Here is a 72,089-nt window from a genome sequence, read left to right as displayed (position 1 = left end):
ACTGGAAGCTGTTAAGAGACAGACTTAACGAACTTCTCCGAAATAGAAGAACTACTTTTCCACTTTAAAAAAAAGAAAAAGAAAAAAAGGTGGAAAAAAATTGCATAACTCACTGGAGCACTTTTGATACTTAACAATTGTATTCGTTGTCAGTCATATAGGCTAAGCTTTATTGTTTTTAAAAGTGAGCCTTCTGTTTATTTGTCTAAATTATTTTCTATATTAGGATATAATACTAGGCTATAGTATTTACATGGACATTAGGCCAAATCTACATGGGTTTCTTCCCTTTCACTTCAAGTAGTTAAAAAAAAAAAAAAAAAAAAACTGCATGGGCAGTGCGCCATCATAATGTACAGCATCAAAAACGTAAGAACAAATCTAAAGACAATAATAATAATAATAAAAATAATAATAATAATAATAATAATAAAATTAATTATTAACACTCCTAAAAGTACAGTATAGTGCTCAGATACACTTAAGTTAGGTGACCTAACCCTAGTTGATACTTTATTTCAACTTTTCAATTATTTCATTAATTAACAAATAAACAAATGCCTTTCCGATGTGATATAAGTGAAAAGGGAGACGATTTCGAAAATGATTTCACCAAAAGGCGGACGCGAACTCGGGTCTCCCGCGTCAAAGACGATATGTTACTCGTATTATCACTAACGCCACTGAAAATGTTGCGCAACAGCCGTCTTTTGTAATATTTGTAAATATGGCCTATTTGCATTGTGTAAAAACATTAAATAAAAAGGCACCAGACTACAGAAAATGGCATATACTAAAGTATTTATTTTCTGGGGGAGGACCCACCCACATTTATTTTGCTTCCGACGCCCATGCTTGATGATGAAGTATAGTCTATAGGATATAACAATAAAGTGCTTTTCCAGTCCCGATTCCACGAAGTTTTATTCCGCATCCACCCGCTCCCGCTATATTAACTATATTATTCACCCGCTGCCCGCTTAGAATAAATTTCTAAGCACCAAAATCGCAAAAACAAATCAAAATAATAATAGTAATAATAATAATAAATTAATTAATTAATTTTTAACTCTATAAAAACTGTAGTTTATATTTATCCTCTCCATTTCTATTCCTCTTTCAAATTAATTGTCAGTGTATCAAAAATTGTGTATCTTAGAAAAAGAAAAAGACGAACTACCTCTTAAACATGCATATCTTAATTTGATGTTGCTTTAAAAGATGCAGATGTGTATGCTATTTGTAAAAAAAAAAAATGTAAACAAGATGCTGGTTTAAGGGCGCATCACATAAATTGCCTACAATTCTGCATATAGGCTTGCTACTTATTAATTTTATTTTATTTCGTTTTGTTAAATTATTATTCATTAAGAAATTTATATTTCGCATATGGGCATGTTTATTTATTTTACATACAGCTTTTTTTAGGTTTTCTCTGTGCATAAGATCTGCGCGTTCTGATGTTTCTGCTGCTTTTTGCTTGTGTACAATTAACCCCTCAAAACGAATTTAGCTGTTATTAATGTGTTTAACCCATCCAAGTGCACACACACAGTAGTGAACACACACACACCGTGAACACACACCCGGAGCAGTGGGCAGCCATTGCTGCGGCGCCCGGGGAGCAGTTGGGGGATCGGTGCCTTGCTCAAGGGACTCACCTCAGTCGTGGTATTGAGGGTGTAGAGGGTGCTGTGCATTCACTCCCCCCACCTACAATCCCTGCCGGACCTGAGAATCGAACCTGCAACCTTTGGATTACAAGTCCGACTCTCTAACCATTAGGCCACGGCTGCCCCAAAAAGTTTTTTTCCCCTTAATAAAGTGGATACAGCTTACAATACTCGTTCAAGAGTACGGCATTGCTCAAATGGCTATTTGTAAAAAATATTAAACAAAAATGGAAACAAGATGCTGGTTTAAGGGCGCATCGCAGAAATTGCCTAAAATTCTGCATATAGGCTTGCTACTTATTAATTTGTTAAATTATTATTCATTCAGAAAAGAAAACATATATTTCTTATGTGGGCCTATTTTATTTATTATTATATATAGGTTTATTGGGTTTTTCTCTGTGCATAAGCTCTGCTCGTGAGGTTCTGATATTTATGCTGCTTCTTGCTATAATTAATCCCTGAAAACGAATTTAGCGGTTTACGTCAGTTGTCGGTTGGAAAAATAAAATAACCGAAATTAACATTTCTATTTCCGATGCAGTCTAATAAATGTTCGTCAGGAAAACAAAGAAAGAAAACAAAATAACAATACAACTGCACCTGCTTATGAATAGGCTATCTTTTTGCTATTGGTTTGAACCATAATTTCAGGAAAGAGGAATCATTGAACTATTGTACTGGTATTTGTGACCAATGCCCCCTAGAGCTGGCCATGGTGTTTGGCTACAGAATGTTGTTCCTTGCGCCTCCTGGTGGATATTATATGAAGTGCAACAACGTTGTAAAAAAATCTAAAAAAGCCGCTGCGGCAGGACGCGTGCCCACGCGTGCCGAATTGCAGGCTGCCGCGTGAAAATAGACGCATTTTTAATGGCCAGATCTGTACCTTTGTGAAAAACTAGTCTGGCCAGCAGGGCGGGCTCTTTCCCTGACATGTACCTATGGGATCAAACGTCCTAATACAACGAGACGGATTCCAGGCCGTGAAAAGGAGCAAATGTTTTTATGAAACCTTAATCCGGCCCCTTTAAAAGGAGTGTCCTTCGCATGAGGCATTAAACTGGCCTCCTGACTTTCTGTGGTAATTAATTCCCTACCTTAATGGTGAATTTGACCTCATTTATGGAGGTGGTAGCGCATTCCGCCGACCTTATAGAGCCTGGCAGCATGCGCTACCTTTGTGAAAAACTAGTCTGGCCAGCAGGGGGGGCTCTTTCCCTGACATGTACCTATGGGATCAAAAGTCCTAATACAACGAGGCGGATTCCAGGCCGTGAAAAGGAGCAAATGTTTTTATGAAACCTTAATCCGGCCCCTGTAAAAAGGAGTGTCCTTCTCATGAGGCATTAAACTGGCCTCCTGACTTTCTGTGGTCTTTAATTCCCTACCTTAATGGTGAATTTGACCTCATTTATGGAGGTGGTAGCACATTCCGCTGGTCTGATTGAACCTGTCAGGATGCGCTACCCCTCTATCAGAGCAGCTTCATTCATCACAAAAGAACAAGTTCAACTGTTGCTTGCAGTAGTCAGATTCTGGTTATTCTCTAAAGCTAAGCAGGCCCAAGCCTGCTCTGTGCATGGATTCGAGACCATTTGTGGAAAACTAGCTTCCTGCTGGGGATAGTTTTAGTCCAGCCAGCAGGGTTTGCTCATTCCCTGACATGTTCTTTAGGTTCTAAAAGTCCAGATATACAAAAATGACTTCTGCGGTGTAAGGCTTTTGATGAAGCATTAAACCGCCCCATTTAACTAGGCAGATTCCGGGCCTTGAAAAGGAGCAAATGTTTTTATGAAACCTTAATCCGGCCCTTGTAAAAAGAAGCATCTTTCGGATGAGGCAATGAACTGGCCTCCTGACCTTTAGTGGTCATTAATTCCCTACCTTAATGATGAATTTGACCTCATTTATGGAAGTGGTAGCGCATTCCGCCGACCTTATAGAGCCTGGCAGCATGCGCTACCTTTGTGAAAAACTAGTCTGGCCAGCAGGGGGGGCTCTTTCCCTGACATGTACCTATGGGATCAAACGTCCTAATACAACGAGGCGGATTCCAGGCCGTGAAAAGGAGCAAATGTTTTTATGAAACCTTAATCCGGCCCCTTTAAAAGGAGTGTCCTTCGCATGAGGCATTAAACTGGCCTCCTGACTTTCTGTGGTAATTAATTCCCTACCTTAATGGTGAATTTGACCTCATTTATGGAGGTGGTAGCGCATTCCGCCGACCTTATAGAGCCTGGCAGCATGCGCTACCTTTGTGAAAAACTAGTCTGGCCAGCAGGGGGGGCTCTTTCCCTGACATGTACCTATGGGATCAAAAGTCCTAATACAACGAGGCGGATTCCAGGCCGTGAAAAGGAGCAAATGTTTTTATGAAACCTTAATCCGGCCCCTGTAAAAAGGAGTGTCCTTCTCATGAGGCATTAAACTGGCCTCCTGAATTTCTGTGGTCTTTAATTCCCTACCTTAATGGTGAATTTGACCTCATTTATGGAGGTGGTAGCACATTCCGCTGGTCTGATTGAACCTGTTAGGATGCGCTACCCCTCTATCAGAGCAGCTTCATTCATCACAAAAGAACAAGTTCAACTGTTGCTTGCAGTAGTCAGATTCTGGTTATTCTCTAAAGCTAAGCAGTCCCAAGCCTGCTCTGTGCATGGATGGGAGACCATTTGTGGAAAACTAGCTTTCTGCTGGAGATAGTTTTAGTCCAGCCAGCAGGGTTTGCTCATTCCCAGACATGTACTTTAGGTTCCAAAAGTCCAGATATACAAAAATAACTTCTGCGGTGTAAGGCTTTTGATGAAGCATTAAACCTCCCCATTTAACTAGGCAGAGTCCGGGCCTTGAAAAGGAGCAAATGTTTTTATGAAAACTTAATCCGGCCCTTGTAAAAAGAAGCATTTTTCGGATGAGGCAATAAACTGGCCTCCTGACCTTTAGTGGTCATTAATTCCCTACCTTAATGATGAGTTTGACCTCATTTATGGAAGTGGTAGCGCATTCCGCCGACCTTATAGAGCCTGGCAGCATGCGCTACCTTTGTGAAAAACTAGTCTGGCCAGCAGGGGGGGCTCTTTCCCTGACATGTACCAATGGGATCAAACGTCCTAATACAACGAGGCGGATTCCAGGCCGTGAAAAGGAGCAAATGTTTTTATGAAACCTTAATCCGGCCCCTTTAAAAAGGAGTGTCCTTCGCATGAGGCATTAAACTGGCCTCCTGACTTTCTGTGGTCTTTAATTCCCTACCTTAATGGTGAATTTGACCTCATTTTTGGAGGTGGTAGCGCATTCCGCCGACCTTATAGAGCCTGGCAGCATGCGCTACCTTTGTGAAAAACTAGTCTGGCCAGCAGGGGGGGCTCTTTCCCTGACATGTACCTATGGGATCAAACGTCCTAATACAACGAGGCGGATTCCAGGCCGTGAAAAGGAGCAAATGTTTTTATGAAACCTTAATCCGGCCCCTGTAAAAAGGAGTGTCCTTCTCATGAGGCATTAAACTGGCCTCCTGACTTTCTGTGGTCTTTAATTCCCTACCTTAATGGTGAATTTGACCTCATTTATGGAGTTGGTAGCACATTCCGCTGGTCTGATTGAACCTGTCAGGATGCGCTACCCCTCTATCAGAGCAGCTTCATTCATCCAAAAAATGTATGTTCAACTGTTGCTTGCAGTAGTCAGATTCTGGTTATTCTCTAAAGCTAAGCAGGTCCAAGCCTGCTCTGTTATGGATGGGAGACCATTTGTGGAAAACTAGCTTCCTGCTGGAGATAGTTTTAGTCCAGCCAGCAGGGTTTGCTCATTCCCTGACATGTTCTTTAGGTTCTAAAAGTCCAGATATACAAAAATGACTTCTGCGGTGTAAGGCTTTTGATGAAGCATTAAACCGCCCCATTTAACTAGGCAGATTCCGGGCCTTGAAAAGGAGCAAATGTTTTTATGAAACCTTAATCCGGCCCTTGTAAAAAGAAGCATCTTTCGGATGAGGCAATGAACTGGCCTCCTGACCTTTAGTGGTCATTAATTCCCTACCTTAATGATGAATTTGACCTCATTTATGGAAGTGGTAGCGCATTCCGCCGACCTTCTAGAGCCTGGCAGCATGCGCTACCTTTGTGAAAAACTAGTCTGGCCAGCAGGGGGGGCTCTTTCCCTGACATGTACCTATGGGATCAAACATCCTAATACAACGAGGCGGATTCCAGGCCGTGAAAAGGAGCAAATGTTTTTATGAAACCTTAATCCGGCCCTTGTAAAAAGAAGGATCTTTCAGATGAGGCAATAAACTGGCCTCCTGACCTTTAGTGGTCATTAATTCCCTACCTTAATGATGAATTTGACCTCATTTATGGAAGTGGTAGCGCATTCCGCCGACCTTATGGAGCCTGGCAGCGTGCGCTACCTTTGTGAAAAACTAGTCTGGCCAGCAGGGGGGGCTCTTTCCCTGACATGTACCTATGGGATCAAACGTCCTAATACAACGAGGCGGATTCCAGGCCGTGAAAATGAGCAAATGTTTTTATGAAACCTTAATCCGGCCCCTGTACAAAGGAATGTCCTTCTCATGAGGCATTAAACTGGCCTCTTGACTTTCTGTGGTCATTAATTCCCTACCTTAATGGTGAATTTGACCTCATTTATGGAAGTGGTAGCGCATTCCGCCGACCTTATAGAGCCTGGCAGCATGCGCTACCTTTGTGAAAAACTAGTCTGGCCAGCAGGGGGGGCTCTTTCCCTGACATGTACCTATGGGATCAAACGTCCTAATACAACGAGGCGGATTCCAGGCCGTGAAAAGGAGCAAATGTTTTTATGAAACCTTAATCCGGCCCTTGTAAAAAGAAGCATCTTTCGGATGAGGCATTAAACTGGCCTCCTGACTTTCTGTGGTCATTAATTCCCTACCTTAATGGTGAATTTGACCTCATTTATGGAGGTGGTAGCACATTCCGCTGGCCTGATTGAACCTGTCAGGATGCCCTACCCCTCTATCAGAGCAGCTTCATTCAACAAAAAAGAACAAGTTCAACTGTTGCTTGCAGTAGTCAGATTCTGGTTACTCTCCAAAGCTAAGCAGGTCCAAACCTGATCTGTGCATGGATGGGAGACTCTTTGTGGAAAACTAGCTTCCTGCTGGAGATAGTTTTAGTCCACCCAGCAGGGGGGGCTCTTCCCCTGACATGTACCTATGGGATCAAACGTCCTAATACAACGAGGCGTATTCCAGTCCGTGAAAAGGAGCAAATGTTTTTATGAAACCTTAATCTGGCCCTTGTAAAAAGAAGCATGTTTCGGATGAGGCAATAAACTGGCCTCCTGACCTTTAGTGGTCATTAATTCCCTACCTTAATGATGAATTTGACCTCATTTATGGAAGTGGTAGCGCATTCCGCCGACCTTATAGAGCCTGGCAGCATGCGCTACCTTTGTGAAAAACTAGTCTGGCCAGCAGGGGGGGCTCTTTCCCTGACATGTACCTATGGGATCAAACGTCCTAATACAACGAGGCGGATTCCAGGCCGTGAAAATGAGCAAATGTTTTTATGAAACCTTAATCCGGCCCCTGTACAAAGGAATGTCCTTCTCATGAGGCATTAAACTGGCCTCTTGACTTTCTGTGGTCATTAATTCCCTACCTTAATGGTGAATTTGACCTCATTTATGGAAGTGGTAGCGCATTCCGCCGACCTTATAGAGCCTGGCAGCATGCGCTACCTTTGTGAAAAACTAGTCTGGCCAGCAGGGGGGGCTCTTTCCCTGACATGTACCTATGGGATCAAACGTCCTAATACAACGAGGCGGATTCCAGGCCGTGAAAAGGAGCAAATGTTTTTATGAAACCTTAATCCGGCCCTTGTAAAAAGAAGCATCTTTCGGATGAGGCATTAAACTGGCCTCCTGACTTTCTGTGGTCATTAATTCCCTACCTTAATGGTGAATTTGACCTCATTTATGGAGGTGGTAGCACATTCCGCTGGCCTGATTGAACCTGTCAGGATGCCCTACCCCTCTATCAGAGCAGCTTCATTCAACAAAAAAGAACAAGTTCAACTGTTGCTTGCAGTAGTCAGATTCTGGTTACTCTCCAAAGCTAAGCAGGTCCAAACCTGATCTGTGCATGGATGGGAGACCCTTTGTGGAAAACTAGCTTCCTGCTGGAGATAGTTTTAGTCCACCCAGCAGGGGGGGCTCTTCCCCTGACATGTACCTATGGGATCAAACGTCCTAATACAACGAGGCGTATTCCAGTCCGTGAAAAGGAGCAAATGTTTTTATGAAACCTTAATCTGGCCCTTGTAAAAAGAAGCATGTTTCGGATGAGGCAATAAACTGGCCTCCTGACCTTTAGTGGTCATTAATTCCCTACCTTAATGATGAATTTGACCTCATTTATGGAAGTGGTAGCGCATTCCGCCGACCTTATAGAGCCTAGCAGCGTGCGCTACCTTTGTGAAAAACTAGTCTGGCCAGCAGGGGGGCTCTTTCCCTGACATGTACCTATGGGATCAAACGTCCTAATACAACGAGGCGGATTCCAGGCCGTGAAAAGGAGCAAATGTTTTTATGAAACCTTAATCCGGCCCCTTTAAAAGGAGTGTCCTTCGCATGAGGCATTAAACTGGCCTCCTGACTTTCTGTGGTAATTAATTCCCTACCTTAATGGTGAATTTGACCTCATTTATGGAGGTGGTAGCGCATTCCGCCGACCTTATAGAGCCTGGCAGCATGCGCTACCTTTGTGAAAAACTAGTCTGGCCAGCAGGGGGGGCTCTTTCCCTGACATGTACCTATGGGATCAAACGTCCTAATACAACGAGGCGGATTCCAGGCCGTGAAAAGGAGCAAATGTTTTTATGAAACCTTAATCCGGCCCCTGTAAAAAGGAGTGTCCTTCTCATGAGGCATTAAACTGGCCTCCTGACTTTCTGTGGTCTTTAATTCCCTACCTTAATGGTGAATTTGACCTCATTTATGGAGGTGGTAGCACATTCCGCTGGTCTGATTGAACCTGTCAGGATGCGCTACCCCTCTATCAGAGCAGCTTCATTCATCCAAAAAATGTATGTTCAACTGTTGCTTGCAGTAGTCAGATTCTGGTTATTCTCTAAAGCTAAGCAGGTCCAAGCCTGCTCTGTTATGGATGGGAGACCATTTGTGGAAAACTAGCTTCCTGCTGGAGATAGTTTTAGTCCAGCCAGCAGGGTTTGCTCATTCCCTGACATGTTCTTTAGGTTCTAAAAGTCCAGATATACAAAAATGACTTCTGCGGTGTAAGGCTTTTGATGAAGCATTAAACCGCCCCATTTAACTAGGCAGATTCCGGGCCTTGAAAAGGAGCAAATGTTTTTATGAAACCTTAATCCGGCCCTTGTAAAAAGAAGCATCTTTCGGATGAGGCAATGAACTGGCCTCCTGACCTTTAGTGGTCATTAATTCCCTACCTTAATGATGAATTTGACCTCATTTATGGAAGTGGTAGCGCATTCCGCCGACCTTCTAGAGCCTGGCAGCATGCGCTACCTTTGTGAAAAACTAGTCTGGCCAGCAGGGGGGGCTCTTTCCCTGACATGTACCTATGGGATCAAACATCCTAATACAACGAGGCGGATTCCAGGCCGTGAAAAGGAGCAAATGTTTTTATGAAACCTTAATCCGGCCCTTGTAAAAAGAAGGATCTTTCAGATGAGGCAATAAACTGGCCTCCTGACCTTTAGTGGTCATTAATTCCCTACCTTAATGATGAATTTGACCTCATTTATGGAAGTGGTAGCGCATTCCGCCGACCTTATGGAGCCTGGCAGCGTGCGCTACCTTTGTGAAAAACTAGTCTGGCCAGCAGGGGGGGCTCTTTCCCTGACATGTACCTATGGGATCAAACGTCCTAATACAACGAGGCGGATTCCAGGCCGTGAAAATGAGCAAATGTTTTTATGAAACCTTAATCCGGCCCCTGTACAAAGGAATGTCCTTCTCATGAGGCATTAAACTGGCCTCTTGACTTTCTGTGGTCATTAATTCCCTACCTTAATGGTGAATTTGACCTCATTTATGGAAGTGGTAGCGCATTCCGCCGACCTTATAGAGCCTGGCAGCATGCGCTACCTTTGTGAAAAACTAGTCTGGCCAGCAGGGGGGGCTCTTTCCCTGACATGTACCTATGGGATCAAACGTCCTAATACAACGAGGCGGATTCCAGGCCGTGAAAAGGAGCAAATGTTTTTATGAAACCTTAATCCGGCCCTTGTAAAAAGAAGCATCTTTCGGATGAGGCATTAAACTGGCCTCCTGACTTTCTGTGGTCATTAATTCCCTACCTTAATGGTGAATTTGACCTCATTTATGGAGGTGGTAGCACATTCCGCTGGCCTGATTGAACCTGTCAGGATGCCCTACCCCTCTATCAGAGCAGCTTCATTCAACAAAAAAGAACAAGTTCAACTGTTGCTTGCAGTAGTCAGATTCTGGTTACTCTCCAAAGCTAAGCAGGTCCAAACCTGATCTGTGCATGGATGGGAGACTCTTTGTGGAAAACTAGCTTCCTGCTGGAGATAGTTTTAGTCCACCCAGCAGGGGGGGCTCTTCCCCTGACATGTACCTATGGGATCAAACGTCCTAATACAACGAGGCGTATTCCAGTCCGTGAAAAGGAGCAAATGTTTTTATGAAACCTTAATCTGGCCCTTGTAAAAAGAAGCATGTTTCGGATGAGGCAATAAACTGGCCTCCTGACCTTTAGTGGTCATTAATTCCCTACCTTAATGATGAATTTGACCTCATTTATGGAAGTGGTAGCGCATTCCGCCGACCTTATAGAGCCTGGCAGCATGCGCTACCTTTGTGAAAAACTAGTCTGGCCAGCAGGGGGGGCTCTTTCCCTGACATGTACCTATGGGATCAAACGTCCTAATACAACGAGGCGGATTCCAGGCCGTGAAAATGAGCAAATGTTTTTATGAAACCTTAATCCGGCCCCTGTACAAAGGAATGTCCTTCTCATGAGGCATTAAACTGGCCTCTTGACTTTCTGTGGTCATTAATTCCCTACCTTAATGGTGAATTTGACCTCATTTATGGAAGTGGTAGCGCATTCCGCCGACCTTATAGAGCCTGGCAGCATGCGCTACCTTTGTGAAAAACTAGTCTGGCCAGCAGGGGGGGCTCTTTCCCTGACATGTACCTATGGGATCAAACGTCCTAATACAACGAGGCGGATTCCAGGCCGTGAAAAGGAGCAAATGTTTTTATGAAACCTTAATCCGGCCCTTGTAAAAAGAAGCATCTTTCGGATGAGGCATTAAACTGGCCTCCTGACTTTCTGTGGTCATTAATTCCCTACCTTAATGGTGAATTTGACCTCATTTATGGAGGTGGTAGCACATTCCGCTGGCCTGATTGAACCTGTCAGGATGCCCTACCCCTCTATCAGAGCAGCTTCATTCAACAAAAAAGAACAAGTTCAACTGTTGCTTGCAGTAGTCAGATTCTGGTTACTCTCCAAAGCTAAGCAGGTCCAAACCTGATCTGTGCATGGATGGGAGACCCTTTGTGGAAAACTAGCTTCCTGCTGGAGATAGTTTTAGTCCACCCAGCAGGGGGGGCTCTTCCCCTGACATGTACCTATGGGATCAAACGTCCTAATACAACGAGGCGTATTCCAGTCCGTGAAAAGGAGCAAATGTTTTTATGAAACCTTAATCTGGCCCTTGTAAAAAGAAGCATGTTTCGGATGAGGCAATAAACTGGCCTCCTGACCTTTAGTGGTCATTAATTCCCTACCTTAATGATGAATTTGACCTCATTTATGGAAGTGGTAGCGCATTCCGCCGACCTTATAGAGCCTAGCAGCGTGCGCTACCTTTGTGAAAAACTAGTCTGGCCAGCAGGGGGGCTCTTTCCCTGACATGTACTTATGGGATCAAACGTCCTAATACAACGAGGCGGATTCCAGGCCGTGAAAAGGAGCAAATGTTTTTATGAAACCTTAATCCGGCCCCTTTAAAAGGAGTGTCCTTCGCATGAGGCATTAAACTGGCCTCCTGACTTTCTGTGGTAATTAATTCCCTACCTTAATGGTGAATTTGACCTCATTTATGGAGGTGGTAGCGCATTCCGCCGACCTTATAGAGCCTGGCAGCATGCGCTACCTTTGTGAAAAACTAGTCTGGCCAGCAGGGGGGGCTCTTTCCCTGACATGTACCTATGGGATCAAACGTCCTAATACAACGAGGCGGATTCCAGGCCGTGAAAAGGAGCAAATGTTTTTATGAAACCTTAATCCGGCCCCTGTAAAAAGGAGTGTCCTTCTCATGAGGCATTAAACTGGCCTCCTGACTTTCTGTGGTCTTTAATTCCCTACCTTAATGGTGAATTTGACCTCATTTATGGAGGTGGTAGCACATTCCGCTGGTCTGATTGAACCTGTCAGGATGCGCTACCCCTCTATCAGAGCAGCTTCATTCATCCGAAGAAAATAAGTTCAACTGTTGCTTGCAGTAGTCAGATTCTGGTTATTCTCTAAAGCTAAGCAGGCCTAAACCTACTCTGTGCATGGATGGGAGACCATTTGTGGAAAACTAACTTCCTGCTGGAGATAGTTTTAGTCCAGCCAGCAGGGTTTGCTCATTCCCTGACATGTACTTTAGGTTCCAAAAGTCCAGATATACAAAAATGACTTCTGCGGTGTAAGGCTTTTGATGAAGCATTAAACCTCCCCATTTAACTAGGCAGAGTCCGGGCCTTGAAAAGGAGCAAATGTTTTTATGAATCCTTAATCCGGCCCTTGTAAAAAGAAGCATTTTTCGAACGAGGCAATGAACTGGCCTCCTGACCTTTAGTGGTCATTAATTTCCTACCTTAATGATGAATTTGACCTCATTTATGGAAGTGGTAGCGCATTCCGCCGACCTTATGGAGCCTGGCAGCGTGCGCTACCTTTGTGAAAAACTAGTCTGGCCAGCAGGGGGGGCTCTTTCCCTGACATGTACCTATGGGATCAAACGTCCTAATACAACGAGGCGGATTCCAGGCCGTGAAAAGGAGCAAATGTTTTTATGAAACCTTAATCCGGCCCCTTTAAAAGGAGTGTCCTTCGCATGAGGCATTAAACTGGCCTCCTGACTTTTTGTGGTAATTAATTCCCTACCTTAATGGTGAATTTGACCTCATTTATGGAGGTGGTAGCGCATTCCGCCGACCTTATAGAGCCTGGCAGCATGCGCTACCTTTGTGAAAAACTAGTCTGTCCAGCAGGGGGGGCTCTTTCCCTGACATATACCTATGGGATCAAACGTCCTAATACAACGAGGCGGATTCCAGGCCGTGAAAAGGAGCAAATGTTTTTATGAAACCTTAATCCGGCCACTGTAAAAAGGAGTGTCCTTCTCATGAGGCATTAAACTGGCCTCCTGACTTTCTGTGGTCTTTAATTCCCTACCTTAATGGTGAATTTGACCTCATTTATGGAGGTGGTAGCACATTCCGCTGGTCTGATTGAACCTGTCAGGATGCGCTACCCCTCTATCAGAGCAGCTTCATTCATCCAAAAAATGTATGTTCAACTGTTGCTTGCAGTAGTCAGATTCTGGTTATTCTCTAAAGCTAAGCAGGTCCAAGCCTGCTCTGTTATGGATGGGAGACCATTTGTGGAAAACTAGCTTCCTGCTGGAGATAGTTTTAGTCCAGCCAGCAGGGTTTGCTCATTCCCTGACATGTTCTTTAGGTTCTAAAAGTCCAGATATACAAAAATGACTTCTGCGGTGTAAGGCTTTTGATGAAGCATTAAACCGCCCCATTTAACTAGGCAGATTCCGGGCCTTGAAAAGGAGCAAATGTTTTTATGAAACCTTAATCCGGCCCTTGTAAAAAGAAGCATCTTTCGGATGAGGCAATGAACTGGCCTCCTGACCTTTAGTGGTCATTAATTCCCTACCTTAATGATGAATTTGACCTCATTTATGGAAGTGGTAGCGCATTCCGCCGACCTTCTAGAGCCTGGCAGCATGCGCTACCTTTGTGAAAAACTAGTCTGGCCAGCAGGGGGGGCTCTTTCCCTGACATGTACCTATGGGATCAAACGTCCTAATACAACGAGGCGGATTCCAGGCCGTGAAAATGAGCAAATGTTTTTATGAAACCTTAATCCGGCCCCTGTACAAAGGAATGTCCTTCTCATGAGGCATTAACCCTCTGGGGCCCGGGGGTGTTTTGGGGCCCTGAAGAAGTTTTGACATGCCTTGACATTTGTGCTTTTTTCAGTATGTTAAAAACATATTAATATCCTAAATCTAAATACATTGTATTTAGCACAAATTGGACTACAAAAATATGTAAGCAACATGAATGTACACTTTTAAGTTTTTGAGAAAACAATGTTTATGCGTGCATTTTGAAAAACTAAATTTTTGAAGTCACTGAAATAAGGTCATCTAACACATACAGAATATTTATTCTCGGGACTTTCGAGAATTGGATGTGGTAGGCTTGGTTTTTTTCTACCAAATGATGTGAAAATCATCTAGTTCACTTGTTTTCACAAAACAGTATATAGATTTAAATTTTTGAAGACACTTTTTGTTTAGAGTGGCTGTATGCGAGAAGGCGTGAATGATCATGAATAATGCTGTGATTTACACCTGAGAAGACAAAGACCTGCATAATGAGCCGCATAATGAGCCATTCAGTCGGATGTTGACTGAGAGGAAACAACAGAAAGAATAAAGGAAAAATGAAAGGACAAAATACATATATATTTAGTTTGAAGCGTATTTTGAATATATTTAACTATCACACAAAATAACTTGTCTTTCACTTGTGAGTGCAGTTAAACTTTTTATTAGGAACAAAAGTAATAAACACAGAAGTCAAGATGTCGAGGGTGCAATATCCAAATCACTTGCAGGAAACTTGAACACAGGAAAACGGGGAACAGCAGAAACTGCAAAGAAAACAAGTAGATGTGAGCAACACAATGATCTGACAAAGACAGAGCTAACATGGAGAAAACACATACACTACCAGCCAAACTTTTTATTATTAAAAGTTTTTTTTTTTTTTTTAAGTGAGCAGTTTTTTTTACATAGTAAACCTATTTCACAAAATTAGATAATTATTTTTCTTTAAAAAAGTACCTTTGACTGGTAGTGTATAGCATAGGCGTATAACAGTTAGGTGCAAATAAAACAGTGTGAGATAAATACAGGTGTAAGGTTTGTAATGAAGTGATACAGGAGAAACCATACATCTTCTACCTTTCATACAGATTACTTAAAAAGAGAATAGTAGTTTTTTATTTGAATTGGTTTATGTAAAAGTAAACATTTCAAGCTTTCTACAAGTAAATGCATTATGTCTGTGAGCCACGTAATCACTTAGATTTAGGTTTCATGCACGTTAGTTTCATTTATGTGTCTGTGTAAAGATATAACAGACAGTGAAGGCAGAGCGCGTGCCCTGACTGTTTTCTTATTTTCATAAAAGCACAGTGTATACAAATAAAAATATACCCTCTACAGTTTCGAATGATGTATTGGTTGTATTTGTACGATCAAAACTGACGGAGAATTTTACATTCTTTTCGGCATTATTACAAAAGCGTGCCTCAAATGCGCCAGCGCGTTTTTCGACCAAAGTTGAAACATCCTGTCATCATGAGACATTTAGATGCAGTGAAATGAAACATACTTTATAATGTTTCACTTGCTGTAGTCAGGAAATACAGTTGGCAAAAAGTCTTAACTGGTAAAATGTGTGCACATTCTGTCACAGTAACAACTTACAAATATAAAAGAAAAAAACTTACTTGTGTAAATATCTCATCTGCTGGTTCACGCTGTGTCTCATATAATGTTCATCTTCTGAAGTAAGTTTTATTCCTGACAGCCCATCTTCTTCCAGAAAGGACTAACTTGAAAGAAAAGAAACTGCTTTCTCCTTTGTTTACCGTGATGTGGGCGTCTACTTTTGGCGCGGCGCCCTCACATGGACGATTTGAATATGAAAGACTGGAATCGCTCTTGGGCGTGATCTAATTAAAACTAATGAAGCAGACAAGAGAGACTGGACATCGTGTTGGTTTCATACGGATTACTTTATCACAGAATATTTGATTTCAATAAACATTACTTTATTTGAAAGTATAGATATCAAGCTTTCTCTAGACATATTGCTCATGTCTCTGTGTTGTGTATTGGCTGAGTTATAGTCTATTTTAATGACGCGTTTCTGAATGAAGATCACGGAGATCAACGCGGCAGACAGCACACCCTTTTTGTTTTCTTTATTTTGTAAAATCACAATATTTTTTTGGTTTTGTGAGTATATACAAATAAAAGTAGACCCTTTACAGATTCGATTGATGTACTGCTTTTATCTGTACAATCAGAAATGACCGAGTAATTGAAGTTCCTTTTGGGAAACTGCCACAAAACGCGTATACGCGTGTTTGGACCCCAGGGGGTTAAACTGGCCTCTTGACTTTCTGTGGTCATTAATTCCCTACCTTAATGGTGAATTTGACCTCATTTATGGAAGTGGTAGCGCATTCCGCCGACCTTATAGAGCCTGGCAGCATGCGCTACCTTTGTGAAAAACTAGTCTGGCCAGCAGGGGGGGCTCTTTCACTGACATGTACCTATGGGATCAAACGTCCTAATACAACGAGGCGGATTCCAGGCCGTGAAAAGGAGCAAATGTTTTTATGAAACCTTAATCCGGCCCTTGTAAAAAGAAGCATCTTTCGGATGAGGCATTAAACTGGCCTCCTGACCTTTAGTGGTCATTAATTCCCTACCTTAATGATGAATTTGACCTCATTTATGGAAGTGGTAGCGCATTCCGCCGACCTCATAGAGCCTGGCAGCATGCGCTACCTTTGTGAAAAACTAGTCTGGCCAGCAGGGGGGGCTCTTTCCCTGACATGTACCTATGGGATCAAACGTCCTAATACAACGAGGCGGATTCCAGGCCGTGAAAATGAGCAAATGTTTTTATGAAACCTTAATCCGGCCCCTGTACAAAGGAATGTCCTTCTCATGAGGCATTAAACTGGCCTCTTGACTTTCTGTGGTCATTAATTCCCTACCTTAATGGTGAATTTGACCTCATTTATGGAGGTGGTAGCACATTCCGCTGGCCTGATTGAACCTGTCAGGATGCGCTACCCCTTAATCAGAGAAGCTTCATTCATCACAAAAGAACAAGTTCAACTGTTGCTTGCAGTAGTCAGATTGTGGTTACTCTCTAAAGCTAAGCAGGCCCAAGCCTGCTCTGTGCATGGATTCGAGACCATTTGTGGAAAACTAGCTTCCTGCTGGGGATAGTTTTAGTCCAGCCAGCAGGGTTTGCTCATTCCCTGACATGTTCTTTAGGTTCTAAAAGTCCAGATATACAAAAATGACTTCTGCGGTGTAAGGCTTTTGATGAAGCATTAAACCGCCCCATTTAACTAGGCAGATTCCGGGCCTTGAAAAGGAGCAAATGTTTTTATGAAACCTTAATCCGGCCCTTGTAAAAAGAAGCATCTTTCGGATGAGGCAATGAACTGGCCTCCTGACCTTTAGTGGTCATTAATTCCCTACCTTAATGATGAATTTGACCTCATTTATGGAAGTGGTAGCGCATTCCGCCGACCTTATAGAGCCTGGCAGCATGCGCTACCTTTGTGAAAAACTAGTCTGGCCAGCAGGGGGGGCTCTTTCCCTGACATGTACCTATGGGATCAAACGTCCTAATACAACGAGACGGATTCCAGGCCGTGAAAAGGAGCAAATGTTTTTATGAAACCTTAATCCGGCCCCTTTAAAAGGAGTGTCCTTCGCATGAGGCATTAAACTGGCCTCCTGACTTTCTGTGGTAATTAATTCCCTACCTTAATGGTGAATTTGACCTCATTTATGGAGGTGGTAGCGCATTCCGCCGACCTTATAGAGCCTGGCAGCATGCGCTACCTTTGTGAAAAACTAGTCTGGCCAGCAGGGGGGGCTCTTTCCCTGACATGTACCTATGGGATCAAAAGTCCTAATACAACGAGGCGGATTCCAGGCCGTGAAAAGGAGCAAATGTTTTTATGAAACCTTAATCCGGCCCCTGTAAAAAGGAGTGTCCTTCTCATGAGGCATTAAACTGGCCTCCTGACTTTCTGTGGTCTTTAATTCCCTACCTTAATGGTGAATTTGACCTCATTTATGGAGGTGGTAGCACATTCCGCTGGTCTGATTGAACCTGTCAGGATGCGCTACCCCTCTATCAGAGCAGCTTCATTCATCACAAAAGAACAAGTTCAACTGTTGCTTGCAGTAGTCAGATTCTGGTTATTCTCTAAAGCTAAGCAGGCCCAAGCCTGCTCTGTGCATGGATGGGAGACCATTTGTGGAAAACTAGCTTTCTGCTGGAGATAGTTTTAGTCCAGCCAGCAGGGTTTGCTCATTCCCAGACATGTACTTTAGGTTCCAAAAGTCCAGATATACAAAAATGACTTCTGCGGTGTAAGGCTTTTGATGAAGCATTAAACCTCCCCATTTAACTAGGCAGAGTCCGGGCCTTGAAAAGGAGCAAATGTTTTTATGAAAACTTAATCCGGCCCTTGTAAAAAGAAGCATTTTTCGGATGAGGCAATAAACTGGCCTCCTGACCTTTAGTGGTCATTAATTCCCTACCTTAATGATGAGTTTGACCTCATTTATGGAAGTGGTAGCGCATTCCGCCGACCTTATAGAGCCTGGCAGCATGCGCTACCTTTGTGAAAAACTAGTCTGGCCAGCAGGGGGGGCTCTTTCCCTGACATGTACCAATGGGATCAAACGTCCTAATACAACGAGGCGGATTCCAGGCCGTGAAAAGGAGCAAATGTTTTTATGAAACCTTAATCCGGCCCCTTTAAAAAGGAGTGTCCTTCGCATGAGGCATTAAACTGGCCTCCTGACTTTCTGTGGTCTTTAATTCCCTACCTTAATGGTGAATTTGACCTCATTTTAGGAGGTGGTAGCGCATTCCGCCGACCTTATAGAGCCTGGCAGCATGCGCTACCTTTGTGAAAAACTAGTCTGGCCAGCAGGGGGGGCTCTTTCCCTGACATGTACCAATGGGATCAAACGTCCTAATACAACGAGGCGGATTCCAGGCCGTGAAAAGGAGCAAATGTTTTTATGAAACCTTAATCCGGCCCCTTTAAAAAGGAGTGTCCTTCGCATGAGGCATTAAACTGGCCTCCTGACTTTCTGTGGTCTTTAATTCCCTACCTTAATGGTGAATTTGACCTCATTTATGGAGTTGGTAGCACATTCCGCTGGTCTGATTGAACCTATCAGGATGCGCTACCCCTCTATCAGAGCAGCTTCATTCATCCAAAAAATGTATGTTCAACTGTTGCTTGCAGTAGTCAGATTCTGGTTATTCTCTAAAGCTAAGCAGGTCCAAGCCTGCTCTGTTATGGATGGGAGACCATTTGTGGAAAACTAGCTTCCTGCTGGAGATAGTTTTAGTCCAGCCAGCAGGGTTTGCTCATTCCCTGACATGTTCTTTAGGTTCTAAAAGTCCAGATATACAAAAATGACTTCTGCGGTGTAAGGCTTTTGATGAAGCATTAAACCGCCCCATTTAACTAGGCAGATTCCGGGCCTTGAAAAGGAGCAAATGTTTTTATGAAACCTTAATCCGGCCCTTGTAAAAAGAAGCATCTTTCGGATGAGGCAATGAACTGGCCTCCTGACCTTTAGTGGTCATTAATTCCCTACCTTAATGATGAATTTGACCTCATTTATGGAAGTGGTAGCGCATTCCGCCGACCTTCTAGAGCCTGGCAGCATGCGCTACCTTTGTGAAAAACTAGTCTGGCCAGCAGGGGGGGCTCTTTCCCTGACATGTACCTATGGGATCAAACATCCTAATACAACGAGGCGGATTCCAGGCCGTGAAAAGGAGCAAATGTTTTTATGAAACCTTAATCCGGCCCTTGTAAAAAGAAGGATCTTTCAGATGAGGCAATAAACTGGCCTCCTGACCTTTAGTGGTCATTAATTCCCTACCTTAATGATGAATTTGACCTCATTTATGGAAGTGGTAGCGCATTCCGCCGACCTTATGGAGCCTGGCAGCGTGCGCTACCTTTGTGAAAAACTAGTCTGGCCAGCAGGGGGGGCTCTTTCCCTGACATGTACCTATGGGATCAAACGTCCTAATACAACGAGGCGGATACCAGGCCGTGAAAAGGAGCAAATGTTTTTATGAAACCTTAATCCGGCCCCTGTAAAAAGGAGTGTCCTTCTCATGAGGCATTAAACTGGCCTCCTGACTTTCTGTGGTCTTTAATTCCCTACCTTAATGGTGAATTTGACCTCATTTATGGAGGTGGTAGCACATTCCGCTGGTCTGATTGAACCTGTCAGGATGCGCTACCCCTCTATCAGAGCAGCTTCATTCATCACAAAAGAACAAGTTCAACTGTTGCTTGCAGTAGTCAGATTCTGGTTATTCTCTAAAGCTAAGCAGGCCCAAGCCTGCTCTGTGCATGGATTCGAGACCATTTGTGGAAAACTAGCTTCCTGCTGGGGATAGTTTTAGTCCAGCCAGCAGGGTTTGCTCATTCCCTGACATGTTCTTTAGGTTCTAAAAGTCCAGATATACAAAAATGACTTCTGCGGTGTAAGGCTTTTGATGAAGCATTAAACCGCCCCATTTAACTAGGCAGATTCCGGGCCTTGAAAAGGAGCAAATGTTTTTATGAAACCTTAATCCGGCCCTTGTAAAAAAGAAGCATCTTTCGGATGAGGCAATGAACTGGCCTCCTGACCTTTAGTGGTCATTAATTCCCTACCTTAATGATGAATTTGACCTCATTTATGGAAGTGGTAGCGCATTCCGCCGACCTTATAGAGCCTGGCAGCATGCGCTACCTTTGTGAAAAACTAGTCTGGCCAGCAGGGGGGGCTCTTTCCCTGACATGTACCTATGGGATCAAACGTCCTAATACAACGAGGCGGATTCCAGGCCGTGAAAAGGAGCAAATGTTTTTATGAAACCTTAATCCGGCCCCTTTAAAAGGAGTGTCCTTCGCATGAGGCATTAAACTGGCCTCCTGACTTTCTGTGGTAATTAATTCCCTACCTTAATGGTGAATTTGACCTCATTTATGGAGGTGGTAGCGCATTCCGCCGACCTTATAGAGCCTGGCAGCATGCGCTACCTTTGTGAAAAACTAGTCTGGCCAGCAGGGGGGGCTCTTTCCCTGACATGTACCTATGGGATCAAAAGTCCTAATACAACGAGGCGGATTCCAGGCCGTGAAAAGGAGCAAATATTTTTATGAAACCTTAATCCGGCCCCTGTAAAAAGGAGTGTCCTTCTCATGAGGCATTAAACTGGCCTCCTGAATTTCTGTGGTCTTTAATTCCCTACCTTAATGGTGAATTTGACCTCATTTATGGAGGTGGTAGCACATTCCGCTGGTCTGATTGAACCTGTCAGGATGCGCTACCCCTCTATCAGAGCAGCTTCATTCATCACAAAAGAACAAGTTCAACTGTTGCTTGCAGTAGTCAGATTCTGGTTATTCTCTAAAGCTAAGCAGTCCCAAGCCTGCTCTGTGCATGGATGGGAGACCATTTGTGGAAAACTAGCTTTCTGCTGGAGATAGTTTTAGTCCAGCCAGCAGGGTTTGCTCATTCCCAGACATGTACTTTAGGTTCCAAAAGTCCAGATATACAAAAATGACTTCTGCGGTGTAAGGCTTTTGATGAAGCATTAAACCTCCCCATTTAACTAGGCAGAGTCCGGGCCTTGAAAAGGAGCAAATGTTTTTATGAAAACTTAATCCGGCCCTTGTAAAAAGAAGCATTTTTCGGATGAGGCAATAAACTGGCCTCCTGACCTTTAGTGGTCATTAATTCCCTACCTTAATGATGAGTTTGACCTCATTTATGGAAGTGGTAGCGCATTCCGCCGACCTTATAGAGCCTGGCAGCATGCGCTACCTTTGTGAAAAACTAGTCTGGCCAGCAGGGGGGGCTCTTTCCCTGACATGTACCAATGGGATCAAACGTCCTAATACAACGAGGCGGATTCCAGGCCGTGAAAAGGAGCAAATGTTTTTATGAAACCTTAATCCGGCCCCTTTAAAAAGGAGTGTCCTTCGCATGAGGCATTAAACTGGCCTCCTGACTTTCTGTGGTCTTTAATTCCCTACCTTAATGGTGAATTTGACCTCATTTTTGGAGGTGGTAGCGCATTCCGCCGACCTTATAGAGCCTGGCAGCATGCGCTACCTTTGTGAAAAACTAGTCTGGCCAGCAGGGGGGGCTCTTTCCCTGACATGTACCTATGGGATCAAACGTCCTAATACAACGAGGCGGATTCCAGGCCGTGAAAAGGAGCAAATGTTTTTATGAAACCTTAATCCGGCCCCTGTAAAAAGGAGTGTCCTTCTCATGAGGCATTAAACTGGCCTCCTGACTTTCTGTGGTCTTTAATTCCCTACCTTAATGGTGAATTTGACCTCATTTATGGAGTTGGTAGCACATTCCGCTGGTCTGATTGAACCTGTCAGGATGCGCTACCCCTCTATCAGAGCAGCTTCATTCATCCAAAAAATGTATGTTCAACTGTTGCTTGCAGTAGTCAGATTCTGGTTATTCTCTAAAGCTAAGCAGGTCCAAGCCTGCTCTGTTATGGATGGGAGACCATTTGTGGAAAACTAGCTTCCTGCTGGAGATAGTTTTAGTCCAGCCAGCAGGGTTTGCTCATTCCCTGACATGTTCTTTAGGTTCTAAAAGTCCAGATATACAAAAATGACTTCTGCGGTGTAAGGCTTTTGATGAAGCATTAAACCGCCCCATTTAACTAGGCAGATTCCGGGCCTTGAAAAGGAGCAAATGTTTTTATGAAACCTTAATCCGGCCCTTGTAAAAAGAAGCATCTTTCGGATGAGGCAATGAACTGGCCTCCTGACCTTTAGTGGTCATTAATTCCCTACCTTAATGATGAATTTGACCTCATTTATGGAAGTGGTAGCGCATTCCGCCGACCTTCTAGAGCCTGGCAGCATGCGCTACCTTTGTGAAAAACTAGTCTGGCCAGCAGGGGGGGCTCTTTCCCTGACATGTACCTATGGGATCAAACATCCTAATACAACGAGGCGGATTCCAGGCCGTGAAAAGGAGCAAATGTTTTTATGAAACCTTAATCCGGCCCTTGTAAAAAGAAGGATCTTTCAGATGAGGCAATAAACTGGCCTCCTGACCTTTAGTGGTCATTAATTCCCTACCTTAATGATGAATTTGACCTCATTTATGGAAGTGGTAGCGCATTCCGCCGACCTTATGGAGCCTGGCAGCGTGCGCTACCTTTGTGAAAAACTAGTCTGGCCAGCAGGGGGGGCTCTTTCCCTGACATGTACCTATGGGATCAAACGTCCTAATACAACGAGGCGGATTCCAGGCCGTGAAAATGAGCAAATGTTTTTATGAAACCTTAATCCGGCCCCTGTACAAAGGAATGTCCTTCTCATGAGGCATTAAACTGGCCTCTTGACTTTCTGTGGTCATTAATTCCCTACCTTAATGGTGAATTTGACCTCATTTATGGAAGTGGTAGCGCATTCCGCCGACCTTATAGAGCCTGGCAGCATGCGCTACCTTTGTGAAAAACTAGTCTGGCCAGCAGGGGGGGCTCTTTCCCTGACATGTACCTATGGGATCAAACGTCCTAATACAACGAGGCGGATTCCAGGCCGTGAAAAGGAGCAAATGTTTTTATGAAACCTTAATCCGGCCCTTGTAAAAAGAAGCATCTTTCGGATGAGGCATTAAACTGGCCTCCTGACTTTCTGTGGTCATTAATTCCCTACCTTAATGGTGAATTTGACCTCATTTATGGAGGTGGTAGCACATTCCGCTGGCCTGATTGAACCTGTCAGGATGCCCTACCCCTCTATCAGAGCAGCTTCATTCAACAAAAAAGAACAAGTTCAACTGTTGCTTGCAGTAGTCAGATTCTGGTTACTCTCCAAAGCTAAGCAGGTCCAAACCTGATCTGTGCATGGATGGGAGACTCTTTGTGGAAAACTAGCTTCCTGCTGGAGATAGTTTTAGTCCACCCAGCAGGGGGGGCTCTTCCCCTGACATGTACCTATGGGATCAAACGTCCTAATACAACGAGGCGTATTCCAGTCCGTGAAAAGGAGCAAATGTTTTTATGAAACCTTAATCTGGCCCTTGTAAAAAGAAGCATGTTTCGGATGAGGCAATAAACTGGCCTCCTGACCTTTAGTGGTCATTAATTCCCTACCTTAATGATGAATTTGACCTCATTTATGGAAGTGGTAGCGCATTCCGCCGACCTTATAGAGCCTGGCAGCATGCGCTACCTTTGTGAAAAACTAGTCTGGCCAGCAGGGGGGGCTCTTTCCCTGACATGTACCTATGGGATCAAACGTCCTAATACAACGAGGCGGATTCCAGGCCGTGAAATGGAGCAAATGTTTTTATGAAACCTTAATCCGGCCCCTGTAAAAAGGAGTGTCCTTCTCATGAGGCATTAAACTGGCCTCTTGACTTTCTGTGGTCATTAATTCCCTACCTTAATGGTGAATTTGACCTCATTTATGGAGGTGGTAGCACATTCCGCTGGCCTGATTGAACCTGTCAGGATGCGCTACCCCTTAATCAGAGCAGCTTCATTCATCACAAAAGAACAAGTTCAACTGTTGCTTGCAGTAGTCAGATTGTGGTTACTCTCTAAAGCTAAGCAGGCCCAAGCCTGCTCTGTGCATGGATTCGAGACCATTTGTGGAAAACTAGCTTCCTGCTGGGGATAGTTTTAGTCCAGCCAGCAGGGTTTGCTCATTCCCTGACATGTTCTTTAGGTTCTAAAAGTCCAGATATACAAAAATGACTTCTGCGGTGTAAGGCTTTTGATGAAGCATTAAACCGCCCCATTTAACTAGGCAGATTCCGGGCCTTGAAAAGGAGCAAATGTTTTTATGAAACCTTAATCCGGCCCTTGTAAAAAGAAGCATCTTTCGGATGAGGCAATGAACTGGCCTCCTGACCTTTAGTGGTCATTAATTCCCTACCTTAATGATGAATTTGACCTCATTTATGGAAGTGGTAGCGCATTCCGCCGACCTTCTAGAGCCTGGCAGCATGCGCTACCTTTGTGAAAAACTAGTCTGGCCAGCAGGGGGGGCTCTTTCCCTGACATGTACCTATGGGATCAAACGTCCTAATACAACGAGGCGGATTCCAGGCCGTGAAAAGGAGCAAATGTTTTTATGAAACCTTAATCCGGCCCTTGTAAAAAGAAGCATCTTTCGAATGAGGCAATGAACTGGCCTCCTGACCTTTAGTGGTCATTAATTCCCTACCTTAATGATGAATTTGACCTCATTTATGGAAGTGGTAGCGCATTCCGCCGACCTTATAGAGCCTGGCAGCATGCGCTACCTTTGTGAAAAACTAGCCGGCCAGCAGGGGGGGCTCATTCCCTGACATGTACCTATGGGATCAAACGTCCTAATACAACGAGGCGGATTCCAGGCTGTGAAAAGGAGCAAATGTTTTTATGAAACCTTAATCCGGCCCTTGTAAAAACAAGGATCTTTCGGATGAGGCAATAAACTGGCCTCCTGACCTTTAGTGGTCATTAATTCCCTGCCTTAATGATGAATTTGACCTCATTTATGGAAGTGGTAGCGCATTCCGCCGACCTTATAGAGCCTGGCAGCATGCGCTACCTTTGTGAAAAACTAGTCTGGCCAGCAGGGGGGGCTCTTTCCCTGACATGTACCTATGGGATCAAACGTCCTAATACAACGAGGCGGATTCCAGGCCTTGAAAAGGAGCAAATGTTTTTATGAAACCTTAATCCGGCCCCTGTAAAAAGGAGTATCCTTCTCATGAGGCATTAAACTGGCCTCTTGACTTTCTGTGGTCATTAATTCCCTACCTTAATGGTGAATTTGACCTCATTTATGGAGGTGGTAGCACATTCCGCTGGCCTGATTGAACCTGTCAGGATGCGCTACCCCTCTATCAGAGCAGCTTCATTCATCCAAAAAAAATAAGTTCAACTGTTGCTTGTGGTAGTCAGATTCTGGTTATTCTCTAAAGCTAAGCAGGCCCAAGCCTGCTCTGTGCATGGATTTGAGACCATTTGTGGAAAACTAGCTTCCTGCTGGGGATAGTTTTAGTCCAGCCAGCAGGGTTTGCTCATTCCCTGACATGTTCTTTAGGTTCTAAAAGTCCAGATATACAAAAATGACTTCTGCGGTGTAAGGCTTTTGATGAAGCATTAAACCGCCCCATTTAACTAGGCAGATTCCGGGCCTTGAAAAGGAGCAAATGTTTTTATGAAACCTTAATCCGGCCCTTGTAAAAAGAAGCATCTTTCGGATGAGGCAATGAACTGGCCTCCTGACCTTTAGTGGTCATTAATTCCCTACCTTAATGATGAATTTGACCTCATTTATGGAAGTGGTAGCGCATTCCGCCGACCTTATAGAGCCTGGCAGCGTGCGCTACCTTTGTGAAAAACTAGTCTGGCCAGCAGGGGGGCTCTTTCCCTGACATGTACCTATGGGATCAAACGTCCTAATTCAACGAGGCGGATTCCAGGCCGTGAAAAGGAGCAAATGTTTTTATGAAACCTTAATCCGGCCCCTTTAAAAGGAGTGTCCTTCGCATGAGGCATTAAACTGGCCTCCTGACTTTCTGTGGTAATTAATTCCCTACCTTAATGGTGAATTTGACCTCATTTATGGAGGTGGTAGCGCATTCCGCCGACCTTATAGAGCCTGGCAGCATGCGCTACCTTTGTGAAAAACTAGTCTGGCCAGCAGGGGGGGCTCTTTCCCTGACATGTACCTATGGGATCAAACGTCCTAATACAACGAGGCGGATTCCAGGCCGTGAAAAGGAGCAAATGTTTTTATGAAACCTTAATCCGGCCCCTGTAAAAAGGAGTGTCCTTCTCATGAGGCATTAAACTGGCCTCCTGACTTTCTGTGGTCTTTAATTCCCTACCTTAATGGTGAATTTGACCTCATTTATGGAGGTGGTAGCACATTCCGCTGGTCTGATTGAACCTGTCAGGATGCGCTACCCCTCTATCAGAGCAGCTTCATTCATCACAAAAGAACAAGTTCAACTGTTGCTTGCAGTAGTCAGATTCTGGTTATTCTCTAAAGCTAAGCAGGCCCAAGCCTGCTCTGTGCATGGATGGGAGACCATTTGTGGAAAACTAGCTTTCTGCTGGAGATAGTTTTAGTCCAGCCAGCAGGGTTTGCTCATTCCCAGACATGTACTTTAGGTTCCAAAAGTCCAGATATACAAAAATGACTTCTGCGGTGTAAGGCTTTTGATGAAGCATTAAACCTCCCCATTTAACTAGGCAGAGTCCGGGCCTTGAAAAGGAGCAAATGTTTTTATGAAAACTTAATCCGGCCCTTGTAAAAAGAAGCATTTTTCGGATGAGGCAATAAACTGGCCTCCTGACCTTTAGTGGTCATTAATTCCCTACCTTAATGATGAGTTTGACCTCATTTATGGAAGTGGTAGCGCATTCCGCCGACCTTATAGAGCCTGGCAGCATGCGCTACCTTTGTGAAAAACTAGTCTGGCCAGCAGGGGGGGCTCTTTCCCTGACATGTACCAATGGGATCAAACGTCCTAATACAACGAGGCGGATTCCAGGCCGTGAAAAGGAGCAAATGTTTTTATGAAACCTTAATCCGGCCCCTTTAAAAAGGAGTGTCCTTCGCATGAGGCATTAAACTGGCCTCCTGACTTTCTGTGGTCTTTAATTCCCTACCTTAATGGTGAATTTGACCTCATTTTTGGAGGTGGTAGCGCATTCCGCCGACCTTATAGAGCCTGGCAGCATGCGCTACCTTTGTGAAAAACTAGTCTGGCCAGCAGGGGGGACTCTTTCCCTGACATGTACCTATGGGATCAAACGTCCTAATACAACGAGGCGGATTCCAGGCCGTGAAAAGGAGCAAATGTTTTTATGAAACCTTAATCCGGCCCCTGTAAAAAGGAGTGTCCTTCTCATGAGGCATTAAACTGGCCTCCTGACTTTCTGTGGTCTTTAATTCCCTACCTTAATGGTGAATTTGACCTCATTTATGGAGTTGGTAGCACATTCCGCTGGCCTGATTGAACCTGTCAGGATGCGCTACCCCTCTATCAGAGCAGCTTCATTCATCCAAAAAATGTATGTTCAACTGTTGCTTGCAGTAGTCAGATTCTGGTTATTCTCTAAAGCTAAGCAGGTCCAAGCCTGCTCTGTTATGGATAGGAGACCATTTGTGGAAAACTAGCTTCCTGCTGGAGATAGTTTTAGTCCAGCCAGCAGGGTTTGCTCATTCCCTGACATGTTCTTTAGGTTCTAAAAGTCCAGATATACAAAAATGACTTCTGCGGTGTAAGGCTTTTGATGAAGCATTAAACCGCCCCATTTAACTAGGCAGATTCCGGGCCTTGAAAAGGAGCAAATGTTTTTATGAAACCTTAATCCGGCCCTTGTAAAAAGAAGGATCTTTCAGATGAGGCAATAAACTGGCCTCCTGACCTTTAGTGGTCATTAATTCCCTACCTTAATGATGAATTTGACCTCATTTATGGAAGTGGTAGCGCATTCCGCCGACCTTATGGAGCCTGGCAGCGTGCGCTACCTTTGTGAAAAACTAGTCTGGCCAGCAGGGGGGGCTCTTTCCCTGACATGTACCTATGGGATCAAACGTCCTAATACAACGAGGCGGATTCCAGGCCGTGAAAATGAGCAAATGTTTTTATGAAACCTTAATCCGGCCCCTGTACAAAGGAATGTCCTTCTCATGAGGCATTAAACTGGCCTCTTGACTTTCTGTGGTCATTAATTCCCTACCTTAATGGTGAATTTGACCTCATTTATGGAAGTGGTAGCGCATTCCGCCGACCTTATAGAGCCTGGCAGCATGCGCTACCTTTGTGAAAAACTAGTCTGGCCAGCAGGGGGGGCTCTTTCCCTGACATGTACCTATGGGATCAAACGTCCTAATACAACGAGGCGGATTCCAGGCCGTGAAAAGGAGCAAATGTTTTTATGAAACCTTAATCCGGCCCTTGTAAAAAGAAGCATCTTTCGGATGAGGCATTAAACTGGCCTCCTGACTTTCTGTGGTCATTAATTCCCTACCTTAATGGTGAATTTGACCTCATTTATGGAGGTGGTAGCACATTCCGCTGGCCTGATTGAACCTGTCAGGATGCCCTACCCCTCTATCAGAGCAGCTTCATTCAACAAAAAAGAACAAGTTCAACTGTTGCTTGCAGTAGTCAGATTCTGGTTACTCTCCAAAGCTAAGCAGGTCCAAACCTGATCTGTGCATGGATGGGAGACCCTTTGTGGAAAACTAGCTTCCTGCTGGAGATAGTTTTAGTCCACCCAGCAGGGGGGGCTCTTCCCCTGACATGTACCTATGGGATCAAACGTCCTAATACAACGAGGCGTATTCCAGTCCGTGAAAAGGAGCAAATGTTTTTATGAAACCTTAATCTGGCCCTTGTAAAAAGAAGCATGTTTCGGATGAGGCAATAAACTGGCCTCCTGACCTTTAGTGGTCATTAATTCCCTACCTTAATGATGAATTTGACCTCATTTATGGAAGTGGTAGCGCATTCCGCCGACCTTATAGAGCCTGGCAGCATGCGCTACCTTTGTGAAAAACTAGTCTGGCCAGCAGGGGGGGCTCTTTCCCTGACATGTACCTATGGGATCAAACGTCCTAATACAACGAGGCGGATTCCAGGCCGTGAAATGGAGCAAATGTTTTTATGAAACCTTAATCCGGCCCCTGTAAAAAGGAGTGTCCTTCTCATGAGGCATTAAACTGGCCTCTTGACTTTCTGTGGTCATTAATTCCCTACCTTAATGGTGAATTTGACCTCATTTATGGAGGTGGTAGCACATTCCGCTGGCCTGATTGAACCTGTCAGGATGCGCTACCCCTTAATCAGAGCAGCTTCATTCATCACAAAAGAACAAGTTCAACTGTTGCTTGCAGTAGTCAGATTGTGTTTACTCTCTAAAGCTAAGCAGGCCCAAGCCTGCTCTGTGCATGGATTCGAGACCATTTGTGGAAAACTAGCTCCCTGCTGGGGATAGTTTTAGTCCAGCCAGCAGGGTTTGCTCATTCCCTGACATGTTCTTTAGGTTCTAAAAGTCCAGATATACAAAAATGACTTCTGCGGTGTAAGGCTTTTGATGAAGCATTAAACCGCCCCATTTAACTAGGCAGATTCCGGGCCTTGAAAAGGAGCAAATGTTTTTATGAAACCTTAATCCGGCCCTTGTAAAAAGAAGCATCTTTCGGATGAGGCAATGAACTGGCCTCCTGACCTTTAGTGGTCATTAATTCCCTACCTTAATGATGAATTTGACCTCATTTATGGAAGTGGTAGCGCATTCCTCCGACCTTCTAGAGCCTGGCAGCATGCGCTACCTTTGTGAAAAACTAGTCTGGCCAGCAGGTGGGGCTCTTTCCCTGACATGTACCTATGGGATCAAACGTCCTAATACAACGAGGCGGATTCCAGGCCGTGAAAAGGAGCAAATGTTTTTATGAAACCTTAATCCGGCCCTTGTAAAAAGAAGGATCTTTTAGATGAGGCAATAAACTGGCCTCCTGACCTTTAGTGGTCATTAATTCCCTACCTTAATGATGAATTTGACCTCATTTATGGAAGTGGTAGCGCATTCCGCCGACCTTATGGAGCCTGGCAGCGTGCGCTACCTTTGTGAAAAACTAGTCTGGCCAGCAGGGGGGGCTCTTTCCCTGACATGTACCTATGGGATCAAACATCCTAATACAACGAGGCGGATTCCAGGCCGTGAAAATGAGCAAATGTTTTTATGAAACCTTAATCCGGCCCCTGTACAAAGGAATGTCCTTCTCATGAGGCATTAAACTGGCCTCTTGACTTTCTGTGGTCATTAATTCCCTACCTTAATGGTGAATTTGACCTCATTTATGGAAGTGGTAGCGCATTCCGCCGACCTTATAGAGCCTGGCAGCATGCGCTACCTTTGTGAAAAACTAGTCTGGCCAGCAGGGGGGGCTCTTTCCCTGACATGTACCTATGGGATCAAACGTCCTAATACAACAAGGCGGATTCCAGGCCGTGAAAAGGAGCAAATGTTTTTATGAAACCTTAATCCGGCCCTTGTAAAAAGAAGCATCTTTCGGATGAGGCATTAAACTGGCCTCCTGACTTTCTGTGGTCATTAATTCCCTACCTTAATGGTGAATTTGACCTCATTTATGGAGGTGGTAGCACATTCCGCTGGCCTGATTGAACCTGTCAGGATGCCCTACCCCTCCTGCAGAGCAGCTTCATTCATTAAAAAAGAACAAGTTCAACTGTTGCTTGCAGTAGTCAGATTCTGGTTACTCTCCAAAGCTAAGCAGGTCCAAACCTGATCTGTGCATGGATGGGAGACCCTTTGTGGAAAACTAGCTTCCTGCTGGAGATAGTTTTAGTCCACCCAGCAGGGGGGGCTCTTCCCCTGACATGTACCTATGGGATCAAACGTCCTAATACAACGAGGCGTATTCCAGTCCGTGAAAAGGAGCAAATGTTTTTATGAAACCTTAATCTGGCCCTTGTAAAAAGAAGCATGTTTCGGATGAGGCAATAAACTGGCCTCCTGACCTTTAGTGGTCATTAATTCCCTACCTTAATGATGAATTTGACCTCATTTATGGAAGTGGTAGCGCATTCCGCCGACCTTCTAGAGCCTGGCAGCATGCGCTACCTTTGTGAAAAACTAGTCTGGCCAGCAGGGGGGGCTCTTTCCCTGACATGTACCTATGGGATCAAACATCCTAATACAACGAGGCGGATTCCAGGCCGTGAAAAGGAGCAAATGTTTTTATGAAACCTTAATCCGGCCCTTGTAAAAAGAAGGATCTTTCAGATGAGGCAATAAACTGGCCTCCTGACCTTTAGTGGTCATTAATTCCCTACCTTAATGATGAATTTGACCTCATTTATGGAAGTGGTAGCGCATTCCGCCGACCTTATGGAGCCTGGCAGCGTGCGCTACCTTTGTGAAAAACTAGTCTGGCCAGCAGGGGGGGCTCTTTCCCTGACATGTACCTATGGGATCAAACGTCCTAATACAACGAGGCGGATACCAGGCCGTGAAAAGGAGCAAATGTTTTTATGAAACCTTAATCCGGCCCCTGTAAAAAGGAGTGTCCTTCTCATGAGGCATTAAACTGGCCTCCTGACTTTCTGTGGTCTTTAATTCCCTACCTTAATGGTGAATTTGACCTCATTTATGGAGGTGGTAGCACATTCCGCTGGTCTGATTGAACCTGTCAGGATGCGCTACCCCTCTATCAGAGCAGCTTCATTCATCACAAAAGAACAAGTTCAACTGTTGCTTGCAGTAGTCAGATTCTGGTTATTCTCTAAAGCTAAGCAGGCCCAAGCCTGCTCTGTGCATGGATTCGAGACCATTTGTGGAAAACTAGCTTCCTGCTGGGGATAGTTTTAGTCCAGCCAGCAGGGTTTGCTCATTCCCTGACATGTTCTTTAGGTTCTAAAAGTCCAGATATACAAAAATGACTTCTGCGGTGTAAGGCTTTTGATGAAGCATTAAACCGCCCCATTTAACTAGGCAGATTCCGGGCCTTGAAAAGGAGCAAATGTTTTTATGAAACCTTAATCCGGCCCTTGTAAAAAAGAAGCATCTTTCGGATGAGGCAATGAACTGGCCTCCTGACCTTTAGTGGTCATTAATTCCCTACCTTAATGATGAATTTGACCTCATTTATGGAAGTGGTAGCGCATTCCGCCGACCTTATAGAGCCTGGCAGCATGCGCTACCTTTGTGAAAAACTAGTCTGGCCAGCAGGGGGGGCTCTTTCCCTGACATGTACCTATGGGATCAAACGTCCTAATACAACGAGGCGGATTCCAGGCCGTGAAAAGGAGCAAATGTTTTTATGAAACCTTAATCCGGCCCCTTTAAAAGGAGTGTCCTTCGCATGAGGCATTAAACTGGCCTCCTGACTTTCTGTGGTAATTAATTCCCTACCTTAATGGTGAATTTGACCTCATTTATGGAGGTGGTAGCGCATTCCGCCGACCTTATAGAGCCTGGCAGCATGCGCTACCTTTGTGAAAAACTAGTCTGGCCAGCAGGGGGGGCTCTTTCCCTGACATGTACCTATGGGATCAAAAGTCCTAATACAACGAGGCGGATTCCAGGCCGTGAAAAGGAGCAAATATTTTTATGAAACCTTAATCCGGCCCCTGTAAAAAGGAGTGTCCTTCTCATGAAGCATTAAACTGGCCTCCTGAATTTCTGTGGTCTTTAATTCCCTACCTTAATGGTGAATTTGACCTCATTTATGGAGGTGGTAGCACATTCCGCTGGTCTGATTGAACCTGTCAGGATGCGCTACCCCTCTATCAGAGCAGCTTCATTCATCACAAAAGAACAAGTTCAACTGTTGCTTGCAGTAGTCAGATTCTGGTTATTCTCTAAAGCTAAGCAGTCCCAAGCCTGCTCTGTGCATGGATGGGAGACCATTTGTGGAAAACTAGCTTTCTGCTGGAGATAGTTTTAGTCCAGCCAGCAGGGTTTGCTCATTCCCAGACATGTACTTTAGTTTCCAAAAGTCCAGATATACAAAAATGACTTCTGCGGTGTAAGGCTTTTGATGAAGCATTAAACCTCCCCATTTAACTAGGCAGAGTCCGGGCCTTGAAAAGGAGCAAATGTTTTTATGAAAACTTAATCCGGCCCTTGTAAAAAGAAGCATTTTTCGGATGAGGCAATAAACTGGCCTCCTGACCTTTAGTGGTCATTAATTCCCTACCTTAATGATGAGTTTGACCTCATTTATGGAAGTGGTAGCGCATTCCGCCGACCTTATAGAGCCTGGCAGCATGCGCTACCTTTGTGAAAAACTAGTCTGGCCAGCAGGGGGGGCTCTTTCCCTGACATGTACCAATGGGATCAAACGTCCTAATACAACGAGGCGGATTCCAGGCCGTGAAAAGGAGCAAATGTTTTTATGAAACCTTAATCCGGCCCCTTTAAAAAGGAGTGTCCTTCGCATGAGGCATTAAACTGGCCTCCTGACTTTCTGTGGTCTTTAATTCCCTACCTTAATGGTGAATTTGACCTCATTTTTGGAGGTGGTAGCGCATTCCGCCGACCTTATAGAGCCTGGCAGCATGCGCTACCTTTGTGAAAAACTAGTCTGGCCAGCAGGGGGGGCTCTTTCCCTGACATGTACCTATGGGATCAAACGTCCTAATACAACGAGGCGGATTCCAGGCCGTGAAAAGGAGCAAATGTTTTTATGAAACCTTAATCCGGCCCCTGTAAAAAGGAGTGTCCTTCTCATGAGGCATTAAACTGGCCTCTTGACTTTCTGTGGTCATTAATTCCCTACCTTAATAGTGAATTTGACCTCATTTATGGAGGTGGTAGCACATTCCGCTGGCCTGATTGAACCTGTCAGGATGCGCTACCCCTTAATCAGAGAAGCTTCATTCATCACAAAAGAACAAGTTCAACTGTTGCTTGCAGTAGTCAGATTGTGGTTACTCTCTAAAGCTAAGCAGGCCCAAGCCTGCTCTGTGCATGGATTCGAGACCATTTGTGGAAAACTAGCTTCCTGCTGGGGATAGTTTTAGTCCAGCCAGCAGGGTTTGCTCATTCCCTGACATGTTCTTTAGGTTCTAAAAGTCCAGATATACAAAAATGACTTCTGCGGTGTAAGGCTTTTGATGAAGCATTAAACCGCCCCATTTAACTAGGCAGATTCCGGGCCTTGAAAAGGAGCAAATGTTTTTATGAAACCTTAATCCGGCCCTTGTAAAAAGAAGCATCTTTCGGATGAGGCAATGAACTGGCCTCCTGACCTTTAGTGGTCATTAATTCCCTACCTTAATGATGAATTTGACCTCATTTATGGAAGTGGTAGCGCATTCCGCCGACCTTATAGAGCCTGGCAGCATGCGCTACCTTTGTGAAAAACTAGTCTGGCCAGCAGGGGGGGCTCTTTCCCTGACATGTACCTATGGGATCAAACGTCCTAATACAACGAGGCGGATTCCAGGCCGTGAAAAGGAGCAAATGTTTTTATGAAACCTTAATCCGGCCCCTTTAAAAGGAGTGTCCTTCGCATGAGGCATTAAACTGGCCTCCTGACTTTCTGTGGTAATTAATTCCCTACCTTAATGGTGAATTTGACCTCATTTATGGAGGTGGTAGCGCATTCCGCCGACCTTATAGAGCCTGGCAGCATGCGCTACCTTTGTGAAAAACTAGTCTGGCCAGCAGGGGGGGCTCTTTCCCTGACATGTACCTATGGGATCAAAAGTCCTAATACAACGAGGCGGATTCCAGGCCGTGAAAAGGAGCAAATGTTTTTATGAAACCTTAATCCGGCCCCTGTAAAAAGGAGTGTCCTTCTCATGAGGCATTAAACTGGCCTCCTGAATTTCTGTGGTCTTTAATTCCCTACCTTAATGGTGAATTTGACCTCATTTATGGAGGTGGTAGCACATTCCGCTGGTCTGATTGAACCTGTTAGGATGCGCTACCCCTCTATCAGAGCAGCTTCATTCATCACAAAAGAACAAGTTCAACTGTTGCTTGCAGTAGTCAGATTCTGGTTATTCTCTAAAGCTAAGCAGTCCCAAGCCTGCTCTGTGCATGGATGGGAGACCATTTGTGGAAAACTAGCTTTCTGCTGGAGATAGTTTTAGTCCAGCCAGCAGGGTTTGCTCATTCCCAGACATGTACTTTAGGTTCCAAAAGTCCAGATATACAAAAATAACTTCTGCGGTGTAAGGCTTTTGATGAAGCATTAAACCTCCCCATTTAACTAGGCAGAGTCCGGGCCTTGAAAAGGAGCAAATGTTTTTATGAAAACTTAATCCGGCCCTTGTAAAAAGAAGCATTTTTCGGATGAGGCAATAAACTGGCCTCCTGACCTTTAGTGGTCATTAATTCCCTACCTTAATGATGAGTTTGACCTCATTTATGGAAGTGGTAGCGCATTCCGCCGACCTTATAGAGCCTGGCAGCATGCGCTACCTTTGTGAAAAACTAGTCTGGCCAGCAGGGGGGGCTCTTTCCCTGACATGTACCAATGGGATCAAACGTCCTAATACAACGAGGCGGATTCCAGGCCGTGAAAAGGAGCAAATGTTTTTATGAAACCTTAATCCGGCCCCTTTAAAAAGGAGTGTCCTTCGCATGAGGCATTAAACTGGCCTCCTGACTTTCTGTGGTCTTTAATTCCCTACCTTAATGGTGAATTTGACCTCATTTTTGGAGGTGGTAGCGCATTCCGCCGACCTTATAGAGCCTGGCAGCATGCGCTACCTTTGTGAAAAACTAGTCTGGCCAGCAGGGGGGGCTCTTTCCCTGACATGTACCTATGGGATCAAACGTCCTAATACAACGAGGCGGATTCCAGGCCGTGAAAAGGAGCAAATGTTTTTATGAAACCTTAATCCGGCCCCTGTAAAAAGGAGTGTCCTTCTCATGAGGCATTAAACTGGCCTCCTGACTTTCTGTGGTCTTTAATTCCCTACCTTAATGGTGAATTTGACCTCATTTATGGAGTTGGTAGCACATTCCGCTGGTCTGATTGAACCTGTCAGGATGCGCTACCCCTCTATCAGACCAGCTTCATTCATCCAAAAAATGTATGTTCAACTGTTGCTTGCAGTAGTCAGATTCTGGTTATTCTCTAAAGCTAAGCAGGTCCAAGCCTGCTCTGTTATGGATGGGAGACCATTTGTGGAAAACTAGCTTCCTGCTGGAGATAGTTTTAGTCCAGCCAGCAGGGTTTGCTCATTCCCTGACATGTTCTTTAGGTTCTAAAAGTCCAGATATACAAAAATGACTTCTGCGGTGTAAGGCTTTTGATGAAGCATTAAACCGCCCCATTTAACTAGGCAGATTCCGGGCCTTGAAAAGGAGCAAATGTTTTTATGAAACCTTAATCCGGCCCTTGTAAAAAGAAGCATCTTTCGGATGAGGCAATGAACTGGCCTCCTGACCTTTAGTGGTCATTAATTCCCTACCTTAATGATGAATTTGACCTCATTTATGGAAGTGGTAGCGCATTCCGCCGACCTTCTAGAGCCTGGCAGCATGCGCTACCTTTGTGAAAAACTAGTCTGGCCAGCAGGGGGGGCTCTTTCCCTGACATGTACCTATGGGATCAAACATCCTAATACAACGAGGCGGATTCCAGGCCGTGAAAAGGAGCAAATGTTTTTATGAAACCTTAATCCGGCCCTTGTAAAAAGAAGGATCTTTCAGATGAGGCAATAAACTGGCCTCCTGACCTTTAGTGGTCATTAATTCCCTACCTTAATGATGAATTTGACCTCATTTATGGAAGTGGTAGCGCATTCCGCCGACCTTATGGAGCCTGGCAGCGTGCGCTACCTTTGTGAAAAACTAGTCTGGCCAGCAGGGGGGGCTCTTTCCCTGACATGTACCTATGGGATCAAACGTCCTAATACAACGAGGCGGATTCCAGGCCGTGAAAATGAGCAAATGTTTTTATGAAACCTTAATCCGGCCCCTGTACAAAGGAATGTCCTTCTCATGAGGCATTAAACTGGCCTCTTGACTTTCTGTGGTCATTAATTCCCTACCTTAATGGTGAATTTGACCTCATTTATGGAAGTGGTAGCGCATTCCGCCGACCTTATAGAGCCTGGCAGCATGCGCTACCTTTGTGAAAAACTAGTCTGGCCAGCAGGGGGGGCTCTTTCCCTGACATGTACCTATGGGATCAAACGTCCTAATACAACGAGGCGGATTCCAGGCCGTGAAAAGGAGCAAATGTTTTTATGAAACCTTAATCCGGCCCTTGTAAAAAGAAGCATCTTTCGGATGAGGCATTAAACTGGCCTCCTGACTTTCTGTGGTCATTAATTCCCTACCTTAATGGTGAATTTGACCTCATTTATGGAGGTGGTAGCACATTCCGCTGGCCTGATTGAACCTGTCAGGATGCCCTACCCCTCTATCAGAGCAGCTTCATTCAACAAAAAAGAACAAGTTCAACTGTTGCTTGCAGTAGTCAGATTCTGGTTACTCTCCAAAGCTAAGCAGGTCCAAACCTGATCTGTGCATGGATGGGAGACTCTTTGTGGAAAACTAGCTTCCTGCTGGAGATAGTTTTAGTCCACCCAGCAGGGGGGGCTCTTCCCCTGACATGTACCTATGGGATCAAACGTCCTAATACAACGAGGCGTATTCCAGTCCGTGAAAAGGAGCAAATGTTTTTATGAAACCTTAATCTGGCCCTTGTAAAAAGAAGCATGTTTCGGATGAGGCAATAAACTGGCCTCCTGACCTTTAGTGGTCATTAATTCCCTACCTTAATGATGAATTTGACCTCATTTATGGAAGTGGTAGCGCATTCCGCCGACCTTATAGAGCCTGGCAGCATGCGCTACCTTTGTGAAAAACTAGTCTGGCCAGCAGGGGGGGCTCTTTCCCTGACATGTACCTATGGGATCAAACGTCCTAATACAACGAGGCGGATTCCAGGCCGTGAAAATGAGCAAATGTTTTTATGAAACCTTAATCCGGCCCCTGTACAAAGGAATGTCCTTCTCATGAGGCATTAAACTGGCCTCTTGACTTTCTGTGGTCATTAATTCCCTACCTTAATGGTGAATTTGACCTCATTTATGGAAGTGGTAGCGCATTCCGCCGACCTTATAGAGCCTGGCAGCATGCGCTACCTTTGTGAAAAACTAGTCTGGCCAGCAGGGGGGGCTCTTTCCCTGACATGTACCTATGGGATCAAACGTCCTAATACAACGAGGCGGATTCCAGGCCGTGAAAAGGAGCAAATGTTTTTATGAAACCTTAATCCGGCCCTTGTAAAAAGAAGCATCTTTCGGATGAGGCATTAAACTGGCCTCCTGACTTTCTGTGGTCATTAATTCCCTACCTTAATGGTGAATTTGACCTCATTTATGGAGGTGGTAGCACATTCCGCTGGCCTGATTGAACCTGTCAGGATGCCCTACCCCTCTATCAGAGCAGCTTCATTCAACAAAAAAGAACAAGTTCAACTGTTGCTTGCAGTAGTCAGATTCTGGTTACTCTCCAAAGCTATGCAGGTCCAAACCTGATCTGTGCATGGATGGGAGACCCTTTGTGGAAAACTAGCTTCCTGCTGGAGATAGTTTTAGTCCACCCAGCAGGGGGGGCTCTTCCCCTGACATGTACCTATGGGATCAAACGTCCTAATACAACGAGGCGTATTCCAGTCCGTGAAAAGGAGCAAATGTTTTTATGAAACCTTAATCTGGCCCTTGTAAAAAGAAGCATGTTTCGGATGAGGCAATAAACTGGCCTCCTGACCTTTAGTGGTCATTAATTCCCTACCTTAATGATGAATTTGACCTCATTTATGGAAGTGGTAGCGCATTCCGCCGACCTTATAGAGCCTAGCAGCGTGCGCTACCTTTGTGAAAAACTAGTCTGGCCAGCAGGGGGGCTCTTTCCCTGACATGTACCTATGGGATCAAACGTCCTAATACAACGAGGCGGATTCCAGGCCGTGAAAAGGAGCAAATGTTTTTATGAAACCTTAATCCGGCCCCTTTAAAAGGAGTGTCCTTCGCATGAGGCATTAAACTGGCCTCCTGACTTTCTGTGGTAATTAATTCCCTACCTTAATGGTGAATTTGACCTCATTTATGGAGGTGGTAGCGCATTCCGCCGACCTTATAGAGCCTGGCAGCATGCGCTACCTTTGTGAAAAACTAGTCTGGCCAGCAGGGGGGGCTCTTTCCCTGACATGTACCTATGGGATCAAACGTCCTAATACAACGAGGCGGATTCCAGGCCGTGAAAAGGAGCAAATGTTTTTATGAAACCTTAATCCGGCCCCTGTAAAAAGGAGTGTCCTTCTCATGAGGCATTAAACTGGCCTCCTGACTTTCTGTGGTCTTTAATTCCCTACCTTAATGGTGAATTTGACCTCATTTATGGAGGTGGTAGCACATTCCGCTGGTCTGATTGAACCTGTCAGGATGCGCTACCCCTCTATCAGAGCAGCTTCATTCATCCAAAAAATGTATGTTCAACTGTTGCTTGCAGTAGTCAGATTCTGGTTATTCTCTAAAGCTAAGCAGGTCCAAGCCTGCTCTGTTATGGATGGGAGACCATTTGTGGAAAACTAGCTTCCTGCTGGAGATAGTTTTAGTCCAGCCAGCAGGGTTTGCTCATTCCCTGACATGTTCTTTAGGTTCTAAAAGTCCAGATATACAAAAATGACTTCTGCGGTGTAAGGCTTTTGATGAAGCATTAAACCGCCCCATTTAACTAGGCAGATTCCGGGCCTTGAAAAGGAGCAAATGTTTTTATGAAACCTTAATCCGGCCCTTGTAAAAAGAAGCATCTTTCGGATGAGGCAATGAACTGGCCTCCTGACCTTTAGTGGTCATTAATTCCCTACCTTAATGATGAATTTGACCTCATTTATGGAAGTGGTAGCGCATTCCGCCGACCTTCTAGAGCCTGGCAGCATGCGCTACCTTTGTGAAAAACTAGTCTGGCCAGCAGGGGGGGCTCTTTCCCTGACATGTACCTATGGGATCAAACATCCTAATACAACGAGGCGGATTCCAGGCCGTGAAAAGGAGCAAATGTTTTTATGAAACCTTAATCCGGCCCTTGTAAAAAGAAGGATCTTTCAGATGAGGCAATAAACTGGCCTCCTGACCTTTAGTGGTCATTAATTCCCTACCTTAATGATGAATTTGACCTCATTTATGGAAGTGGTAGCGCATTCCGCCGACCTTATGGAGCCTGGCAGCGTGCGCTACCTTTGTGAAAAACTAGTCTGGCCAGCAGGGGGGGCTCTTTCCCTGACATGTACCTATGGGATCAAACGTCCTAATACAACGAGGCGGATTCCAGGCCGTGAAAATGAGCAAATGTTTTTATGAAACCTTAATCCGGCCCCTGTACAAAGGAATGTCCTTCTCATGAGGCATTAAACTGGCCTCTTGACTTTCTGTGGTCATTAATTCCCTACCTTAATGGTGAATTTGACCTCATTTATGGAAGTGGTAGCGCATTCCGCCGACCTTATAGAGCCTGGCAGCATGCGCTACCTTTGTGAAAAACTAGTCTGGCCAGCAGGGGGGGCTCTTTCCCTGACATGTACCTATGGGATCAAACGTCCTAATACAACGAGGCGGATTCCAGGCCGTGAAAAGGAGCAAATGTTTTTATGAAACCTTAATCCGGCCCTTGTAAAAAGAAGCATCTTTCGGATGAGGCATTAAACTGGCCTCCTGACTTTCTGTGGTCATTAATTCCCTACCTTAATGGTGAATTTGACCTCATTTATGGAGGTGGTAGCACATTCCGCTGGCCTGATTGAACCTGTCAGGATGCCCTACCCCTCTATCAGAGCAGCTTCATTCAACAAAAAAGAACAAGTTCAACTGTTGCTTGCAGTAGTCAGATTCTGGTTACTCTCCAAAGCTAAGCAGGTCCAAACCTGATCTGTGCATGGATGGGAGACTCTTTGTGGAAAACTAGCTTCCTGCTGGAGATAGTTTTAGTCCACCCAGCAGGGGGGGCTCTTCCCCTGACATGTACCTATGGGATCAAACGTCCTAATACAACGAGGCGTATTCCAGTCCGTGAAAAGGAGCAAATGTTTTTATGAAACCTTAATCTGGCCCTTGTAAAAAGAAGCATGTTTCGGATGAGGCAATAAACTGGCCTCCTGACCTTTAGTGGTCATTAATTCCCTACCTTAATGATGAATTTGACCTCATTTATGGAAGTGGTAGCGCATTCCGCCGACCTTATAGAGCCTGGCAGCATGCGCTACCTTTGTGAAAAACTAGTCTGGCCAGCAGGGGGGGCTCTTTCCCTGACATGTACCTATGGGATCAAACGTCCTAATACAACGAGGCGGATTCCAGGCCGTGAAAATGAGCAAATGTTTTTATGAAACCTTAATCCGGCCCCTGTACAAAGGAATGTCCTTCTCATGAGGCATTAAACTGGCCTCTTGACTTTCTGTGGTCATTAATTCCCTACCTTAATGGTGAATTTGACCTCATTTATGGAAGTGGTAGCGCATTCCGCCGACCTTATAGAGCCTGGCAGCATGCGCTACCTTTGTGAAAAACTAGTCTGGCCAGCAGGGGGGGCTCTTTCCCTGACATGTACCTATGGGATCAAACGTCCTAATACAACGAGGCGGATTCCAGGCCGTGAAAAGGAGCAAATGTTTTTATGAAACCTTAATCCGGCCCTTGTAAAAAGAAGCATCTTTCGGATGAGGCATTAAACTGGCCTCCTGACTTTCTGTGGTCATTAATTCCCTACCTTAATGGTGAATTTGACCTCATTTATGGAGGTGGTAGCACATTCCGCTGGCCTGATTGAACCTGTCAGGATGCCCTACCCCTCTATCAGAGCAGCTTCATTCAACAAAAAAGAACAAGTTCAACTGTTGCTTGCAGTAGTCAGATTCTGGTTACTCTCCAAAGCTAAGCAGGTCCAAACCTGATCTGTGCATGGATGGGAGACCCTTTGTGGAAAACTAGCTTCCTGCTGGAGATAGTTTTAGTCCACCCAGCAGGGGGGGCTCTTCCCCTGACATGTACCTATGGGATCAAACGTCCTAATACAACGAGGCGTATTCCAGTCCGTGAAAAGGAGCAAATGTTTTTATGAAACCTTAATCTGGCCCTTGTAAAAAGAAGCATGTTTCGGATGAGGCAATAAACTGGCCTCCTGACCTTTAGTGGTCATTAATTCCCTACCTTAATGATGAATTTGACCTCATTTATGGAAGTGGTAGCGCATTCCGCCGACCTTATAGAGCCTAGCAGCGTGCGCTACCTTTGTGAAAAACTAGTCTGGCCAGCAGGGGGGCTCTTTCCCTGACATGTACTTATGGGATCAAACGTCCTAATACAACGAGGCGGATTCCAGGCCGTGAAAAGGAGCAAATGTTTTTATGAAACCTTAATCCGGCCCCTTTAAAAGGAGTGTCCTTCGCATGAGGCATTAAACTGGCCTCCTGACTTTCTGTGGTAATTAATTCCCTACCTTAATGGTGAATTTGACCTCATTTATGGAGGTGGTAGCGCATTCCGCCGACCTTATAGAGCCTGGCAGCATGCGCTACCTTTGTGAAAAACTAGTCTGGCCAGCAGGGGGGGCTCTTTCCCTGACATGTACCTATGGGATCAAACGTCCTAATACAACGAGGCGGATTCCAGGCCGTGAAAAGGAGCAAATGTTTTTATGAAACCTTAATCCGGCCCCTGTAAAAAGGAGTGTCCTTCTCATGAGGCATTAAACTGGCCTCCTGACTTTCTGTGGTCTTTAATTCCCTACCTTAATGGTGAATTTGACCTCATTTATGGAGGTGGTAGCACATTCCGCTGGTCTGATTGAACCTGTCAGGATGCGCTACCCCTCTATCAGAGCAGCTTCATTCATCCGAAGAAAATAAGTTCAACTGTTGCTTGCAGTAGTCAGATTCTGGTTATTCTCTAAAGCTAAGCAGGCCTAAACCTACTCTGTGCATGGATGGGAGACCATTTGTGGAAAACTAACTTCCTGCTGGAGATAGTTTTAGTCCAGCCAGCAGGGTTTGCTCATTCCCTGACATGTACTTTAGGTTCCAAAAGTCCAGATATACAAAAATGACTTCTGCGGTGTAAGGCTTTTGATGAAGCATTAAACCTCCCCATTTAACTAGGCAGAGTCCGGGCCTTGAAAAGGAGCAAATGTTTTTATGAATCCTTAATCCGGCCCTTGTAAAAAGAAGCATTTTTCGAACGAGGCAATGAACTGGCCTCCTGACCTTTAGTGGTCATTAATTTCCTACCTTAATGATGAATTTGACCTCATTTATGGAAGTGGTAGCGCATTCCGCCGACCTTATGGAGCCTGGCAGCGTGCGCTACCTTTGTGAAAAACTAGTCTGGCCAGCAGGGGGGGCTCTTTCCCTGACATGTACCTATGGGATCAAACGTCCTAATACAACGAGGCGGATTCCAGGCCGTGAAAAGGAGCAAATGTTTTTATGAAACCTTAATCCGGCCCCTTTAAAAGGAGTGTCCTTCGCATGAGGCATTAAACTGGCCTCCTGACTTTTTGTGGTAATTAATTCCCTACCTTAATGGTGAATTTGACCTCATTTATGGAGGTGGTAGCGCATTCCGCCGACCTTATAGAGCCTGGCAGCATGCGCTACCTTTGTGAAAAACTAGTCTGTCCAGCAGGGGGGGCTCTTTCCCTGACATATACCTATGGGATCAAACGTCCTAATACAACGAGGCGGATTCCAGGCCGTGAAAAGGAGCAAATGTTTTTATGAAACCTTAATCCGGCCACTGTAAAAAGGAGTGTCCTTCTCATGAGGCATTAAACTGGCCTCCTGACTTTCTGTGGTCTTTAATTCCCTACCTTAATGGTGAATTTGACCTCATTTATGGAGGTGGTAGCACATTCCGCTGGTCTGATTGAACCTGTCAGGATGCGCTACCCCTCTATCAGAGCAGCTTCATTCATCCAAAAAATGTATGTTCAACTGTTGCTTGCAGTAGTCAGATTCTGGTTATTCTCTAAAGCTAAGCAGGTCCAAGCCTGCTCTGTTATGGATGGGAGACCATTTGTGGAAAACTAGCTTCCTGCTGGAGATAGTTTTAGTCCAGCCAGCAGGGTTTGCTCATTCCCTGACATGTTCTTTAGGTTCTAAAAGTCCAGATATACAAAAATGACTTCTGCGGTGTAAGGCTTTTGATGAAGCATTAAACCGCCCCATTTAACTAGGCAGATTCCGGGCCTTGAAAAGGAGCAAATGTTTTTATGAAACCTTAATCCGGCCCTTGTAAAAAGAAGCATCTTTCGGATGAGGCAATGAACTGGCCTCCTGACCTTTAGTGGTCATTAATTCCCTACCTTAATGATGAATTTGACCTCATTTATGGAAGTGGTAGCGCATTCCGCCGACCTTCTAGAGCCTGGCAGCATGCGCTACCTTTGTGAAAAACTAGTCTGGCCAGCAGGGGGGGCTCTTTCCCTGACATGTACCTATGGGATCAAACGTCCTAATACAACGAGGCGGATTCCAGGCCGTGAAAATGAGCAAATGTTTTTATGAAACCTTAATCCGGCCCCTGTACAAAGGAATGTCCTTCTCATGAGGCATTAACCCTCTGGGGCCCGGGGGTGTTTTGGGGCCCTGAAGAAGTTTTGACATGCCTTGACATTTGTGCTTTTTTCAGTATGTTAAAAACATATTAATATCCTAAATCTAAATACATTGTATTTAGCACAAATTGGACTACAAAAATATGTAAGCAACATGAATGTACACTTTTAAGTTTTTGAGAAAACAATGTTTATGCGTGCATTTTGAAAAACTAAATTTTTGAAGTCACTGAAATAAGGTCATCTAACACATACAGAATATTTATTCTCGGGACTTTCGAGAATTGGATGTGGTAGGCTTGGTTTTTTTCTACCAAATGATGTGAAAATCATCTAGTTCACTTGTTTTCACAAAACAGTATATAGATTTAAATTTTTGAAGACACTTTTTGTTTAGAGTGGCTGTATGCGAGAAGGCGTGAATGATCATGAATAATGCTGTGATTTACACCTGAGAAGACAAAGACCTGCATAATGAGCCGCATAATGAGCCATTCAGTCGGATGTTGACTGAGAGGAAACAACAGAAAGAATAAAGGAAAAATGAAAGGACAAAATACATATATATTTAGTTTGAAGCGTATTTTGAATATATTTAACTATCACACAAAATAACTTGTCTTTCACTTGTGAGTGCAGTTAAACTTTTTATTAGGAACAAAAGTAATAAACACAGAAGTCAAGATGTCGAGGGTGCAATATCCAAATCACTTGCAGGAAACTTGAACACAGGAAAACGGGGAACAGCAGAAACTGCAAAGAAAACAAGTAGATGTGAGCAACACAATGATCTGACAAAGACAGAGCTAACATGGAGAAAACACATACACTACCAGCCAAACTTTTTATTATTAAAAGTTTTTTTTTTTTTTTTAAGTGAGCAGTTTTTTTTACATAGTAAACCTATTTCACAAAATTAGATAATTATTTTTCTTTAAAAAAGTACCTTTGACTGGTAGTGTATAGCATAGGCGTATAACAGTTAGGTGCAAATAAAACAGTGTGAGATAAATACAGGTGTAAGGTTTGTAATGAAGTGATACAGGAGAAACCATACATCTTCTACCTTTCATACAGATTACTTAAAAAGAGAATAGTAGTTTTTTATTTGAATTGGTTTATGTAAAAGTAAACATTTCAAGCTTTCTACAAGTAAATGCATTATGTCTGTGAGCCACGTAATCACTTAGATTTAGGTTTCATGCACGTTAGTTTCATTTATGTGTCTGTGTAAAGATATAACAGACAGTGAAGGCAGAGCGCGTGCCCTGACTGTTTTCTTATTTTCATAAAAGCACAGTGTATACAAATAAAAATATACCCTCTACAGTTTCGAATGATGTATTGGTTGTATTTGTACGATCAAAACTGACGGAGAATTTTACATTCTTTTCGGCATTATTACAAAAGCGTGCCTCAAATGCGCCAGCGCGTTTTTCGACCAAAGTTGAAACATCCTGTCATCATGAGACATTTAGATGCAGTGAAATGAAACATACTTTATAATGTTTCACTTGCTGTAGTCAGGAAATACAGTTGGCAAAAAGTCTTAACTGGTAAAATGTGTGCACATTCTGTCACAGTAACAACTTACAAATATAAAAGAAAAAAACTTACTTGTGTAAATATCTCATCTGCTGGTTCACGCTGTGTCTCATATAATGTTCATCTTCTGAAGTAAGTTTTATTCCTGACAGCCCATCTTCTTCCAGAAAGGACTAACTTGAAAGAAAAGAAACTGCTTTCTCCTTTGTTTACCGTGATGTGGGCGTCTACTTTTGGCGCGGCGCCCTCACATGGACGATTTGAATATGAAAGACTGGAATCGCTCTTGGGCGTGATCTAATTAAAACTAATGAAGCAGACAAGAGAGACTGGACATCGTGTTGGTTTCATACGGATTACTTTATCACAGAATATTTGATTTCAATAAACATTACTTTATTTGAAAGTATAGATATCAAGCTTTCTCTAGACATATTGCTCATGTCTCTGTGTTGTGTATTGGCTGAGTTATAGTCTATTTTAATGACGCGTTTCTGAATGAAGATCACGGAGATCAACGCGGCAGACAGCACACCCTTTTTGTTTTCTTTATTTTGTAAAATCACAATATTTTTTTGGTTTTGTGAGTATATACAAATAAAAGTAGACCCTTTACAGATTCGATTGATGTACTGCTTTTATCTGTACAATCAGAAATGACCGAGTAATTGAAGTTCCTTTTGGGAAACTGCCACAAAACGCGTATACGCGTGTTTGGACCCCAGGGGGTTAAACTGGCCTCTTGACTTTCTGTGGTCATTAATTCCCTACCTTAATGGTGAATTTGACCTCATTTATGGAAGTGGTAGCGCATTCCGCCGACCTTATAGAGCCTGGCAGCATGCGCTACCTTTGTGAAAAACTAGTCTGGCCAGCAGGGGGGGCTCTTTCACTGACATGTACCTATGGGATCAAACGTCCTAATACAACGAGGCGGATTCCAGGCCGTGAAAAGGAGCAAATGTTTTTATGAAACCTTAATCCGGCCCTTGTAAAAAGAAGCATCTTTCGGATGAGGCATTAAACTGGCCTCCTGACCTTTAGTGGTCATTAATTCCCTACCTTAATGATGAATTTGACCTCATTTATGGAAGTGGTAGCGCATTCCGCCGACCTCATAGAGCCTGGCAGCATGCGCTACCTTTGTGAAAAACTAGTCTGGCCAGCAGGGGGGGCTCTTTCCCTGACATGTACCTATGGGATCAAACGTCCTAATACAACGAGGCGGATTCCAGGCCGTGAAAATGAGCAAATGTTTTTATGAAACCTTAATCCGGCCCCTGTACAAAGGAATGTCCTTCTCATGAGGCATTAAACTGGCCTCTTGACTTTCTGTGGTCATTAATTCCCTACCTTAATGGTGAATTTGACCTCATTTATGGAGGTGGTAGCACATTCCGCTGGCCTGATTGAACCTGTCAGGATGCGCTACCCCTTAATCAGAGAAGCTTCATTCATCACAAAAGAACAAGTTCAACTGTTGCTTGCAGTAGTCAGATTGTGGTTACTCTCTAAAGCTAAGCAGGCCCAAGCCTGCTCTGTGCATGGATTCGAGACCATTTGTGGAAAACTAGCTTCCTGCTGGGGATAGTTTTAGTCCAGCCAGCAGGGTTTGCTCATTCCCTGACATGTTCTTTAGGTTCTAAAAGTCCAGATATACAAAAATGACTTCTGCGGTGTAAGGCTTTTGATGAAGCATTAAACCGCCCCATTTAACTAGGCAGATTCCGGGCCTTGAAAAGGAGCAAATGTTTTTATGAAACCTTAATCCGGCCCTTGTAAAAAGAAGCATCTTTCGGATGAGGCAATGAACTGGCCTCCTGACCTTTAGTGGTCATTAATTCCCTACCTTAATGATGAATTTGACCTCATTTATGGAAGTGGTAGCGCATTCCGCCGACCTTATAGAGCCTGGCAGCATGCGCTACCTTTGTGAAAAACTAGTCTGGCCAGCAGGGGGGGCTCTTTCCCTGACATGTACCTATGGGATCAAACGTCCTAATACAACGAGACGGATTCCAGGCCGTGAAAAGGAGCAAATGTTTTTATGAAACCTTAATCCGGCCCCTTTAAAAGGAGTGTCCTTCGCATGAGGCATTAAACTGGCCTCCTGACTTTCTGTGGTAATTAATTCCCTACCTTAATGGTGAATTTGACCTCATTTATGGAGGTGGTAGCGCATTCCGCCGACCTTATAGAGCCTGGCAGCATGCGCTACCTTTGTGAAAAACTAGTCTGGCCAGCAGGGGGGGCTCTTTCCCTGACATGTACCTATGGGATCAAAAGTCCTAATACAACGAGGCGGATTCCAGGCCGTGAAAAGGAGCAAATGTTTTTATGAAACCTTAATCCGGCCCCTGTAAAAAGGAGTGTCCTTCTCATGAGGCATTAAACTGGCCTCCTGACTTTCTGTGGTCTTTAATTCCCTACCTTAATGGTGAATTTGACCTCATTTATGGAGGTGGTAGCACATTCCGCTGGTCTGATTGAACCTGTCAGGATGCGCTACCCCTCTATCAGAGCAGCTTCATTCATCACAAAAGAACAAGTTCAACTGTTGCTTGCAGTAGTCAGATTCTGGTTATTCTCTAAAGCTAAGCAGGCCCAAGCCTGCTCTGTGCATGGATGGGAGACCATTTGTGGAAAACTAGCTTTCTGCTGGAGATAGTTTTAGTCCAGCCAGCAGGGTTTGCTCATTCCCAGACATGTACTTTAGGTTCCAAAAGTCCAGATATACAAAAATGACTTCTGCGGTGTAAGGCTTTTGATGAAGCATTAAACCTCCCCATTTAACTAGGCAGAGTCCGGGCCTTGAAAAGGAGCAAATGTTTTTATGAAAACTTAATCCGGCCCTTGTAAAAAGAAGCATTTTTCGGATGAGGCAATAAACTGGCCTCCTGACCTTTAGTGGTCATTAATTCCCTACCTTAATGATGAGTTTGACCTCATTTATGGAAGTGGTAGCGCATTCCGCCGACCTTATAGAGCCTGGCAGCATGCGCTACCTTTGTGAAAAACTAGTCTGGCCAGCAGGGGGGGCTCTTTCCCTGACATGTACCAATGGGATCAAACGTCCTAATACAACGAGGCGGATTCCAGGCCGTGAAAAGGAGCAAATGTTTTTATGAAACCTTAATCCGGCCCCTTTAAAAAGGAGTGTCCTTCGCATGAGGCATTAAACTGGCCTCCTGACTTTCTGTGGTCTTTAATTCCCTACCTTAATGGTGAATTTGACCTCATTTTAGGAGGTGGTAGCGCATTCCGCCGACCTTATAGAGCCTGGCAGCATGCGCTACCTTTGTGAAAAACTAGTCTGGCCAGCAGGGGGGGCTCTTTCCCTGACATGTACCAATGGGATCAAACGTCCTAATACAACGAGGCGGATTCCAGGCCGTGAAAAGGAGCAAATGTTTTTATGAAACCTTAATCCGGCCCCTTTAAAAAGGAGTGTCCTTCGCATGAGGCATTAAACTGGCCTCCTGACTTTCTGTGGTCTTTAATTCCCTACCTTAATGGTGAATTTGACCTCATTTATGGAGTTGGTAGCACATTCCGCTGGTCTGATTGAACCTATCAGGATGCGCTACCCCTCTATCAGAGCAGCTTCATTCATCCAAAAAATGTATGTTCAACTGTTGCTTGCAGTAGTCAGATTCTGGTTATTCTCTAAAGCTAAGCAGGTCCAAGCCTGCTCTGTTATGGATGGGAGACCATTTGTGGAAAACTAGCTTCCTGCTGGAGATAGTTTTAGTCCAGCCAGCAGGGTTTGCTCATTCCCTGACATGTTCTTTAGGTTCTAAAAGTCCAGATATACAAAAATGACTTCTGCGGTGTAAGGCTTTTGATGAAGCATTAAACCGCCCCATTTAACTAGGCAGATTCCGGGCCTTGAAAAGGAGCAAATGTTTTTATGAAACCTTAATCCGGCCCTTGTAAAAAGAAGCATCTTTCGGATGAGGCAATGAACTGGCCTCCTGACCTTTAGTGGTCATTAATTCCCTACCTTAATGATGAATTTGACCTCATTTATGGAAGTGGTAGCGCATTCCGCCGACCTTCTAGAGCCTGGCAGCATGCGCTACCTTTGTGAAAAACTAGTCTGGCCAGCAGGGGGGGCTCTTTCCCTGACATGTACCTATGGGATCAAACATCCTAATACAACGAGGCGGATTCCAGGCCGTGAAAAGGAGCAAATGTTTTTATGAAACCTTAATCCGGCCCTTGTAAAAAGAAGGATCTTTCAGATGAGGCAATAAACTGGCCTCCTGACCTTTAGTGGTCATTAATTCCCTACCTTAATGATGAATTTGACCTCATTTATGGAAGTGGTAGCGCATTCCGCCGACCTTATGGAGCCTGGCAGCGTGCGCTACCTTTGTGAAAAACTAGTCTGGCCAGCAGGGGGGGCTCTTTCCCTGACATGTACCTATGGGATCAAACGTCCTAATACAACGAGGCGGATACCAGGCCGTGAAAAGGAGCAAATGTTTTTATGAAACCTTAATCCGGCCCCTGTAAAAAGGAGTGTCCTTCTCATGAGGCATTAAACTGGCCTCCTGACTTTCTGTGGTCTTTAATTCCCTACCTTAATGGTGAATTTGACCTCATTTATGGAGGTGGTAGCACATTCCGCTGGTCTGATTGAACCTGTCAGGATGCGCTACCCCTCTATCAGAGCAGCTTCATTCATCACAAAAGAACAAGTTCAACTGTTGCTTGCAGTAGTCAGATTCTGGTTATTCTCTAAAGCTAAGCAGGCCCAAGCCTGCTCTGTGCATGGATTCGAGACCATTTGTGGAAAACTAGCTTCCTGCTGGGGATAGTTTTAGTCCAGCCAGCAGGGTTTGCTCATTCCCTGACATGTTCTTTAGGTTCTAAAAGTCCAGATATACAAAAATGACTTCTGCGGTGTAAGGCTTTTGATGAAGCATTAAACCGCCCCATTTAACTAGGCAGATTCCGGGCCTTGAAAAGGAGCAAATGTTTTTATGAAACCTTAATCCGGCCCTTGTAAAAAAGAAGCATCTTTCGGATGAGGCAATGAACTGGCCTCCTGACCTTTAGTGGTCATTAATTCCCTACCTTAATGATGAATTTGACCTCATTTATGGAAGTGGTAGCGCATTCCGCCGACCTTATAGAGCCTGGCAGCATGCGCTACCTTTGTGAAAAACTAGTCTGGCCAGCAGGGGGGGCTCTTTCCCTGACATGTACCTATGGGATCAAACGTCCTAATACAACGAGGCGGATTCCAGGCCGTGAAAAGGAGCAAATGTTTTTATGAAACCTTAATCCGGCCCCTTTAAAAGGAGTGTCCTTCGCATGAGGCATTAAACTGGCCTCCTGACTTTCTGTGGTAATTAATTCCCTACCTTAATGGTGAATTTGACCTCATTTATGGAGGTGGTAGCGCATTCCGCCGACCTTATAGAGCCTGGCAGCATGCGCTACCTTTGTGAAAAACTAGTCTGGCCAGCAGGGGGGGCTCTTTCCCTGACATGTACCTATGGGATCAAAAGTCCTAATACAACGAGGCGGATTCCAGGCCGTGAAAAGGAGCAAATATTTTTATGAAACCTTAATCCGGCCCCTGTAAAAAGGAGTGTCCTTCTCATGAGGCATTAAACTGGCCTCCTGAATTTCTGTGGTCTTTAATTCCCTACCTTAATGGTGAATTTGACCTCATTTATGGAGGTGGTAGCACATTCCGCTGGTCTGATTGAACCTGTCAGGATGCGCTACCCCTCTATCAGAGCAGCTTCATTCATCACAAAAGAACAAGTTCAACTGTTGCTTGCAGTAGTCAGATTCTGGTTATTCTCTAAAGCTAAGCAGTCCCAAGCCTGCTCTGTGCATGGATGGGAGACCATTTGTGGAAAACTAGCTTTCTGCTGGAGATAGTTTTAGTCCAGCCAGCAGGGTTTGCTCATTCCCAGACATGTACTTTAGGTTCCAAAAGTCCAGATATACAAAAATGACTTCTGCGGTGTAAGGCTTTTGATGAAGCATTAAACCTCCCCATTTAACTAGGCAGAGTCCGGGCCTTGAAAAGGAGCAAATGTTTTTATGAAAACTTAATCCGGCCCTTGTAAAAAGAAGCATTTTTCGGATGAGGCAATAAACTGGCCTCCTGACCTTTAGTGGTCATTAATTCCCTACCTTAATGATGAGTTTGACCTCATTTATGGAAGTGGTAGCGCATTCCGCCGACCTTATAGAGCCTGGCAGCATGCGCTACCTTTGTGAAAAACTAGTCTGGCCAGCAGGGGGGGCTCTTTCCCTGACATGTACCAATGGGATCAAACGTCCTAATACAACGAGGCGGATTCCAGGCCGTGAAAAGGAGCAAATGTTTTTATGAAACCTTAATCCGGCCCCTTTAAAAAGGAGTGTCCTTCGCATGAGGCATTAAACTGGCCTCCTGACTTTCTGTGGTCTTTAATTCCCTACCTTAATGGTGAATTTGACCTCATTTTTGGAGGTGGTAGCGCATTCCGCCGACCTTATAGAGCCTGGCAGCATGCGCTACCTTTGTGAAAAACTAGTCTGGCCAGCAGGGGGGGCTCTTTCCCTGACATGTACCTATGGGATCAAACGTCCTAATACAACGAGGCGGATTCCAGGCCGTGAAAAGGAGCAAATGTTTTTATGAAACCTTAATCCGGCCCCTGTAAAAAGGAGTGTCCTTCTCATGAGGCATTAAACTGGCCTCCTGACTTTCTGTGGTCTTTAATTCCCTACCTTAATGGTGAATTTGACCTCATTTATGGAGTTGGTAGCACATTCCGCTGGTCTGATTGAACCTGTCAGGATGCGCTACCCCTCTATCAGAGCAGCTTCATTCATCCAAAAAATGTATGTTCAACTGTTGCTTGCAGTAGTCAGATTCTGGTTATTCTCTAAAGCTAAGCAGGTCCAAGCCTGCTCTGTTATGGATGGGAGACCATTTGTGGAAAACTAGCTTCCTGCTGGAGATAGTTTTAGTCCAGCCAGCAGGGTTTGCTCATTCCCTGACATGTTCTTTAGGTTCTAAAAGTCCAGATATACAAAAATGACTTCTGCGGTGTAAGGCTTTTGATGAAGCATTAAACCGCCCCATTTAACTAGGCAGATTCCGGGCCTTGAAAAGGAGCAAATGTTTTTATGAAACCTTAATCCGGCCCTTGTAAAAAGAAGCATCTTTCGGATGAGGCAATGAACTGGCCTCCTGACCTTTAGTGGTCATTAATTCCCTACCTTAATGATGAATTTGACCTCATTTATGGAAGTGGTAGCGCATTCCGCCGACCTTCTAGAGCCTGGCAGCATGCGCTACCTTTGTGAAAAACTAGTCTGGCCAGCAGGGGGGGCTCTTTCCCTGACATGTACCTATGGGATCAAACATCCTAATACAACGAGGCGGATTCCAGGCCGTGAAAAGGAGCAAATGTTTTTATGAAACCTTAATCCGGCCCTTGTAAAAAGAAGGATCTTTCAGATGAGGCAATAAACTGGCCTCCTGACCTTTAGTGGTCATTAATTCCCTACCTTAATGATGAATTTGACCTCATTTATGGAAGTGGTAGCGCATTCCGCCGACCTTATGGAGCCTGGCAGCGTGCGCTACCTTTGTGAAAAACTAGTCTGGCCAGCAGGGGGGGCTCTTTCCCTGACATGTACCTATGGGATCAAACGTCCTAATACAACGAGGCGGATTCCAGGCCGTGAAAATGAGCAAATGTTTTTATGAAACCTTAATCCGGCCCCTGTACAAAGGAATGTCCTTCTCATGAGGCATTAAACTGGCCTCTTGACTTTCTGTGGTCATTAATTCCCTACCTTAATGGTGAATTTGACCTCATTTATGGAAGTGGTAGCGCATTCCGCCGACCTTATAGAGCCTGGCAGCATGCGCTACCTTTGTGAAAAACTAGTCTGGCCAGCAGGGGGGGCTCTTTCCCTGACATGTACCTATGGGATCAAACGTCCTAATACAACGAGGCGGATTCCAGGCCGTGAAAAGGAGCAAATGTTTTTATGAAACCTTAATCCGGCCCTTGTAAAAAGAAGCATCTTTCGGATGAGGCATTAAACTGGCCTCCTGACTTTCTGTGGTCATTAATTCCCTACCTTAATGGTGAATTTGACCTCATTTATGGAGGTGGTAGCACATTCCGCTGGCCTGATTGAACCTGTCAGGATGCCCTACCCCTCTATCAGAGCAGCTTCATTCAACAAAAAAGAACAAGTTCAACTGTTGCTTGCAGTAGTCAGATTCTGGTTACTCTCCAAAGCTAAGCAGGTCCAAACCTGATCTGTGCATGGATGGGAGACTCTTTGTGGAAAACTAGCTTCCTGCTGGAGATAGTTTTAGTCCACCCAGCAGGGGGGGCTCTTCCCCTGACATGTACCTATGGGATCAAACGTCCTAATACAACGAGGCGTATTCCAGTCCGTGAAAAGGAGCAAATGTTTTTATGAAACCTTAATCTGGCCCTTGTAAAAAGAAGCATGTTTCGGATGAGGCAATAAACTGGCCTCCTGACCTTTAGTGGTCATTAATTCCCTACCTTAATGATGAATTTGACCTCATTTATGGAAGTGGTAGCGCATTCCGCCGACCTTATAGAGCCTGGCAGCATGCGCTACCTTTGTGAAAAACTAGTCTGGCCAGCAGGGGGGGCTCTTTCCCTGACATGTACCTATGGGATCAAACGTCCTAATACAACGAGGCGGATTCCAGGCCGTGAAATGGAGCAAATGTTTTTATGAAACCTTAATCCGGCCCCTGTAAAAAGGAGTGTCCTTCTCATGAGGCATTAAACTGGCCTCTTGACTTTCTGTGGTCATTAATTCCCTACCTTAATGGTGAATTTGACCTCATTTATGGAGGTGGTAGCACATTCCGCTGGCCTGATTGAACCTGTCAGGATGCGCTACCCCTTAATCAGAGCAGCTTCATTCATCACAAAAGAACAAGTTCAACTGTTGCTTGCAGTAGTCAGATTGTGGTTACTCTCTAAAGCTAAGCAGGCCCAAGCCTGCTCTGTGCATGGATTCGAGACCATTTGTGGAAAACTAGCTTCCTGCTGGGGATAGTTTTAGTCCAGCCAGCAGGGTTTGCTCATTCCCTGACATGTTCTTTAGGTTCTAAAAGTCCAGATATACAAAAATGACTTCTGCGGTGTAAGGCTTTTGATGAAGCATTAAACCGCCCCATTTAACTAGGCAGATTCCGGGCCTTGAAAAGGAGCAAATGTTTTTATGAAACCTTAATCCGGCCCTTGTAAAAAGAAGCATCTTTCGGATGAGGCAATGAACTGGCCTCCTGACCTTTAGTGGTCATTAATTCCCTACCTTAATGATGAATTTGACCTCATTTATGGAAGTGGTAGCGCATTCCGCCGACCTTCTAGAGCCTGGCAGCATGCGCTACCTTTGTGAAAAACTAGTCTGGCCAGCAGGGGGGGCTCTTTCCCTGACATGTACCTATGGGATCAAACGTCCTAATACAACGAGGCGGATTCCAGGCCGTGAAAAGGAGCAAATGTTTTTATGAAACCTTAATCCGGCCCTTGTAAAAAGAAGCATCTTTCGAATGAGGCAATGAACTGGCCTCCTGACCTTTAGTGGTCATTAATTCCCTACCTTAATGATGAATTTGACCTCATTTATGGAAGTGGTAGCGCATTCCGCCGACCTTATAGAGCCTGGCAGCATGCGCTACCTTTGTGAAAAACTAGCCGGCCAGCAGGGGGGGCTCATTCCCTGACATGTACCTATGGGATCAAACGTCCTAATACAACGAGGCGGATTCCAGGCTGTGAAAAGGAGCAAATGTTTTTATGAAACCTTAATCCGGCCCTTGTAAAAACAAGGATCTTTCGGATGAGGCAATAAACTGGCCTCCTGACCTTTAGTGGTCATTAATTCCCTGCCTTAATGATGAATTTGACCTCATTTATGGAAGTGGTAGCGCATTCCGCCGACCTTATAGAGCCTGGCAGCATGCGCTACCTTTGTGAAAAACTAGTCTGGCCAGCAGGGGGGGCTCTTTCCCTGACATGTACCTATGGGATCAAACGTCCTAATACAACGAGGCGGATTCCAGGCCTTGAAAAGGAGCAAATGTTTTTATGAAACCTTAATCCGGCCCTTGTAAAAAGAAGCATCTTTCGGATGAGGCATTAAACTGGCCTCCTGACTTTCTGTGGTCATTAATTCCCTACCTTAATGGTGAATTTGACCTCATTTATGGAGGTGGTAGCACATTCCGCTGGCCTGATTGAACCTGTCAGGATGCCCTACCCCTCTATCAGAGCAGCTTCATTCAACAAAAAAGAACAAGTTCAACTGTTGCTTGCAGTAGTCAGATTCTGGTTACTCTCCAAAGCTAAGCAGGTCCAAACCTGATCTGTGCATGGATGGGAGACCCTTTGTGGAAAACTAGCTTCCTGCTGGAGATAGTTTTAGTCCACCCAGCAGGGGGGGCTCTTCCCCTGACATGTACCTATGGGATCAAACGTCCTAATACAACGAGGCGTATTCCAGTCCGTGAAAAGGAGCAAATGTTTTTATGAAACCTTAATCTGGCCCTTGTAAAAAGAAGCATGTTTCGGATGAGGCAATAAACTGGCCTCCTGACCTTTAGTGGTCATTAATTCCCTACCTTAATGATGAATTTGACCTCATTTATGGAAGTGGTAGCGCATTCCGCCGACCTTATAGAGCCTGGCAGCATGCGCTACCTTTGTGAAAAACTAGTCTGGCCAGCAGGGGGGGCTCTTTCCCTGACATGTACCTATGGGATCAAACGTCCTAATACAACGAGGCGGATTCCAGGCCGTGAAATGGAGCAAATGTTTTTATGAAACCTTAATCCGGCCCCTGTAAAAAGGAGTGTCCTTCTCATGAGGCATTAAACTGGCCTCTTGACTTTCTGTGGTCATTAATTCCCTACCTTAATGGTGAATTTGACCTCATTTATGGAGGTGGTAGCACATTCCGCTGGCCTGATTGAACCTGTCAGGATGCGCTACCCCTTAATCAGAGCAGCTTCATTCATCACAAAAGAACAAGTTCAACTGTTGCTTGCAGTAGTCAGATTGTGGTTACTCTCTAAAGCTAAGCAGGCCCAAGCCTGCTCTGTGCATGGATTCGAGACCATTTGTGGAAAACTAGCTCCCTGCTGGGGATAGTTTTAGTCCAGCCAGCAGGGTTTGCTCATTCCCTGACATGTTCTTTAGGTTCTAAAAGTCCAGATATACAAAAATGACTTCTGCGGTGTAAGGCTTTTGATGAAGCATTAAACCGCCCCATTTAACTAGGCAGATTCCGGGCCTTGAAAAGGAGCAAATGTTTTTATGAAACCTTAATCCGGCCCTTGTAAAAAGAAGCATCTTTCGGATGAGGCAATGAACTGGCCTCCTGACCTTTAGTGGTCATTAATTCCCTACCTTAATGATGAATTTGACCTCATTTATGGAAGTGGTAGCGCATTCCTCCGACCTTCTAGAGCCTGGCAGCATGCGCTACCTTTGTGAAAAACTAGTCTGGCCAGCAGGGGGGGCTCATTCCCTGACATGTACCTATGGGATCAAACGTCCTAATACAACGAGGCGGATTCCAGGCTGTGAAAAGGAGCAAATGTTTTTATGAAACCTTAATCCGGCCCTTGTAAAAACAAGGATCTTTCGGATGAGGCAATAAACTGGCCTCCTGACCTTTAGTGGTCATTAATTCCCTGCCTTAATGATGAATTTGACCTCATTTATGGAAGTGGTAGCGCATTCCGCCGACCTTATGGAGCCTGGCAGCGTGCGCTACCTTTGTGAAAAACTAGTCTGGCCAGCAGGGGGGGCTCTTTCCCTGACATGTACCTATGGGATCAAACATCCTAATACAACGAGGCGGATTCCAGGCCGTGAAAATGAGCAAATGTTTTTATGAAACCTTAATCCGGCCCCTGTACAAAGGAATGTCCTTCTCATGAGGCATTAAACTGGCCTCTTGACTTTCTGTGGTCATTAATTCCCTACCTTAATGGTGAATTTGACCTCATTTATGGAAGTGGTAGCGCATTCCGCCGACCTTATAGAGCCTGGCAGCATGCGCTACCTTTGTGAAAAACTAGTCTGGCCAGCAGGGGGGGCTCTTTCCCTGACATGTACCTATGGGATCAAACGTCCTAATACAACAAGGCGGATTCCAGGCCGTGAAAAGGAGCAAATGTTTTTATGAAACCTTAATCCGGCCCTTGTAAAAAGAAGCATCTTTCGGATGAGGCATTAAACTGGCCTCCTGACTTTCTGTGGTCATTAATTCCCTACCTTAATGGTGAATTTGACCTCATTTATGGAGGTGGTAGCACATTCCGCTGGCCTGATTGAACCTGTCAGGATGCCCTACCCCTCCTGCAGAGCAGCTTCATTCATTAAAAAAGAACAAGTTCAACTGTTGCTTGCAGTAGTCAGATTCTGGTTACTCTCCAAAGCTAAGCAGGTCCAAACCTGATCTGTGCATGGATGGGAGACCCTTTGTGGAAAACTAGCTTCCTGCTGGAGATAGTTTTAGTCCACCCAGCAGGGGGGGCTCTTCCCCTGACATGTACCTATGGGATCAAACGTCCTAATACAACGAGGCGTATTCCAGTCCGTGAAAAGGAGCAAATGTTTTTATGAAACCTTAATCTGGCCCTTGTAAAAAGAAGCATGTTTCGGATGAGGCAATAAACTGGCCTCCTGACCTTTAGTGGTCATTAATTCCCTACCTTAATGATGAATTTGACCTCATTTATGGAAGTGGTAGCGCATTTCGCCGACCTTATAGAGCCTGGCAGCATGCGCTACCTTTGTGAAAAACTAGTCTGGCCAGCAGGGGGGGCTCTTTCCCTGACATGTACCTATGGGATCAAACGTCCTAATACAACGAGGCGGATTCCAGGCCGTGAAATGGAGCAAATGTTTTTATGAAACCTTAATCCGGCCCCTGTAAAAAGGAGTGTCCTTCTCATGAGGCATTAAACTGGCCTCTTGACTTTCTGTGGTCATTAATTCCCTACCTTAATGGTGAATTTGACCTCATTTATGGAGGTGGTAGCACATTCCGCTGGCCTGATTGAACCTGTCAGGATGCGCTACCCCTTAATCAGAGCAGCTTCATTCATCACAAAAGAACAAGTTCAACTGTTGCTTGCAGTAGTCAGATTGTGGTTACTCTCTAAAGCTAAGCAGGCCCAAGCCTGCTCTGTGCATGGGTTCGAGACCATTTGTGGAAAACTAGCTTCCTGCTGGGGATAGTTTTAGTCCAGCCAGCAGGGTTTGCTCATTCCCTGACATGTTCTTTAGGTTCTAAAAGTCCAGATATACAAAAATGACTTCTGCGGTGTAAGGCTTTTGATGAAGCATTAAACCGCCCCATTTAACTAGGCAGATTCCGGGCCTTGAAAAGGAGCAAATGTTTTTATGAAACCTTAATCCGGCCCTTGTAAAAAGAAGCATCTTTCGGATGAGGCAATGAACTGGCCTCCTGACCTTTAGTGGTCATTAATTCCCTACCTTAATGATGAATTTGACCTCATTTATGGAAGTGGTAGCGCATTCCGCCGACCTTCTAGAGCCTGGCAGCATGCGCTACCTTTGTGAAAAACTAGTCTGGCCAGCAGGGGGGGCTCTTTCCCTGACATGTACCTATGGGATCAAACGTCCTAATACAACGAGGCGGATTCCAGGCCGTGAAAAGGAGCAAATGTTTTTATGAAACCTTAATCCGGCCCTTGTAAAAAGAAGCATCTTTCGAATGAGGCAATGAACTGGCCTCCTGACCTTTAGTGGTCATTAATTCCCTACCTTAATGATGAATTTGACCTCATTTATGGAAGTGGTAGCGCATTCCGCCGACCTTATAGAGCCTGGCAGCATGCGCTACCTTTGTGAAAAACTAGCCGGCCAGCAGGGGGGGCTCATTCCCTGACATGTACCTATGGGATCAAACGTCCTAATACAACGAGGCGGATTCCAGGCTGTGAAAAGGAGCAAATGTTTTTATGAAACCTTAATCCGGCCCTTGTAAAAACAAGGATCTTTCGGATGAGGCAATAAACTGGCCTCCTGACCTTTAGTGGTCATTAATTCCCTGCCTTAATGATGAATTTGACCTCATTTATGGAGGTGGTAGAGCAGCTTCATTCAACAAAAAAGAACAAGTTCAACTGTTGCTTGCAGTAGTCAGATTCTGGTTACTCTCCAAAGCTAAGCAGGTCCAAACCTGATCTGTGCATGGATGGGAGACCCTTTGTGGAAAACTAGCTTCCTGCTGGAGATAGTTTTAGTCCACCCAGCAGGGGGGGCTCTTCCCCTGACATGTACCTATGGGATCAAACGTCCTAATACAACGAGGCGTATTCCAGTCCGTGAAAAGGAGCAAATGTTTTTATGAAACCTTAATCTGGCCCTTGTAAAAAGAAGCATGTTTCGGATGAGGCAATAAACTGGCCTCCTGACCTTTAGTGGTCATTAATTCCCTACCTTAATGATGAATTTGACCTCATTTATGGAAGTGGTAGCGCATTCCGCCGACCTTATAGAGCCTGGCAGCATGCGCTACCTTTGTGAAAAACTAGTCTGGCCAGCAGGGGGGGCTCTTTCCCTGACATGTACCTATGGGATCAAACGTCCTAATACAACGAGGCGGATTCCAGGCCGTGAAATGGAGCAAATGTTTTTATGAAACCTTAATCCGGCCCCTGTAAAAAGGAGTGTCCTTCTCATGAGGCATTAAACTGGCCTCTTGACTTTCTGTGGTCATTAATTCCCTACCTTAATGGTGAATTTGACCTCATTTATGGAGGTGGTAGCACATTCCGCTGGCCTGATTGAACCTGTCAGGATGCGCTACCCCTTAATCAGAGCAGCTTCATTCATCACAAAAGAACAAGTTCAACTGTTGCTTGCAGTAGTCAGATTGTGGTTACTCTCTAAAGCTAAGCTGGCCCAAGCCTGCTCTGTGCATGGATTCGAGACCATTTGTGGAAAACTAGCTCCCTGCTGGGGATAGTTTTAGTCCAGCCAGCAGGGTTTGCTCATTCCCTGACATGTTCTTTAGGTTCTAAAAGTCCAGATATACAAAAATGACTTCTGCGGTGTAAGGCTTTTGATGAAGCATTAAACCGCCCCATTTAACTAGGCAGATTCCGGGCCTTGAAAAGGAGCAAATGTTTTTATGAAACCTTAATCCGGCCCTTGTAAAAAGAAGCATCTTTCGGATGAGGCAATGAACTGGCCTCCTGACCTTTAGTGGTCATTAATTCCCTACCTTAATGATGAATTTGACCTCATTTATGGAAGTGGTAGCGCATTCCTCCGACCTTCTAGAGCCTGGCAGCATGCGCTACCTTTGTGAAAAACTAGTCTGGCCAGCAGGTGGGGCTCTTTCCCTGACATGTACCTATGGGATCAAACGTCCTAATACAACGAGGCGGATTCCAGGCCGTGAAAAGGAGCAAATGTTTTTATGAAACCTTAATCCGGCCCTTGTAAAAAGAAGGATCTTTCAGATGAGGCAATAAACTGGCCTCCTGACCTTTAGTGGTCATTAATTCCCTACCTTAATGATGAATTTGACCTCATTTATGGAAGTGGTAGCGCATTCCGCCGACCTTATGGAGCCTGGCAGCGTGCGCTACCTTTGTGAAAAACTAGTCTGGCCAGCAGGGGGGGCTCTTTCCCTGACATGTACCTATGGGATCAAACATCCTAATACAACGAGGCGGATTCCAGGCCGTGAAAATGAGCAAATGTTTTTATGAAACCTTAATCCGGCCCCTGTACAAAGGAATGTCCTTCTCATGAGGCATTAAACTGGCCTCTTGGCTTTCTGTGGTCATTAATTCCCTACCTTAATGGTGAATTTGACCTCATTTATGGAAGTGGTAGCGCATTCCGCCGACCTTATAGAGCCTGGCAGCATGCGCTACCTTTGTGAAAAACTAGTCTGGCCAGCAGGGGGGGCTCTTTCCCTGACATGTACCTATGGGATCAAACGTCCTAATACAACAAGGCGGATTCCAGGCCGTGAAAAGGAGCAAATGTTTTTATGAAACCTTAATCCGGCCCTTGTAAAAAGAAGCATCTTTCGGATGAGGCATTAAACTGGCCTCCTGACTTTCTGTGGTCATTAATTCCCTACCTTAATGGTGAATTTGACCTCATTTATGGAGGTGGTAGCACATTCCGCTGGCCTGATTGAACCTGTCAGGATGCCCTACCCCTCTATCAGAGCAGCTTCATTCAACAAAAAAGAACAAGTTCAACTGTTGCTTGCAGTAGTCAGATTCTGGTTACTCTCCAAAGCTAAGCAGGTCCAAACCTGATCTGTGCATGGATGGGAGACCCTTTGTGGAAAACTAGCTTCCTGCTGGAGATAGTTTTAGTCCACCCAGCAGGGGGGGCTCTTCCCCTGACATGTACCTATGGGATCAAACGTCCTAATACAACGAGGCGTATTCCAGTCCGTGAAAAGGAGCAAATGTTTTTATGAAACCTTAATCTGGCCCTTGTAAAAAGAAGCATGTTTCGGATGAGGCAATAAACTGGCCTCCTGACCTTTAGTGGTCATTAATTCCCTACCTTAATGATGAATTTGACCTCATTTATGGAAGTGGTAGCGCATTCCGCCGACCTTATAGAGCCTGGCAGCATGCGCTACCTTTGTGAAAAACTAGTCTGGCCAGCAGGGGGGGCTCTTTCCCTGACATGTACCTATGGGATCAAACGTCCTAATACAACGAGGCGGATTCCAGGCCGTGAAATGGAGCAAATGTTTTTATGAAACCTTAATCCGGCCCCTGTAAAAAGGAGTGTCCTTCTCATGAGGCATTAAACTGGCCTCTTGACTTTCTGTGGTCATTAATTCCCTACCTTAATGGTGAATTTGACCTCATTTATGGAGGTGGTAGCACATTCCGCTGGCCTGATTGAACCTGTCAGGATGCGCTACCCCTTAATCAGAGCAGCTTCATTCATCACAAAAGAACAAGTTCAACTGTTGCTTGCAGTAGTCAGATTGTGGTTACTCTCTAAAGCTAAGCAGGCCCAAGCCTGCTCTGTGCATGGATTCGAGACCATTTGTGGAAAACTAGCTTCCTGCTGGGGATAGTTTTAGTCCAGCCAGCAGGGTTTGCTCATTCCCTGACATGTTCTTTAGGTTCTAAAAGTCCAGATATACAAAAATGACTTCTGCGGTGTAAGGCTTTTGATGAAGCATTAAACCGCCCCATTTAACTAGGCAGATTCCGGGCCTTGAAAAGGAGCAAATGTTTTTATGAAACCTTAATCCGGCCCTTGTAAAAAGAAGCATCTTTCGGATGAGGCAATGAACTGGCCTCCTGACCTTTAGTGGTCATTAATTCCCTACCTTAATGATGAATTTGACCTCATTTATGGAAGTGGTAGCGCATTCCTCCGACCTTCTAGAGCCTGGCAGCATGCGCTACCTTTGTGAAAAACTAGTCTGGCCAGCAGGTGGGGCTCTTTCCCTGACATGTACCTATGGGATCAAACGTCCTAATACAACGAGGCGGATTCCAGGCCGTGAAAAGGAGCAAATGTTTTTATGAAACCTTAATCCGGCCCTTGTAAAAAGAAGGATCTTTCAGATGAGGCAATAAACTGGCCTCCTGACCTTTAGTGGTCATTAATTCCCTACCTTAATGATGAATTTGACCTCATTTATGGAAGTGGTAGCGCATTCCGCCGACCTTATGGAGCCTGGCAGCGTGCGCTACCTTTGTGAAAAACTAGTCTGGCCAGCAGGGGGGGCTCTTTCCCTGACATGTACCTATGGGATCAAACATCCTAATACAACGAGGCGGATTCCAGGCCGTGAAAATGAGCAAATGTTTTTATGAAACCTTAATCCGGCCCCTGTACAAAGGAATGTCCTTCTCATGAGGCATTAAACTGGCCTCTTGACTTTCTGTGGTCATTAATTCCCTACCTTAATGGTGAATTTGACCTCATTTATGGAAGTGGTAGCGCATTCCGCCGACCTTATAGAGCCTGGCAGCATGCGCTACCTTTGTGAAAAACTAGTCTGGCCAGCAGGGGGGGCTCTTTCCCTGACATGTACCTATGGGATCAAACGTCCTAATACAACAAGGCGGATTCCAGGCCGTGAAAAGGAGCAAATGTTTTTATGAAACCTTAATCCGGCCCTTGTAAAAAGAAGCATCTTTCGGATGAGGCATTAAACTGGCCTCCTGACTTTCTGTGGTCATTAATTCCCTACCTTAATGGTGAATTTGACCTCATTTATGGAGGTGGTAGAGCAGCTTCATTCAACAAAAAAGAACAAGTTCAACTGTTGCTTGCAGTAGTCAGATTCTGGTTACTCTCCAAAGCTAAGCAGGTCCAAACCTGATCTGTGCATGGATGGGAGACCCTTTGTGGAAAACTAGCTTCCTGCTGGAGATAGTTTTAGTCCACCCAGCAGGGGGGGCTCTTCCCCTGACATGTACCTATGGGATCAAACGTCCTAATACAACGAGGCGGATTCCAGGCCGTGAAATGGAGCAAATGTTTTTATGAAACCTTAATCCGGCCCCTGTAAAAAGGAGTGTCCTTCTCATGAGGCATTAAACTGGCCTCTTGACTTTCTGTGGTCATTAATTCCCTACCTTAATGGTGAATTTGACCTCATTTATGGAGGTGGTAGCACATTCCGCTGGCCTGATTGAACCTGTCAGGATGCGCTACCCCTTAATCAGAGCAGCTTCATTCATCACAAAAGAACAAGTTCAACTGTTGCTTGCAGTAGTCAGATTGTGGTTACTCTCTAAAGCTAAGCAGGCCCAAGCCTGCTCTGTGCATGGATTCGAGACCATTTGTGGAAAACTAGCTTCCTGCTGGGGATAGTTTTAGTCCAGCCAGCAGGGTTTGCTCATTCCCTGACATGTTCTTTAGGTTCTAAAAGTCCAGATATACAAAAATGACTTCTGCGGTGTAAGGCTTTTGATGAAGCATTAAACCGCCCCATTTAACTAGGCAGATTCCGGGCCTTGAAAAGGAGCAAATGTTTTTATGAAACCTTAATCCGGCCCTTGTAAAAAGAAGCATCTTTCGGATGAGGCAATGAACTGGCCTCCTGACCTTTAGTGGTCATTAATTCCCTACCTTAATGATGAATTTGACCTCATTTATGGAAGTGGTAGCGCATTCCTCCGACCTTCTAGAGCCTGGCAGCATGCGCTACCTTTGTGAAAAACTAGTCTGGCCAGCAGGTGGGGCTCTTTCCCTGACATGTACCTATGGGATCAAACGTCCTAATACAACGAGGCGGATTCCAGGCCGTGAAAAGGAGCAAATGTTTTTATGAAACCTTAATCCGGCCCTTGTAAAAAGAAGGATCTTTCAGATGAGGCAATAAACTGGCCTCCTGACCTTTAGTGGTCATTAATTCCCTACCTTAATGATGAATTTGACCTCATTTATGGAAGTGGTAGCGCATTCCGCCGACCTTATGGAGCCTGGCAGCGTGCGCTACCTTTGTGAAAAACTAGTCTGGCCAGCAGGGGGGGCTCTTTCCCTGACATGTACCTATGGGATCAAACATCCTAATACAACGAGGCGGATTCCAGGCCGTGAAAATGAGCAAATGTTTTTATGAAACCTTAATCCGGCCCCTGTACAAAGGAATGTCCTTCTCATGAGGCATTAAACTGGCCTCTTGACTTTCTGTGGTCATTAATTCCCTACCTTAATGGTGAATTTGACCTCATTTATGGAAGTGGTAGCGCATTCCGCCGACCTTATAGAGCCTGGCAGCATGCGCTACCTTTGTGAAAAACTAGTCTGGCCAGCAGGGGGGGCTCTTTCCCTGACATGTACCTATGGGATCAAACGTCCTAATACAACAAGGCGGATTCCAGGCCGTGAAAAGGAGCAAATGTTTTTATGAAACCTTAATCCGGCCCTTGTAAAAAGAAGCATCTTTCGGATGAGGCATTAAACTGGCCTCCTGACTTTCTGTGGTCATTAATTCCCTACCTTAATGGTGAATTTGACCTCATTTATGGAGGTGGTAGCACATTCCGCTGGCCTGATTGAACCTGTCAGGATGCCCTACCCCTCTATCAGAGCAGCTTCATTCAAGAAAAAAGAACAAGTTCAACTGTTGCTTGCAGTAGTCAGATTCTGGTTACTCTCCAAAGCTAAGCAGGTCCAAACCTGATCTGTGCATGGATGGGAGACCCTTTGTGGAAAACTAGCTTCCTGCTGGAGATAGTTTTAGTCCACCCAGCAGGGGGGGCTCTTCCCCTGACATGTACCTATGGGATCAAACGTCCTAATACAACGAGGCGTATTCCAGTCCGTGAAAAGGAGCAAATGTTTTTATGAAACCTTAATCTGGCCCTTGTAAAAAGAAGCATGTTTCGGATGAGGCAATAAACTGGCCTCCTGACCTTTAGTGGTCATTAATTCCCTACCTTAATGATGAATTTGACCTCATTTATGGAAGTGGTAGCGCATTCCGCCGACCTTATAGAGCCTGGCAGCATGCGCTACCTTTGTGAAAAACTAGTCTGGCCAGCAGGGGGGGCTCTTTCCCTGACATGTACCTATGGGATCAAACGTCCTAATACAACGAGGCGGATTCCAGGCCGTGAAATGGAGCAAATGTTTTTATGAAACCTTAATCCGGCCCCTGTAAAAAGGAGTGTCCTTCTCATGAGGCATTAAACTGGCCTCTTGACTTTCTGTGGTCATTAATTCCCTACCTTAATGGTGAATTTGACCTCATTTATGGAGGTGGTAGCACATTCCGCTGGCCTGATTGAACCTGTCAGGATGCGCTACCCCTTAATCAGAGCAGCTTCATTCATCACAAAAGAACAAGTTCAACTGTTGCTTGCAGTAGTCAGATTGTGGTTACTCTCTAAAGCTAAGCAGGCCCAAGCCTGCTCTGTGCATGGATTCGAGACCATTTGTGGAAAACTAGCTTCCTGCTGGGGATAGTTTTAGTCCAGCCAGCAGGGTTTGCTCATTCCCTGACATGTTCTTTAGGTTCTAAAAGTCCAGATATACAAAAATGACTTCTGCGGTGTAAGGCTTTTGATGAAGCATTAAACCGCCCCATTTAACTAGGCAGATTCCGGGCCTTGAAAAGGAGCAAATGTTTTTATGAAACCTTAATCCGGCCCTTGTAAAAAGAAGCATCTTTCGGATGAGGCAATGAACTGGCCTCCTGACCTTTAGTGGTCATTAATTCCCTACCTTAATGATGAATTTGACCTCATTTATGGAAGTGGTAGCGCATTCCGCCGACCTTCTAGAGCCTGGCAGCATGCGCTACCTTTGTGAAAAACTAGTCTGGCCAGCAGGGGGGGCTCTTTCCCTGACATGTACCTATGGGATCAAACGTCCTAATACAACGAGGCGGATTCCAGGCCGTGAAAAGGAGCAAATGTTTTTATGAAACCTTAATCCGGCCCTTGTAAAAAGAAGCATCTTTCGAATGAGGCAATGAACTGGCCTCCTGACCTTTAGTGGTCATTAATTCCCTACCTTAATGATGAATTTGACCTCATTTATGGAAGTGGTAGCGCATTCCGCCGACCTTATAGAGCCTGGCAGCATGCGCTACCTTTGTGAAAAACTAGCCGGCCAGCAGGGGGGGCTCATTCCCTGACATGTACCTATGGGATCAAACGTCCTAATACAACGAGGCGGATTCCAGGCTGTGAAAAGGAGCAAATGTTTTTATGAAACCTTAATCCGGCCCTTGTAAAAAGAAGGATCTTTCGGATGAGGCAATAAACTGGCCTCCTGACCTTTAGTGGTCATTAATTCCCTGCCTTAATGATGAATTTGACCTCATTTATGGAAGTGGTAGCGCATTCCGCCGACCTTATAGAGCCTGGCAGCATGCGCTACCTTTGTGAAAAACTAGTCTGGCCAGCAGGGGGGGCTCTTTCCCTGACATGTACCTATGGGATCAAACGTCCTAATACAACGAGGCGGATTCCAGGCCTTGAAAAGGAGCAAATGTTTTTATGAAACCTTAATCCGGCCCCTGTAAAAAGGAGTATCCTTCTCATGAGGCATTAAACTGGCCTCTTGACTTTCTGTGGTCATTAATTCCCTACCTTAATGGTGAATTTGACCTCATTTATGGAGGTGGTAGCACATTCCGCTGGCCTGATTGAACCTGTCAGGATGCGCTACCCCTCTATCAGAGCAGCTTCATTCATCCAAAAAAAATAAGTTCAACTGTTGCTTGCGGTAGTCAGATTCTGGTTATTCTCTAAAGCTAAGCAGGCCCAAGCCTGCTCTGTGCATGGATTCGAGACCATTTGTGGAAAACTAGCTTCCTGCTGGGGATAGTTTTAGTCCAGCCAGCAGGGTTTGCTCATTCCCTGACATGTTCTTTAGGTTCTAAAAGTCCAGATATACAAAAATGACTTCTGCGGTGTAAGGCTTTTGATGAAGCATTAAACCGCCCCATTTAACTAGGCAGATTCCGGGCCTTGAAAAGGAGCAAATGTTTTTATGAAACCTTAATCCGGCCCTTGTAAAAAGAAGCATCTTTCGGATGAGGCAATGAACTGGCCTCCTGACCTTTAGTGGTCATTAATTCCCTACCTTAATGATGAATTTGACCTCATTTATGGAAGTGGTAGCGCATTCCGCCGACCTTATAGAGCCTGGCAGCGTGCGCTACCTTTGTGAAAAACTAGTCTGGCCAGCAGGGGGGCTCTTTCCCTGACATGTACCTATGGGATCAAACGTCCTAATACAACGAGGCGGATTCCAGGCCGTGAAAAGGAGCAAATGTTTTTATGAAACCTTAATCCGGCCCCTTTAAAAGGAGTGTCCTTCGCATGAGGCATTAAACTGGCCTCCTGACTTTCTGTGGTAATTAATTCCCTACCTTAATGGTGAATTTGACCTCATTTATGGAGGTGGTAGCGCATTCCGCCGACCTTATAGAGCCTGGCAGCATGCGCTACCTTTGTGAAAAACTAGTCTGGCCAGCAGGGGGGGCTCTTTCCCTGACATGTACCTATGGGATCAAACGTCCTAATACAACGAGGCGGATTCCAGGCCGTGAAAAGGAGCAAATGTTTTTATGAAACCTTAATCCGGCCCCTGTAAAAAGGAGTGTCCTTCTCATGAGGCATTAAACTGGCCTCCTGACTTTCTGTGGTCTTTAATTCCCTACCTTAATGGTGAATTTGACCTCATTTATGGAGGTGGTAGCACATTCCGCTGGTCTGATTGAACCTGTCAGGATGCGCTACCCCTCTATCAGAGCAGCTTCATTCATCACAAAAGAACAAGTTCAACTGTTGCTTGCAGTAGTCAAATCCTGGTTATTCTCTAAAGCTAAGCAGGCCCAAGCCTGCTCTGTGCATGGATGGGAAACCTTTTGTGGAAAACTAGCTTTCTGCTGGAGATAGTTTTAGTCCAGCCAGCAGGGTTTGCTCATTCCCAGACATGTACTTTAGGTTCCAAAAGTCCAGATATACAAAAATGACTTCTGCGGTGTAAGGCTTTTGATGAAGCATTAAACCTCCCCATTTAACTAGGCAGAGTCCGGGCCTTGAAAAGGAGCAAATGTTTTTATGAAAACTTAATCCGGCCCTTGTAAAAAGAAGCATTTTTCGGATGAGGCAATAAACTGGCCTCCTGACCTTTAGTGGTCATTAATTCCCTACCTTAATGATGAGTTTGACCTCATTTATGGAAGTGGTAGCGCATTCCGCCGACCTTATAGAGCCTGGCAGCATGCGCTACCTTTGTGAAAAACTAGTCTGGCCAGCAGGGGGGGCTCTTTCCCTGACATGTACCAATGGGATCAAACGTCCTAATACAACGAGGCGGATTCCAGGCCGTGAAAAGGAGCAAATGTTTTTATGAAACCTTAATCCGGCCCCTTTAAAAAGGAGTGTCCTTCGCATGAGGCATTAAACTGGCCTCCTGACTTTCTGTGGTCTTTAATTCCCTACCTTAATGGTGAATTTGACCTCATTTTTGGAGGTGGTAGCGCATTCCGCCGACCTTATAGAGCCTGGCAGCATGCGCTACCTTTGTGAAAAACTAGTCTGGCCAGCAGGGGGGGCTCTTTCCCTGACATGTACCTATGGGATCAAACGTCCTAATACAACGAGGCGGATTCCAGGCCGTGAAAAGGAGCAAATGTTTTTATGAAACCTTAATCTGGCCCCTGTAAAAAGGAGTGTCCTTCTCATGAGGCATTAAACTGGCCTCCTGACTTTCTGTGGTCTTTAATTCCCTACCTTAATGGTGAATTTGACCTCATTTATGGAGTTGGTAGCACATTCCGCTGGTCTGATTGAACCTGTCAGGATGCGCTACCCCTCTATCAGAGCAGCTTCATTCATCCAAAAAAAGTATGTTCAACTGTTGCTTGCAGTAGTCAGATTCTGGTTACTCTCCAAAGCTAAGCAGGTCCAAACCTGATCTGTGCATGGATGGGAGACCCTTTGTGGAAAACTAGCTTCCTGCTGGAGATAGTTTTAGTCCACCCAGCAGGGGGGGCTCTTCCCCTGACATGTACCTATGGGATCAAACGTCCTAATACAACGAGGCGTATTCCAGTCCGTGAAAAGGAGCAAATGTTTTTATGAAACCTTAATCTGGCCCTTGTAAAAAGAAGCATGTTTCGGATGAGGCAATAAACTGGCCTCCTGACCTTTAGTGGTCATTAATTCCCTACCTTAATGATGAATTTGACCTCATTTATGGAAGTGGTAGCGCATTCCGCCGACCTTATAGAGCCTGGCAGCATGCGCTACCTTTGTGAAAAACTAGTCTGGCCAGCAGGGGGGGCTCTTTCCCTGACATGTACCTATGGGATCAAACGTCCTAATACAACGAGGCGGATTCCAGGCCGTGAAATGGAGCAAATGTTTTTATGAAACCTTAATCCGGCCCCTGTAAAAAGGAGTGTCCTTCTCATGAGGCATTAAACTGGCCTCTTGACTTTCTGTGGTCATTAATTCCCTACCTTAATGGTGAATTTGACCTCATTTATGGAGGTGGTAGCACATTCCGCTGGCCTGATTGAACCTGTCAGGATGCGCTACCCCTTAATCAGAGCAGCTTCATTCATCACAAAAGAACAAGTTCAACTGTTGCTTGCAGTAGTCAGATTGTGGTTACTCTCTAAAGCTAAGCAGGCCCAAGCCTGCTCTGTGCATGGATTCGAGACCATTTGTGGAAAACTAGCTTCCTGCTGGGGATAGTTTTAGTCCAGCCAGCAGGGTTTGCTCATTCCCTGACATGTTCTTTAGGTTCTAAAAGTCCAGATATACAAAAATGACTTCTGCGGTGTAAGGCTTTTGATGAAGCATTAAACCGCCCCATTTAACTAGGCAGATTCCGGGCCTTGAAAAGGAGCAAATGTTTTTATGAAACCTTAATCCGGCCCTTGTAAAAAGAAGCATCTTTCGGATGAGGCAATGAACTGGCCTCCTGACCTTTAGTGGTCATTAATTCCCTACCTTAATGATGAATTTGACCTCATTTATGGAAGTGGTAGCGCATTCCGCCGACCTTATAGAGCCTGGCAGCATGCGCTACCTTTGTGAAAAACTAGTCTGGCCAGCAGGGGGGGCTCTTT

Source organism: Garra rufa, chromosome 12, assembly GCF_049309525.1.
Source record: "Garra rufa chromosome 12, GarRuf1.0, whole genome shotgun sequence".
Taxonomy (NCBI): Eukaryota; Metazoa; Chordata; class Actinopteri; order Cypriniformes; family Cyprinidae; genus Garra; species Garra rufa.
This window is presented reverse-complemented; position numbering follows the sequence as displayed.